At 38.6% G+C, this 60,948-nt stretch overlaps 1 protein-coding gene, 1 non-coding gene and 2 pseudogenes across 2 annotated transcripts; all 4 read right to left on the bottom strand.

Annotated features, from left to right (window-relative positions):
* Positions 1-7,221: 7,221 nt before the first annotated feature.
* On the bottom strand, positions 7,222-8,456 carry LOC148570489 (uncharacterized; annotated as a pseudogene).
* Positions 8,457-20,221: 11,765 nt separating this feature from the next.
* On the bottom strand, positions 20,222-21,943 carry LOC107633050 (protein FAR1-RELATED SEQUENCE 5-like; annotated as a pseudogene).
* A 9,675-nt stretch (positions 21,944-31,618) lies between these two features.
* Positions 31,619-34,713, bottom strand: LOC107630416 (serine/arginine repetitive matrix protein, putative (DUF936)). Its single transcript, XM_016333530.3, has 4 exons — positions 33,539-34,713; positions 32,972-33,190; positions 32,705-32,796; positions 31,619-32,453 (listed from the first exon to the last, which is right to left on the bottom strand). The coding sequence occupies exons 1-4, from the start codon at positions 34,643-34,645 to the stop codon at positions 31,751-31,753; spliced, it is 2,121 nt and encodes a 706-aa protein (XP_016189016.1). The 5' UTR covers positions 34,646-34,713; the 3' UTR covers positions 31,619-31,750.
* A 21,290-nt stretch (positions 34,714-56,003) lies between these two features.
* On the bottom strand, positions 56,004-56,111 carry LOC148570490 (small nucleolar RNA R71). The gene has a single exon (XR_015908719.1). It is a non-coding gene; the product is annotated as a small nucleolar RNA R71 (small nucleolar RNA).
* Between the last annotated feature and the right edge of the window lie 4,837 nt (positions 56,112-60,948).

Consider the following 60,948-nt stretch of genomic DNA (forward strand, 5'->3'; position numbering starts at 1 on the left):
TTCTTCAACTCTATGTTCTCGCTTCTTATGCCCTCATTGGTTTCCAGCAACTTGCGAATGACATCGAAATAACATGCCGGGGGCTCTGGATCGTACCACTGAAAGAATGAGCATCTCGTGCTGGTTCCGTACCCAGAACGTCCATAAAACCTTCTCCCTGGATAATCACATTTTCAAGAAGTTCTGATGGGCAACCTCACGCCACAGTGACAGCGAGGTGTCGGTGCATCGACGAAGGACGAGCTTATGGAAGAGGATCCTTGCATTGTGTGCTCAATAGTTCATAGGGAGAGTGAAAGACTGGCTTTTGAAATAGCAACGCACAACGAACGTTCATATTCACGTCTCTGATAAATGATAATGGCATCATGTCTTCATAGCCCAACGGTCCTCTTATTGACTGACACCTGTGACACTAATCTGGCACGGACCGTAAGATTAAAGCCTGGAGGGCAGAGGCATCTTCCCCATTGAGTTGTTAGCTGACGCTTCAAACCATTAACATTAAATATGTGCCCCGTTAAATCCATAAAATGTTAAATGTTAACATAAAAATAATAAAAACTTTATGTAATTTTATACATGTATTATACGTTACTGATATTTATCATTTTAGCTTATTGATTTTTACGCGCCATTATTTAGATCATATAATAATGTTTTTTATTCTGCTGGTTTTATTTGTATTTTGTCCTTTTGTATATTATGTTTTTGTTTTTTCCCTACGACTGTTCTCGTGTAATGGCAGGCCACCTTTTACTATGTTAAGAACCCTTTGCAAGGGTTTGAACATTGGACAGCACCCAAGGTTGCCAAACCGGTGTAATTCTTAACGCATGTGATGCATCCTGCCTCGATGGATACGACCGTCTTCATACTCCAAGAAAGGTGTTCGCAATTCCAACCTTTTGACTGGGTAACAGCTAGCCGATGCGACCATCTTCACACTACAAGCCCTCACTGAAACACAATCAACCACAGACACAACCAACGCAGATCGACCCCATCGGACGGTGATGAGCGATACTGCAACCAACAATGGCCGATCATGGAACGCCCGTTGCATCCAACAACGTCAACAACGAGATGGCTCAGGTACGGTTGTGATGCTTTGGCTGGGTTTCCATAGTTTTTTTTAATTATACTTATACTGCTCCCAGTTCTACTGATGGAGATCACCCTCGAGTGGTGTGGTGCATACATCTAAATTTTGCGGTATGGCAAAATTCTAATTCCGTAGCTTACTTGAATGCATAACTATGATTTAACGTTCTCTGTTTTAACACGAACCATGAACTGTTGACATGCACGGTGACTTGTTTGATCCGCTGACTACTCTCTGAGTAACCAGGTCGATGTCATGGACGGTGTCCACCCTGAGATTTTGGCACAGCGATACAGAAATGACCACATGCACTCGATAGAAGACCTGCGCCTTGTAAGTTACCGACTGATAAAATTGTCATACGCATGTTCTGAACCTGGGTGGACTGAATTATGACAATCTTATCGTATTCGGTTTTTCTATCAATCACATGTTTATGTGCCAGTATTAGAAGAAGATTATGACAAGCACTGGTTTTTGGCTGTGGTGGACCTGTCGGAGAAGCAGGTCTTCCAGTTTGACACGAATGCAACTAGAATCAAAGGCAAGAAGGAGACGTGTCATACAATGCATGGTAAGCAACGTACATAGGTTAATTCAACGTCTTATCCGAATACGCTAATCTTTTTATCTTGGCGAGTCTGTGGCAGCTAACTGCACTGGATGGAATTATTGCAACTGATGCGTATAAATAGTTGCGCTCTAAGAGCGCTGCCGAGTTTGCCAGTTTGGACATCATGACCGCACCGGGGGTGCCAAAAAACAGCAGCAGTACAGACTCCAGTATTTGGGTCATGCAATGGATGGCAATGGAACGGTGGTTCACGTATGCGGTATTGCCAATTGTAAGTTAACACATGCATACAAGTAAAATGATATTACATTGTGTGTTTCTAATCTACGCCGCAATGACCCTTTGCAGCTTGACGAAGAGAAGATTCGAATCAAAATGGCTATTGCACTGTTAATGGGAAGATGCAACGAGGAAAGGGGTGCATTGCTTGCAAAGGCAGCGGATTCGGTTAAGACGTGGGAACCATCTCTAAGCTACGTGTGAAGTGGCCAAATACAACGTTTTTTTGTCATGCACTGCATTCTTTTTGTTTGGTTGTTGGATGCAATGGTACAAGTTATGTCATGTGAAATTGTTGGGCCAGATCAATGGACGGACAGTCTTAGTGGGCTAATTATATCATGGGCCATATATCATATTAATGTTATTATATCCTTATGTTACTTAATGTTATTTTTCAAAAACAAAAAAAAAACATAAAAAACATAAATATACAAAAAAAAGTGTAATTATGAACAATTTACCTGCTATAATCGACTACATCAATCCGTCTATCCATTACCGAGGCTGACAATACGAAGTGAAATTTCAAAGTCAGACGATGGAAAAAATTATAAGATTATTTATAAAATTTAAATTTTGAATTAGTGGGTTTTATCTTTTTTTAGAAAATTGGTAATTGCCCTTGGTAATTGCACCAATATTAATGCCCAGTCTAATCATGTTTTAAGAGTTGTTAAAAAAATCAAAACGCCGGAGGTTTAAACAACTTAACGCGCATACGTTTCGAAGAAGGGAACCTATTGTAGAAGACTCCAAGGCATCCGGCAGTAAGAACCATCAACCATCCAACAAATCACAGGCGAAGTATCACAATGCCGTCGCTGGTGAATTTTCTCTTCTTCAAATTCATAATTCCCAATATGGATAATCAAATTGTAAGTTTTCATTTTTGTCTAATTCCATAACCCCAAGACCCGCATGCAAGGCCACATCATTATCGCTTTCTTAATAATGCAGAGAATGCTGCCGGCCTTCTCCAACCTTGTCTGGGAGACCATGAGCAACCTGATTGAGACAAGCACCACAAATGGTCGGTCGTGGAATATCTCGTGGGGCGTCGAGAAGGAGCATCCGCATCGAATTGTCTTAATCGAAGGTTGGCGGGACTTTTACGAACACTACCATCTTCAAATTGGATCCATGCTGTTATTATCGTATCACCAACCGAAGTTTTTCTATGTGGCCATCCATAGCAGCAGTTTCTGCGAGGTCAACTATGAAAGGTAACAAGAATATTTTACGGGTTTTCTGCTGTTTTCCATTATAACAGATATTTGCAAGCCGAAAGTCATCCCGCAATACCCGCACATGGCAACCACACGATCCAATTCTTCGCGATAATCCCGGTGAACGACCCTGCTACACTGGTATAGATGCCAATTTCAATTCGTATATTACTAGCATTCGTCATTCCACGTATGACAGCACGTTTTTTTACACCCTCACCGTTTGCTACAGATGCTCCCGCGACGGTTCTCGCAGGATTATGGTCGGTCCCTACCGCGACCCCTGACGCTAACCACGCCAACAGGACATCATCATCGCGTGGGCTGGAATATTGAACCTAATGAAAGGATCGTGCTTTAAGGAGGATGTGACACTGTTAGGGAACACTAGTCTAAGGGATGAGTGGCTGGTGTTGTTCCGTTATCACAACATTGAAAACATCATGTATGTCATGTTCTTCAACGGGCATACAATGGAAATCAACTACATGGCCCATGACGGACTAAGGACGGACTGCACTTGTATAATCTATCCGACAACCCCCAGGACAATGCAACAGCGCCAAAAAAATTGATAGGGGATAATTTGTTAGTAAAGAATTTCACAAAAAAATAAGCGCGTTGTAAGTATAGTTCTAAAACGACAACTAAACCTCAATCAAATTTAATTTGTTTGTCACTTAAGCAAACCCAATAAAATTAACCGAAGTATTAAACCTCGGGTTGTCTCTCAAGGAATTGCAGGGAAGTATGTTACTATTGGTTATGGAAAAGTATCTTTTTGGGGGGTTTTTTAAATGTTGAAGAAGGAATGTAAATGACAAGGAAGTAAAATAACAACTAAGAAAAGTCCTAACAAGAATTGAGAATTGAAATTCCTATCCCCATTATCATAGTCACTTGTGATGGTAATTGCCTTTTGCTCTCACTTAGTCAACCTCTAACAATTGAAGGTAAGTCAAGTGAACAAATCAACTTGAGTTCACAAGTCCTAATCAAAGACTAGAGTTAGTGAAGCTCAAGCCAACTAGCAAGTCTCAATCACCAACCAACAAGAGACTTTGACAATTCAAGAGTCTCCAAATTACTCAATCCAAGCTAAGAACATAAAGAGCTAACTTAAAATCCAACCAAACATTTCATCAATCACTTGGAAGGCATAAAATAGAAACATAGAAAATTAATAAGAGATAATAAAATCTAACCTAATAATTTCAAGGAATCAACAACAACAAATAAAGGAAGAAGCAATAAACATGAAATACCTCAAATTGCATTAAAATGGAAATCGAATCTAACATGAAGAGTTCATAAATTAAATTGGCAACATAAAGTAATCAACAAGCGAAGTAAATAAACTAGAACGCTAAAACAAATAAAAGTAAAAGAGAAACTAAATTGAAATAAGATAGAATTCAGAATTTGAGAAGGAATAAAACTAAGAATGCTAAAACCTAGAGAGAGGAGAGAGCCTCTCTCTCTAGAAAAACTACATCTCAAAACCTAATGTGTGACTAATGAGGTGTGAATGAATGATTCCCCCACTCTACAGCCTCTAATCTGTGTTTTTGGGCTTGGAACTGGGCCAAAAACAGCCCAGAAATTGCCCCCAGCATTTTCTGATACCTGCAGCATGTGATGCTTTATCACGCGTACTCGTCATCCACGCGTACGCGTCGTTTGACAAAATCCTGGTCATGCGTACGCGTCATGTCACGCGTACGCGTCGCTCGTCTGCTGCACTGGTCATGCGTACGCGTCGCCCACACGTACGCGTCGTTGCCAACTTCTCAAAACATCATTTTCTTGCGTTCCTTCCACTTTTGCATGCTTCCTTTCCGTCCTCTAAGCCATTCCTGCCCTATAAACCCTGAAAATACTCAGCAAACATGTCACGGCATCAAATGATAATAAGAGGAGATTAAAATTAGCAAATTTAAGGCCAAAGAAACATGTTTTCAATCATAGTGCAAAATTAGGAAGGAAAATGTAAAACATGCAAATTATATGAATAAATGTGAGAATAATGGATAAAATCTACTAAATTAAGCACAAGATAAACCCTGAAAATGGGGTTTATCAATCTCCCCACACTTAAACATTAGCATGTCCTCATGCTAAGCTCAAGAGAACCAAAAGTATGAAGGCAAAATGGTAGAACTTATGCAATGCAACCTATCCAAATACAAGCTATCTTCATGCATCATGCATCATGCTATATATATATATATATATATATATATATATATATATATATATATATATATATATATATATATATATATATATATATATATATGTAGTCAAAGTGAGTCAAATTTCTAAGAAATCATATATGCACAATCAAGGACTAAATCAATCATATCAAAGCACATTCACAATTGAGTTGAGTTAATCAAAAGAGTTCACAAACTTGCAAGACAAGCAATGATCAAATATGGACATACGGAAATGAGCAATTGAACCCTCACTGGATTTGTATATGTACTCTAATCACTCAAGCGTTTGGGGTTAAACCACTCAAATCTCCTCTAATCATGCTTTCTAAAACTTTTTTCTTCATCTAACCAATCAACAATTATCAAGTGTACAAATGCAAATATCATGAGGGCGTTTCAAGGTTGTAAGAGGGCTAAGGTAAGGGTGAGCATATATGTATGGCCAAGTGAGCTATCATTTGAATCTTTGACTAACCTGAGTTCTCACCTAACACGTGCACACTCTCTATACAATTCTAAAATCATGCTTAGCTACCCAAATTCTCACTTTTGCATATTTTCACACACTCATGTATCAGTTTTAATTCCATCTCATATGCATTGATCTTTTTAGTGAACTTAACATTGGGGTAATTTTGTCCCTTATTCATTTATTTCTTGTCTTTTTTTTATAATTGAAAGCATAATATATCAATGCATATGGTTTCTCTAATTTCACATGAGTGAGCACCCAAATTCTCAATATTTGTCAATCAGAACAAAACACATTTTCATCAACCATAGTTCCTACATTTTCCCACACTTAGTTGACACACACTATCTTAAGCTAACCAAAGATTCAAATAGGGTAATTAATTGCTTTTCCGCTTAAGGCTAGTGATGTGGTAATATAAAGAACAAATGGGGGTTAAAAAGGCTCAACGTGGCAAACAAAGGTAAATGAAATGGTAGGCTATTTGGGATAAGTGAGCTATAATCAAATGATGGCCTCAATCACATATATGCATGAATATACACTAAATAATGGACATATAGAATGGAACAAACCAAAGATTACAATCATAGAGAAGAAAACACACAAGAATAAAAATCATGGTTAAATAATGTAACCATATAATTAAGCTAAAAAACTCACGGGTTGTGTGTTCTTAGCTCAAAAACCATATTCCAAACTATATATATATTATGCAAGTTTCAAAAAGTTTTAACTCAAATCAATGTGAATCTTAATGCCCTTTTTAAGGAAAAAGAAACATTCCTTAAAAATTTCATCAAATTGACCAACATTTATTATATATATATATATATACTAAATGAAATATTGTGATTATGAAAAATTATTAAAAATTTTTAGTTCACTCCCTATTTTCAATCAAACCAAAGCCTCATATGCAAAAGGGTAAACTAAGCTCAATAATCCATATTTTTCAAAATCACAACTAATAAACTAAAAGTGCAATTCAAACTAGAAGTCTAGGATATATACAAGCCAAAGTACAAAATGCACCAAAGTAAAAATAAACAAAAGTACAATAAAGTAAAAATGTGCAAGTACTAAAAAAATAAAACAAAATAAAGCAAAATAGAACAAAAGTCTGAAATGGTTCACCAAAATATAGACTCTGCTGATGATGGCGACCTCCCGACACTTAAATAACAGCATCGTCCTCGATGCTCCTCAAATCAAGTCGGGTGAGCGAGGTCAACGTCTGCATCTCTATCGTCGCCTGTCGAAGGATGTGCCTCTGGCTCTGTTAGCTGTGGCTGTGCAGGTGCCTGTGGCTCTGTAGGGTGCTCAGGCTGAGTCGCCTCCTGCTAGGCCTCCTCCTGCTCATCCTTCTCCTCCTCGGACTGCTCCGAGGGTGTGTCAGGCTCAGAGGGGATGTCAGTACGCCCTGAAGTCACAATCAACTTCAAATGTGCATAGCGTCGCTTGTTGCGATGCTCAAACTGCTCATAACGTCGCAACAGGTGCCGCTCCATCCAATCCATGCGCTCAAAGAGGCGCTGCACAAGACGATAGACCGGCTGTGATGCAAATGAAGGTGCTGATCGAGATTGTGCAGATGGTCCTACTGCAGCTGAAGAAGTAGTCAGCTTAGTAGCTGCTGCTATGGCTGCTCGGTCTCTGTGCTGGGCTACTGGGCGGTCACCAAACCAGTCACCCCAAGGGATAACCTTCTCCTTACCATGAGCGGCTGGTGCCTTATCGCCCTGCTCCCAAGGTACCTCAACCCGGTGAGCTAGCTGTGTGACCAAACAAGGGAATGGCAGGTTGCCTCTGATATTGGCCCGGTACATGTATCTCCTGATGAGTCGTAGAAGGTACAACTCCTTTCCCTCTAAGACACACCAAATCAGAACTACCATATCGGCTGGGACCTCAATAGAATGAGTACTGGGCATGACATAGGTACATAGGATCTGCTGCCATAGCTTGGCCTCCTGTGTCAGATAATTGAACTTAATGCCTCTTGGAGTCTCTTTCGATGATCCATGCTCCCAAGGGGCATTAGGAAGGGCAATCATATGATGCACTGCATCCCAATCAAAACTCATGCATTTAATATCCTCCTCAGCTTGATGGAAGGCATCCTTATCACTGATCTTAGGCTGAAAGTAGAGGATGTCCTCAATAGCCTCCTCTGTAATTAGAATCTGTCTGTTTCTGAGATGAACTGCATCAAGGGTCGCTCAGTAGAAATTCCAATAGAATTCCCGGACCCAAGACTCGTTCACTCGCACTAACTCCCTGTCCAGAATACCCAACCCCTCTCCGCAATCCGACGCTCAGTATACTGCTTCCGATCGGAGGGTACAGCTAGTTTCTTTTCCACAATGAGGTTCCACTTATCAAAGTGCTCAAATCTGAGCTCACAGTATAGGTTGGAAAACTTATATAAGTTGTTAGAAGGCATAGCTTGGTCAGCCTTCTCCTTCTCATTAAGCTTCCGCTCTGATAAGCCTAAGGTCGCCGGCTCAGTGGATGGCTACGACATTTTCCTCTTACTGAAGATGACCTTGGCTTTGCCTTTCCCTCTGTCGGACATCCTAAAAATAGAATTTACAGGATACAGATTATTAAACAAAGCAGAAAAATAGAAAGGCAAACAATATGTAAGCAAAACAAACAGAAGATAGGCAACAGAGGAGTTAAAGCTAAAGCATGAAGTGAGTCACAAAGGGATAAATCCTTGGAATGAAAGAAAGGTAGGATTCAAAGAAATCAATCAGAAATCACAATCCAATAATCTATTTAATAAAATTCAGAATGCTTGTTTGTTAAGAACCAACCAGTATCATGCCTCGAAAGAAATTAAAAGAGTTAGTTTGAAAAGAGTGAAAACTAAAAAGAAAAGTGAGAAAGTCAATGTAGTTAAAAGTTAGAGAAGTGGGTTAAAATTAGTGGCATGGTAATTGGTGCACGAAATTGTGATGTCAATGTTCACATTACTCTCTTACAATTTCACACAACTAACCAGCAAGTGCACTGGGTCATCCAAGTAATACCTTACGTGAGTAAGGGTCGATCCCACGGAGATTGTTGGCTTGAAGCAAGCTATGGTTATCTTGTAACTCTTAGTCAGGATATAATATCAATAATAATTTTTAGTTTGAATTGTAAAAAGTAAAAGGCAGAACACAAATTATACTTGTATGCAGTAATGGGGAATATGTTGGAGTTTTGGAGATGCTTAGTCTTCTGAATTTCTGCTTTCCTCTATCTTCTTGTTCACGCACGCACGTCCTCCTATGGCAAGCTGTGTGTTGGTGGATCACCGTTGTCAATGGCTACCATCCATCCTTCCAGTGAAAAGGGTCCAGGTGCACTGTCACCGCACGGCTAATCATCTGCAGGTTCTCAATCGTACCAGAATAGGATTTACTATCCTTTTGCGTCTGTCACTACGCCCAGCACTCGCGAGTTTGAAGCTCGTCACAGTCATTCAATTCCTGAATCCTACTCAGAATACTACAGACAATCTAGCTTATACCACGAAGATTCTGATTAAGAGATCCAAGAGATATTCATTCATTCTACGGTGGAACAGAGGTGGTTGTCAGGCACGCGTTCGTGGGGGAATGATGATGATTGTCACGTTCATCACATTCATGTTGAAGTGCGAATGAATATCTTAGATAGGAACACGCATGTTTGAATGGAAAACAGAAATACTTGCATTAATTCATCGAGACACAGCAGAGCTCCTCACTCCCAACAATGGAGTTTAGAAACTCATGCTGTCAAAGAGTACAAAGTTTAGATCTAAAATGTCATGAGATACAAAATAAGTCTCTAAAAGTTGTTTAAATACTAAACTAGTAACCTAGGTTTACAGAAAATGAGTAAACTATGATAGATAGTGCAGAAATCTACTTCTGGGGCCCACTTGGTGTGTGCTGGGGCTGAGACTAAAGCTTCTCACGTGCCTGGGCTGTTTTGGGCGTTCAACGCCAGGCTGTAACCTGTTTCTGGCGTTGAACTCCAACTTGTAACGTGTTTCTGGCGCTGGACGCCAGACTGCAACATGGAACTGGCGTTGAACGCCAGTTTACGTCATCTATCCTTGAGCAAAGTATGGACTATTATATATTGATGGAAAGCCCTAGATGTCTACTTTCCAACGCAATTGGAAGCGTGTCAATTGGACTCCTGTAGCTCCAGAAATTCTATTCTGAGTGCAGAGAGGTCAGGATCCAACAGCATCAGCAGTCCTTTTTCAACCTGAATCAGATTTTTGCTCAGCTCCCTCAATTTCAGCCAGAAAATACCTGAAATTACAGAAAAACATACAAACTCATAGTAAAGTCCAGAAATATGAATTTTGCCTAGAAACTAATGAAAATGAATTAAAAACTAACTAAAACATACTAAAAACTATATGAAATTAACCCCAAAAAGCGTATAAAATATCCGCTCATCAGTAATGTAGTTCCTAACTAAAAGAAGTTCAAAAGGTTTAAGAACAAGCAAGCTCATATCCATGCATACAATGCAAGTCATTGATGATGAAATATATAATGAAAGAAGCACAAAAAGAGTTGAAATCAGCAACACTGCATTTCAAATAGAAAGGGAACCAAAAGGAACGGAAATGCTAACCCATCACCCCATGAATTGGCTTTGGTTTAAACCAAATAAATCACAATTCAAAAGTACTAAAGTCAATTCATGAGTGAAAGTTGAGTAAAATAGTTTTCAGAAAAATTTGGGCAGCATTCCGGCAGTAAAATGAGTGTTTCTGGATTAAAACAGCAGTAAATAACAAGTCATATGAATTTAGAGAAATTCAAACAGATGCAGTGAATAGTAAATCCATATGATTCATTTAACATCAAGCTAGAGCAGCATAGCAGCAATATGCAGCTCATATGAGTTCAAAACAATTCAGACAAATCAGCAACTATAATTTCATATGAGCTGATATGCATATTCAAACAGAGCAGCCAATTTTAATCCATCAAACCAAGTTTCATATGAATATATCAACTACTAAACACACACAAATCACATGTGCATTCGTATGAACTAAACAAATAAGCCATCATGCAGCAGCAAGGATAAGTCAATTTCAGAAAATGAGCGAAATCACCTTCACTACACAAGTAATATTCTGAACTTATCCGTATATCAGAAGAAGGAATAAAATCTAGAATATACTCATTCCAAACAATAGCAATAAATAGGAACACAGCAGCAATAACAACTTAGAATCGAACATTAAGCAAAATTGGTATCACTGCAGAAAATCCATAAATTGCTCATATCAAATAGCAATCATCAACAACAGGGAAACAACAAGAACAACTATGCAGCAGCATCCACAAACCAAATTAACACAGGGGCAAGTCATTCGACAACAGAAAAAACCAATTTCAGATAGAATAAACAACAGAATTCAAACCTAAATCCCCTACAAAATCATTTAACTACCTAACCGCATGCAATTCTAACTAACTAACTAAAACTCAATTAAACTAAGCTAAGTGTACTAACTAAACAGAATAGAAAGAACGTAGAAGGAAGAACAGGGGAAACCTGTAAGGGTTTCAGAAGCAGAAACAGAGATAGAGCTGGAAGGAGAGAGAAGGTGGAGCAATGCTGGCCCAGAAGTGGCAGCTACAATAGCGGCGCAGTGGCTAGCCACGGTGGTTACTGTGGTGGCAGGGAGAGGAAGATGGAACGAGAGAGGAGAAGAGGAGGAGAAGGGAAAGAAGAGAAGAGAAAAGGGAAGAGAGAGGTGGTGGCCGGCGGCAGTTCGGGTTCGCCGGATGGATGTGGGTGGTGGTGGTTGATGGAGGTTGATAATGGTGGCAATGGGAGTTTGGAGGGAGAAGAAAAAGAGACGTTGAGGAACAAAGGGGTGAACGACGTGAGTGGGTAGGGTTCACGCGTAAGGGGGTGTTAGTGAATTCAAACCCACGCGTACGCGTGGCTCACGCGTGTGCGTGGGTGGAGGGAAATGAATGTGATGCGTACGCGTGAGACACGTATACGCGTCGGGTTAAATTGTGCTAAACGCACAATTCATACACCGTTTTTTGTGCAACTTTCTGTAACTTTGCATTGGGGTAGCATTTTGATACGATGCGTACGCGTCAGTCACGCCCACACGTGGAAGGCCAGAAATGAATATGACGCGTACGCATCGGCGACGTGCACGCGTGGGTGGGGTTGTGCGCCTGGCACCTCTCTCGCGCGGTTTCAGCTCAACTCTCTGTAACTTTTTACCTGAGAGTGAAATTCGCATCAACGCGTATGCGTGGGTCACGCGTACGCGTCACACCCTCTTTTTTTTTAACTAACAAGCTACCAAAATAAATCCAAACATTATTAAACCAGTAAATCACCAACATAAACTAAATAATTCTAACTAAAAATAAAAATGCAACTTATTACCAACATAAATAAAAGATAAAATAGGAAGAGTTTACCATGGTGGGGTGTCTCCTACCTAGCACTTTTAGTTTAAGTCCTTAAGTTGGACATTTGGAGAGCTCCTTGTCATGGTGGCTTGTGCTTGAACTCGTCTTGAAACTCCCACCAATGTTTGGACTTCCAATAAGCTCCAGCGTTCCTGAATAAATTCACCAAGCCTTGATGAAGTTCTTCACAAGTTTTGAGCTCCCAAAGTTGATCCTCTCGTATGCCGGGATCCCAAATCTTGTTTCTACACCTGTCTTTGAGCGGATCATCATTGTTCTAATCAGGTGGCAAGCAATCCGAATTCTCAATGCAATACCAAACTCTTCTCTTAGATCCACCCAAATGTTCACTAGTCCCACCCTCGCATCTAGCTTTTGAAATGTCAATCTCGATGAGTCTTGATTTGTAACTCCAACCACTAAACATCCTTCTCTTATGCTTAATTCCACAAAGCCTCCTAATTTGGCCATCCGTTTCAAGTATACTATACTCAAGTGGGACAGTAAAGCGAATGGAGATAAGTCTTACCCACTCAAATGAAGAATTAGATGACAACCAAGGTAGAGAAGTCTCCAACGATCTTGACAAAGCACATTCAACTCCCATCCAACCTTTCTGAAAGACTTCCGCTTCCACATCATTCTCAAACTCACTCAGAGAAGGTTCTTCATACCCAAGGAGTTCATTTGTGGATGTAGATTCCTCACTAGGAAGACTTGATTCATGATCATCATCACCAAGGGAACTTCCTTCTTGATCTATTCCATCCAATTCTCCATAGGGAATATGCCATGGAGGTTGTGCACTAGCCTCCTTGACATCAATTTCAATCTTCTTGGAGGAATACTCTACAACTCTTGATTCCCATGGAGGTTCGGCATCTCCTAAGTCTTCAACCACTTCTTCCTCTTCAACTATTACGGCTTCCTCCACTTGTTCCAATACAAAGTCACGTTCCTCATTGCCCACCGGAGTTTTTAGTGTCTCCTTCATGCTACGCTCTCCTATTGATTCTCCACATGTAGCTATGGGAGTTCCTTGAGTGTCCAAATGTTGGGAAGCTAATCGATTTACTACCTCGGTCAAGGCAGCCGTGAATTCTAGTACCTCCCTTTGCATCTCTCTTTGCTCTTGAAAAAAAAAAACCAAGGATGTCATCCATTGGAGACTGGAGTGGATATGAGGGTGGGTTCATCGCTTGAGAGGAAAGGTTCATGATAAGAGGGTGGTTCATCATGATACGGATATGGTGGTTCAACGCTCTCCATCTTTTCTACTTGTTGCACAACACACTTCAATCCCTTGTTCTCAAGTTGGGATTTTTTAGCCATGAGAGCTTCGTGTGCTTTCCGGCTTTCCACTTGCTCCATTTGATGAATGGTTGCTTGAAGTTGATCTAGTGTTTCCTTGAGACGATCCCTTTACTCTTGTTTCGCTTGGATAGCATAATTAGGATCATATTGCTCTTGGATTGATGGATATGGATATGGACATGGTGTATATGGAGCTGGTGATTCTTGGGAGTAATTGTGTTAGAATATGGGTGGCTCTATGTATGGTTCATATGGCTCATAAGGTGGTTGGTATGATGGGTATGGGTTAGGATCATAGGGGGTGTTTGGTAGAAAGTGGGCTTGTGAGAATGGTGGTTAAGAGCTATGTTGAGGAGGGGGTTCATAGGCATATGGTGGAGGTTGTTGATTGTCACGAATAGGTCCACCATAACCATTGTCTTAGTATGCATCATAGAATGGTTGTTGTTCATAGTTCATTGGAGGAGGTTGTTTCCAAGAGGGTTGATCAAATCCTTGTGGCTCCTCCCATCTTTGATTGTTCCATCCTTGATGCAAGCCTTCATTGTAATCTCCACTTTCTACAACTTAATTGTAACCACACTCATAGCCAAAGGGATGAGAATTCATAGTAGCAAATAAAAATAAAAACTAATAAAAATAACCAAAAAAGTCCTAAACTAACAAAAACTACAAACAAGCAAAAGGTAAATATATACAATAACCAATAATAAGGCACACGTTTGCAATTCCCTGGCAACAGCACCAAAAATTGATGGGGGATAATTTGTCGGTAAAGAATTTCACAAAAAAATAAGCGCATTGTAAGTATAGTTCTAAACCGACACTTAAACCTCAATCAAATTTAATTTGTTTGTCACTTAAGAAAACCCAATAAAATTAACCGAAGTATTAAACCTCAGGTCGTCTCTCAAGGAATTGCAGGGAAGTATGTTACTATTGGTTATGGAAAAGTATCTTTTTGGGGGTTTTTTAAATGTTGAACAAGGAATGTAAATGACAAGGAAGTAAAATAATAACTAAGAAAAGTCCTAACAAGAATTGAGAATTGGAATTCCTATCCCCATTATCATAGTCACTTATGATAGTAATTGCCTTTTGCTCTTACTTAGTCAACCTCTAACAATTGAAGGTAAGTCAAGTGAACAAATCAACTTGAGTTCACAAGTCCTAATCAAAGACTAGAGTTAGTGAAGTTCAAGCCAACTAGCAAGTCTCAATCACCAACCAACAAGAGAATTTGACAATTCAAGAGTCTCCAAATTACTCAATCCAAGCTAAGAACATAAAGAGCTAACTTAAAATCCAACCAAGCATTTCATCAAACACTTGGAAGGCATAAAATAAAAACATAGAAAATTAATAAGAGATAATAAAATCTAAACCAACAATTGCAAGGAATCAACAATAACAAATAAAGGAAGAAGCAATAAACATGAAATACCTCAAATTGCATTAAAAGGGAAATCGAATCTAACATGAAGAGTTCATAAATTAAATTGGCAATATAAAGTAATCAACAAGGGACGTAAATAAACTAGAATATTAGAACAAATAAAAGTAGAAGAGAAACTAAATTGAAATAAGATAAAATTCAGAATTTGAGAAGGAATAAAACTAAGAATCCTAAAACCTAGAGAGAGGAAAGAGCCTCTCTCTCTAGAAAAACTACATCTCAAAACCTAATATGTGAATAATGAGGTGTGAATGAATGATTCCCCCACTCTGCAGCCTCTAATCTGTGTTTTTTGGCTGGAAAAACTAGGCCAAAAATAGTCCAAAAATCGCCCCCAGCATTTTCTGATACCTGCAGCACGTGATGCTTTATCACGCGTACTCGTCGCCCACGCGTACGTGTCGCTTGACAAAATCCTGGTCATGCGTACGCGTCATGTCACACGTACGCATCGCTTGTCTGCTGCACTGGTCACGCGTACGCGTCGCTGCCAGCTTCTCAAAATATCATTTTCTTGTGTTCCTTCCACTTTTGCATGCTTCCTTTCCGTCCTCTAAGCCATTCTTGCCCTATAAACCCTGAAAACACTCAGCAAACATATCACGGCATCGAATGGTAATAAGAGGGGATTAAAATTAGCAAATTTAAGGCCAAAGAAATATGTTTTCAATTATAGTATAAAATTAGGAAGGAAAATGTAAAACATGCGAATTATATGAATAAATGTGAGAATAATGGATAAAATCTACTAAATTAAGCACAAGATAAGCCCTAAAAATAGGGTTTATCACCCCTAGGATAATGCACATAGCCGATGGGTTCAATCCATTCTTTGTCATGCCAATCGTCGACAACATATTAGCATCCCGTATGCTCGTAAGTGCTATCTCTGTCCACATATATGTCCTTACCGAATTACATTACATTGGACTATATTTGGTAATTCTATACTATAAATGTTTAATTTTAACGGCAATTATTTCTGGTGCTATTGTTCTAGTCAATTATTTGATTGAACTCAATTAAAAATATGCTTTCGTTTCCAGCCGAATGTCCCACCTCTGCCGGGAGTCTACGAGGATAGCCTAATTTCGATTACCAACGAAAGGGGCGCATGGACCGTTCAGTATAGGCACTATCCCGGGAGGACGAACGGATATTTTAGAACAGGTTGGTCTGTCCTAGCAACTGCATGCCAATTAAGACACGACCATGTGTGTGTCTTCGAGCGGCTTGCGCTGCAAGACTACCGCATGCATATATATTGAGAACTCCTGTATCTCCCACCCCCCGCCCCCATCAAAATACACCCGATCCATGTTGTTTTATAGCAATCCGTTTGTAAAGTACAATGTTGAATTTTAATGACCTACTTTTTATGGCAACTTTTGAATATTTAATAATTATTTACTTTTATACTTTTAAAATTAAATATTGATCTTTAACCCTTTTTGGTAAGTTAGGCAAACACTTTTAGGTACCATAACAATCACCTAAAAAAAATACTGGCATAGTAACTCTACTGCCTAATGGCACGGGTTTATATACTTATTAGTTACTGTTCCCGATGAGTATTGTTAGCAGGACAGAAAGCTTTAATTCATCACATCGGGTGTCTCAAATTACATCAAGAAGCCAAGATCCCTTACAAAGCATTTCAAAACCGCGATTAAACCAGATTCAATTTCAAATACGTACACAAGCTACTACACAACGTAACCAGTTACAATTGTCTATTGCAAAGAGGTAGATGAAGGGAGTTTTTTTAGGAGACGTGCATCTGACCTCCAAATCAACGACCTCCCGCAACGTCGTCATCCGCGGGTGGTGTCCCCGGCTGGTTATGGGCTTGTACCGACCGTGGAGGTGTAGCACCAGCACGGCGGCACAGCACTGCATGCTTCCTTTCTAACTCCGCCACCCGTAGTTCCAACTCCGTCGCACTCTACTTTACACAGGGAGTCGCTTGCGCCACGTTTGCCACAGCCAGTTGTTCACGGTACAGGCGAATTTTGTCCTTGAGTTTGACTCTCATCTCTTCGAGCGCTGCGAGGATCATGTTACAGTCTGAAAAATTTTCGTCCGTGCAGATGAAGTCGATCAGATCCGAGATCGACAGTTCCGCGAGCTCGTCGGCACTCCTGTGCTGAGTCGGGGTCGGTTTGTTGAATGAGTCCTGCAATATTATCGGGATTGCGTGTATGGACTGGGTCCGGCTGAGAAGTAACCAGTCGTGTGTCATGGTAAGTTGATGCACCACTAATACGTGGTACATCTTGTGCTTAATTGAGTGGATTTTATCCACTATTCTTACATTTATTCATATAATTCGCATGTTTTACATTTTCCTTCCTAATTTTGTGCTATGATTGAAAACATGCTTCTTTGGCCTTAAATTTTCTATGTTTAATCCCCTCTTATTATCATTTGATACCGTGATATGTGTGTTAAGTGATTTCAGGGTTTATAGGGCAGGAATAGCTTAGAGAATGAAAAGGAAGCATGCAAAAGTGGAAGGAATACAAGAAATTGAAGGAATTGATAAGTTGTCCAGCCTGACCTCTTCGTACTAAATCGATCATAACTTGAGCTACAGAGGTCCAATTGAGGCGGTTCCAGATGCGTTGAAAAGCTAACATCTGGGGCTTCAAAATGATATATAATTTGCTATAATTTCCTTGAAGATAATCGGCATGCACGCGTGCATCACGCGCACACGTGCATCACGCGCAGGCGTGCATCTGCAAAAATTCAGCGTATCAGAATTCGCCCCAGCGATTTCTGAGCTGTTTTTGACCCAGTTCTCGGTCCAGAAAACACAGATTAGAGGCTGCAGAGTGGAGTAATGAAGAGACACTTCTCATTATTAGCAATTTAGGTTTTAGATGTAGATTCTGGAGAGAGGCTCTCTCCTCTCTCTAGGTTTTAGGATTTAGGATTTCTTCTTTCAATTTCTTCTCAAATCCAAGTTCAATGTTCCTTTAATTTAGTTTTCTTATACTTTGATTTATTCTATTACTTTAGTTTATCTTCTTCTCTTGTTAATTTATTAATACAAAGAGTATTTTTCTATTTAATTTCTTTATTTGCTTAATTATCTCAATTCAATTCCAATTATTATGTCTTTTTCTACCCCTTGTATGTGTATGTGGATTTGGTATTCATGTCAATGGAGTAGGCTTCTAACTTGACTTGGGGGTTGATTAAAAGGAGACCCTAGAGTTGAAATGCTCAAGTGATTAGTTAAATTAGAAGTTGTTGGCTGGCTCTCTGGCCACTAACGTAATCCTTCCCAAGGGAGAGGATTAGGACTTGTGAATAGAAGTTGGCTCCCTACTTGACTTTCCTTTATTCGGTAAGGGTTAACTAAGTAGAAACAACAACCTATTACTATTAATCTTGAGAAATTCAACAAGGATAGAACTTCCAATTAATCTTCTCCTAGCCAAGGCTTTTTATTTTAATTACATAAAACCTCTTGTTAATTTTCATTACTTTAATTTATAATCATTTATTTTTCCATTCCTCATTCAAAAATTTTTCAGAAAACTCATAACCAGTTATAAGTAACACACCTCCCTGCAATTCCTTGAGAGACGACCCGAGGTTTAAATACTTCGGTTATTATTTTTATTGGATTTGCTTAAGTGACAACCAAACAAGATTTTGTATGAAAGGATTCTTTGTTGGTTTAGAAACTATACTTACAACGTGATTACTTTTGTGAAATTCTTTACCATAAAAAAAATCCGTTCGTCATAACTGTAGTTTGGTGGCCAGCGAAGCTAAGATTGCTGTAAACTGACGGGTATCGATAACTGGTGAGACTACTGGCACAAGTTACGGATCGTTAGCTTTAATATACAAAACCTGTTAGGCACGTTAATACTCACCATATTTTGAAGGTGAATTTATGTATATTTACATTGATTAACCTTTGGCTTTAATTATAGATTTAAATTCAATTAAATATTAATTTTTGGTTTTAAAATAGTTTTCAATTTGATTTTAAATTTATTTTGGAACTAAATCAAGATTCAAATTAGACTCGCTTTAAACACCTCGATATTTTCAATACCCAACATTAATAATTACATTTGCAGTCTCTTCGATACACTGGCCATTTTCCACCTCTACCTATCTCGTACAGCGTTTAGAGAACTTGCAGTTTATATATGTTCCCTCCCTAACAGAGCTTCATCGCGCCTGGTATTCCATACTCACAAAGGTCCTCCTGTAACCTTTTCCCCCTCCACTATGACGAACGTCCTGAGCGGGGGATCCTTTACAGTTGCATGGACGCAGGAAATCCGGCCGCTATATTCCGTACAAGGATGACGGAGTTCTTCTGGATTGGGCTAAATGTTACATACTAAATATCCACATAAACGTTACATACAAAATATCCACTTAACATACATACAAAATATCCACTTAACATAGAATCGTTATAAAGATGCCCCTAACTACCATGTCCGGTTCAACAAAAGGGTTGACAAAAAACGATATATAATACATTAGGTTTGACAGTGGATTTGCAGCTCTTCGCACGACACCACTTTACACCTCCACTTCTGGAATCAGTCGTCGGTTCCTCTCTATAGTTTTACTGAAAATACACGATTAAAATCAGTTAATTCTAGAGCACAGCCACATACCAACGAAAGCCAACATAGCATAAACTTTTTTTAACGTCGACAACATATAGAGATCCTCAGGTATATGTAGTTTAACAAAATCAACTTTGTAATTCAGACAGTGGTTCTATCCCAATATGAAATGCAGACAATATTCGGTGTGCGGCTACCGCCTACCAAAGAATATGAAAAGGTTCGACCAACCTACCGTTGCAACACACGGTGGTGACGACTATAGGCCCCCTCTGCTCAATCGGCGAGAGACATGACTGGCCTAGATGTGTTAGTCCCAGCAAAGTCGCTGTTAACAAACCCAACCTGCATGTCACTATCGGAGCATATGAACGAAGGAATCTCCGCGGTCGCATACAGATCCCCGGATAGGTTATCATAGAGCTGACACCAATGTAAAAACCAAATGATTAGAACCATTTAACAAGGCATAAATGTTAACTAGTTCATCTATAAAATGACTAACCCATCATGTCAGTGTCCATCGAATCCATGTCATCCGCAACTGCGCTGGATGACTCCATTGTGCGGCGGTCTGGACACGTCGTCCTATTGTGTCCCACCTCCCAGCACAAACGACATTGATGGGTTTTCTTTCCACCGTTAGCACTGTTACCCTTTGTATTAGGCCTGGGTGGATTCCGTGCCAGGGCTCTGCCACCCTCAGTGGGTGGCCCCTCGGGTAGAAAACTGGTGTCCGCTACATCTTCGTTCCCAAAGTGCTTCAGCATCAGCATGGCAATATCTCTTGCAAACTGGAACTTTTCAGTGTTGTGACATGCAATTTTGCACACTTTCCGGTACCAATCCATCAAGCACCAATGTTGCGTTAGTTGTACAGAATCCCAAATCATGCCCATCGACTGCACCGCCACAACTTTTGCATCCTTGGTCCATCTCGGCAATATCAGAGACCTTGGGATCTCATGAAAATTGTTAAGAACAAGCACCGCAAGTATATGTTCGCAGGGGACCCCAAAACATTCCATTCTCATGCACATGCATCGGACCTCGCTCATTTCAGACATTGCAACAACACGCCAATCCTTCCCCAGAGTGCCGTATCGAGAGACGGTGTGAATAAAATACAAACCGTTGTCTTTAGAATCAACCACCCTCATTGCACAGGCCCTGTCAAGAATGGGAACAAACAAATAGAATATTGCCCGAGTGTAGTTCCCGGCTGCACTCTGCTCCAACTGTTTCAGGTTGGTGGTCATAACAGGGTCACTCTTTGCACACTCGAAATCGGCCTCCACTTTCTTTGCACGCACAAACATCAAGCATAGATGGAAATGACATAAAAAATCAGTGTAACTGTATCGAGACTTAACATACCGTGATATCATAGCGTGCAAGCCCTCGCACCTTGATGTTGTGCGAAATTCGGCAAAGAACTTTCCTCGTATGTGTGTTGTGGCCCAACTGTGCCTTCTCTCGTACATGTCTTGTACTCATCTTTTATCGGCGACGCCAAATTTCTCCACCATATCAAACCACTTTCTCTGGAATGTTCCGACCTCATAGTCGCCAAGCATGCAATCCCTAAACATCCTAGTGAATTTAGGCTTTCCGATGTTTCTCGTGGCGTTTCGGAGTAGGTGCCAAGCACAGAGTCGATGGTGAGCCTCTGGAAAAACTTGCTCGATCACAGACTTCATTTGCCTGTCACTGTCGGTTATTATGGACCGGGAGCCTTCCCTTTTATTGCAGTTTGCAACTGTTGAAGTAGCCAAACATAGGTCTCTTATTTCTCGTCTGCCACCAGTACAGCGGCAAAGACAACCGTTTGGTTGTGGTGATTCACACCGGAGAATACTACAAGAGGTGAAAGGTAAATGTTTTTCTTGTACGTTGCATCAAATACAACCACGTCTCCAAATACCTGGTAATCAATTTGGCTGGTGCCGTCACACCAAAACAAATGTTGTAACACGCCCTCCCCGTCAACAACTTCTTTGTAGTACAGTGCTGGATCTTTTGCCTTGCACTCTCGGAGATACCTTAAGCACGATTCTGCATCTAGGCCACCCTCCCTTCGTTGCTTCGCATTTACATTGTGCATGTCCCTTGTTGTGTACGGGACATTATGATACCCGCCGGCTAGGCTCGCCATAAAACTGTAGATTCGCGAAACGCCAATGCCCCCTTTGCTCATGTCATTCATCTGCTCGATGTCCGCTTCGCTCATCCTCTAATGGCCTGGGAGCATGGAAGAAAATCGCAACTCAAGAACGTGGTGGTTATGCGCGTCTGAAAAGTACGCAACGTGCCAACGTCCTGATTCATCGTCCATGCGAAGTAGCATCCTTGCAGGGCATCCACACCGTGTCTCGGCCCTCGGCCTCTTTTGCCGGTTAGGCATTGATTAGAACTTCGAGGATCGGTACCCTTGTCAGTGGCACACGAACTCCTGCCATATCCTTACTTCGCCACATTTTTCGCTTCTGGAACGTCTCGCGCCGAAGCCATGGTGGTGCTTTGCATATTGCTGGTAGAACTCAAATGCAATGTCAACATCTGCGAATTTAAAGCGATGAACCTCATCCTCGCTCAAGTTCAAAAAATCAATCGAACCTATCAATTCGTAGGAATCAACAGCGTACAAGTCATCATCCGCATAATTGTCAGACATTCCTCTGACGCCGTCCAAATTGTCTTCCAATTCAACCGCATCCCCATTGCCTACATTGGTCTCTGTATGATGGTCGTGTTCTGTTTCATCTTCCTGTAAATCGTACTCGTCCGACTCCATCCCTGCAAAGCCTTCGCCCTTAACCGATCCAACTCCATGGTCTGCTCCGTCGCACATTTCTGCTTCCTCGGCGACACGCACGCCTCAATGGTATCTTCATCTCCGGCAACCCTGTGCCAAACAATAACAATGCGGTAATTTAGCGAAACACGCAAAATTGGGGGATGTCCTTCAAAGAAAATTGCAAACCTATGATAAACAACTATTTTATGGTTTATCTTGTGCTCAATTGAGTGGTTTTTATCTACTCTTTACCCACTTATTCATACTATTTGCATGGTTTTACATTTGCCTTCCTAATTATGTGCTTTAATTGAAAACATGTTTCTTTGGACTTATCTTTGCTAATATTAATCCTCTCTTATTACCATTAGATGCCTTGATATATATGTTAAGTGCTTTCAGAGATTACAGGACAGGAATGGCTCAGAGGATGGAAAGGAAGCATGCAAAAGTGGAAGGAATACAAGAAGTTGAAGGAACTGCAAAGCTGTCAGCCTGACCCTCTCGCACTCAAACGGCTGTAACTTTAGCTACAGAGGTCCAAATGACGCGGTTCCAGTTGCGTTGGAAAGCTACAGTGCTCCACGCGGACGCGTCGCAGTGGCGAAAAACCAGCATGGCAGATTTCTCCTCCAGCGACTTTTGGGCTGTTTCTGACCCAGAAAACACAGATTAGAGGCTATAAAGTAGGGGAATGCATCCATTCATAATCAAGCTTTCATATTCACAATTTTAGGGATAGATGTAGTTTTTAGAGAGAGAGGTTCTCTCCTCTCTCTTAGGATTAGGATTTAGGACTTCTCTTAGTTTTAGGAGTGACTCTCAATCCCAGGTTCAATGTTCTTTTACTTTATATTTATCTCTTACTTTCAGATATTTTAATGCTTATATTAGTTATGTTGCCTATTTGGCTTATGCTACATTCATGTTATGATTTTCTTAATTAATATTATTTGAGGTATTTCAGATTTATGATTGCTTTCTTTTATTTATATAAATAATTTAGATTTTTCCCTTTTGGCTTTGGTTGATTAATTGGTGACTCTTGAGTTATCAAACTCATTGTTGATTGAAAATTAGAATTTTTCAAGAATTAATTCGAGTTCCAATAACTCTAGCCTTTCCCAAGGAAAGACTAGGACTCGAGGAATCGAAATTAATTCATCCACTTAACTTACCTTCATAGTTAGAGGTTAACAAAGTGGGAGAAAAATCCAATTCTCATCACAATTGATAAGGATAACTAGGATAGGACTTCCAGTTCTTCATACCTTGCCAAGAGTTTATTTTTATTATTATTTTATCTTTCTTGTCATTCAACTAACTTTTTACCTTAATCCAAAACCCCAAAACACACTTTTTCATAACCAATAATAAGAACATCTCCCTGCAATTCCTTGAGAAGACGACACGAGGTTTAAATACTCGGTTATCAATTTCAAAGGGGTTTGTTACTTGTGACAACCAAAACGTTTGTACGAAGGGATTTTTGAAGGTTTAGAAACTATACTTGCAACGAGGATTTATCCACAATTTTCTAGACTACGCAAAAGTTCCTCTCGTCAAAATGTCGCCGTTGTCGGGGAATTGCAAACGTGTGCCTTATTATTGGTTATTGTAAATATTTTATTTTTGCTTGTTTATTTATTTTTATTTTTGTTTTTATTTTTGCTTTTTCTTAAGTTAAGAGGTTATTGGTTTTTATTTTAAAATTTTTATTTTATCTTATCTTATTTCAAAAATCAAATTTCAAATTTCAAAAATTCAAAATTTAAATAACCTTTTAATTTAAATTTGTTTTTACTTTTATTTTTAATTTTTATTTACTATCATGAGTTCTCACCCCCATCGCTATGAGTTTGGTTACAATTATGTTGCAGGAAGAAAAAAATTACAATGAGAACAGGCATCAAAGTTGGAACAATCAAAGATGGAAGGAGCCACAAGGATTTGATCAACCCTCATGGCAACAACCACCTCCAATGGACTATCAACAACCACCACCATATGCCTATAAACCCTCTCCTCAACATGACTTTGGACCACCATACTCACAAGCCCCTCACCACCAAACACCACCATATGACTGATGAGATATTTTGGAGGAAAAATAAATCTCTCCCAAAATACACAAACCTAACCGGCAAGTGTACCGGGTCGTATCAAGTAATAAAAACTCACGGGAGTGAGGTCGATCCCACAGGGATTGAAGGATTGAGCAATTTTAGTTTAGTGGTTGATTTAGTCAAGCGAATCGAGTGTTGGTTGATGGTTTTGTGACTTGCAGAATTAAATTGCATGAAAGTAAAGAGTGCAGGAAATTAAATTGCTGAAACGTAAAGAACAAGAAATTAAATGGCGGAAGCTTAGAGTGTAAGAAATGTAAATTGCGGAATCTTAAAGCGCAAGGAATGTAAATTGCTTGAAATGTAAAGGGGATTGGGATGTGGATTTGCAGAAATGAAACAAGGAAAATTTAAATTGCATCAAACAGAAGAGGGAAAGGGAATTGGGATTGAACCGGATATGAAGCAGAAAAGTAAATGAACATAGAAAGCAGTAAACAGAGAAGTGAAATGGGAAATTCAGATCTCAGGACCCAGAGACTAGAAAACCAAGTCTAGATCTCAATGCCTTCCTAGATCCAACAAGAACAATTGCAAGGAAATTGTAAATGGCAAGGAAAATAGATAAAGAGCAATTAACCGGAAATGAAATTCAATTAGCAGTAAAGAAACAGAGATCCAAGATTGAGATTGAAACAGAATTTCTTCAATTCTCCAATCCAAGATCCAAGACAAGTGTAAATGAAATTGAAAGCAATGAAAACAAAGAAATTAAAGTTCAAAAGCTCTCCGAAAACTATTATGAAAATTCCAAAAGGAAAGCTCTCCGAAGAACTTGAATTCTATCCTATTTATACACTTTCTTCCAATGATCTTCAAGCCTTGAGTTGGGCCTTTGCTCTTGGTGGAATTGGGTTGAAAGAGGCCTTGGTTGATTGCTCTTGAAGTTTGGAGAAGAACCAAATAAAGTGAACCAATTGAACCGGGTTTGAGTTTTGCAAAAGTTGGACCAAAAGTTGGAGCTAAAGTTAGGGGTCTAACTTTGGCTCCAACTTTTCATAGCAGCCCACAAAACTTGCTGGTATGAACGTTGGTGCCAACGTTAGGGGTCTAACTTTGACCCTAACGTTGGCCTTGCCTTGTGTGCTAGTGGCGCCAACATTAGCCACCAAGTTAGGGGGCTAACGTTGGCGCAAACTTTTGCTCCTCTTCCTTGAATTTTCATGTGCCAACGTTAGCCTCCAAGTTAGGGGTCTAACGTTGGCGCAAACGTTGGTGCCCAGGGGAGAAATTCATGTGCCAACGTTAGCCTCAAAGTTAGGGGGCTAACGTTGGCGCAAACTTTTGGTGCCCAGGGGAGAATTTTCAAGTTCCAACGTTAGCCTCCAAGTTAGGGGGCTAACGTTGGGGCTAACTTTTCAACCAAAAGTTTGTGCAAAAGTTTGGTGCTAACTTTAGGTCCAGCTTCTTGCTTCCTGGTTCAATTTCACTTATTCCATTGTCTTCTCTTTACTCCTAGCTATTCCTTCTTGCTTCAACCTTTCTCCAAGCTTTCTTCTCCTATAATTAATCAACCAAACACATCAAAGCTATGCTCAAAATCATGAGATATTCATTCTTTCATAATATGCAACAAATATAGCATAAAACCTCATGAAATGGCATGAATTCATACATGGTTGATTCAATCAAGGGAAACATGAAAATTTACTCAATTGGCTTGCTTGTAGCTCAAGAAAGTGCATAATTCTAATGAAAACGAAAGAAAAAGACTAGTTAAAATAGGCTAAGATGACTTGTCATCAATGACCCTAACCCACATCCATCATACCAACCACCCTATGAACCAAATGAACCATACATAGATCCACCCCAACCTCCATTGGATAATAATACACTCATCTCTAACATCATTGGTCTCACCTCTACACTCCAAAATCTTATATCCCGCATGAACCAACCCTTTACCTCTAATATTCAACCCTCAAGCTCTAGTGCACTTCCTTTTCAACCATATAATGATTTTTTTCATCCCATCACCACCCTCCATGGAAGAGCACCCACATCCATCAATCCAAGAGCAAGATGATCCCAATTATGCTATTGATATGGAACAAGAAAGAAGGAATCATCTTCACAAATTCATACTTCATAAAGAGCTAGAGGAGGCCCTACGGGTAAAGGTAGGAGAGACCCTTGAAGATGAAAGAGTAGTTGAAAGGAGTTGTCATGGAGAGAAAATCATCAAGGATGAGTAGGATTTTATATTAAAATTACTGGACAAAGCAGTAATTATTGAAGAGGAAAAAGTGGTTGAAGATTTAGGAGATGCAGAACCTCCATGGGAAAGTCAAGTTATCAAGCCTCCTTCAAAGACGTTTGAAATTGATGTTGAGGAGGGTGTACAACCTCCAAGGCATATCATGGCTAAAGACTTTGAAGAGGTTGATCAAGAGATGGAGATTAAAGAAGAAGAAGAAGCTTGCAAAGAGGTGGAAGTTGTCAAAGAGCACAAGGGAGTGGAGCTTGGAATCACCTTGCCAAAGTTATTGGAGACCCCTCCCCCTAAGTTGTCATCATCCTTCACGACATTCAAGTGGGTAAAATTCATATCCCTTAGCTTTCTGATTCCACTTGAATATGGGCTACTGGAGACAGATGGTCAACTTAGAGCTCTTTGTGGCATTAAGAGTAAGAGGAAGATGGTCAGTGGTAAGAATTGTCCTGCAAGGTTCATTATGATTGGAAGCTTTAAGTTTAAACGCAAGGGTTGGTGTAAAGCTCAATTGAATGGGTCTAGGAAGTTGTTTGGACGCTTCAGTGAGAATTCTAAAGCTGAACCACCCGGATGGAATCATGATAATCAACTTGAAGACGGGTGTAAAAGCAAGATTTGGGATCCTGGAATCTGTTCTGACATCCAACACCCCGAGAGCCTAAGAATCTGTTTGAAGCAGCTCAAAGGCTTTACGTGCCTAGTTTGGGACCCCGGAGGCTATTGGAATTACAAACATTGGTGGAGATTCCTGGATGAGTTCAAACACAAGCCACCATAACAGGAAGCTCATCAAATATCCAACTTAAGGACTTTAACTAAAAGTGCTAGGTGGGAGACAACCCACCATGGTATGATCGTTCTTTTTTTATTTTTATTTAGTTTTATTTGTTTTCGAGTTTTATTTTATTTTATTATATTGAACCTGGAGTTTTGTATCACATTCATATTAACACTGCATTCTGCATTTTTTTTATTTTCAGATTTAAAAAAAAAAAGCACGCACGCGACGCGGCAGCGTCGCTGACGCGTCCGCGTCACCAGTGCAATGGGAAGAAAAGAAAACGAACAGAAAGTCACGCGAGAGCGTGGCTGGAGGCGTGCCAATGGCACAAATCGTCCCACGCGACCGCGTGCCCGACGCAGCCGCGTGCCCTGGATTTTGACGTAAAAGGGTGCAAAACCAATTATTGTGCTAGAGTGGTGCTGGATTGGTACTGAACACACAATTCTACCCACGTGGCCGCGTGACCCACGCGACCACGTCACATTCTTCTAAAGCCCACTCACGTGATCGTATGCCCCATGCGATCGCGTCACTTAAAATTTGGCACTAATAATAATTTGAACAGAGAGTTGTGTGAGTGCGAGGCTGCCCTCGCGCTAGTAGCAAGAATTGTGTCACGCGACCGTGTGACCGACGCGACCGCGTCAATCAGTTTAAGCGCAAGCCGCGCGACCATGTGCCTTACGCGACCACATCGCTTGCGCCGCACAGCTTATCCTAATTTGCCAAATATCTTATCTTTTCTTCCCCAATCCTAATTTTTTCTCCCTCCTTTTCTTACTTATTTCTTCTCCCTTTCTTTCCCTTCTCATTCTTCTTATCTTTTATTTTATTTTACTTAATTTATTTGCATACATTCATTCATTGCATTATTTTCATTGGTGTTAGAAATTTATTTGGGTCATTATTTTCTATATTCTTATAGATTTTTATATTGTTTGACAATTAATATTACTTCCTTAAAGGGTGGCTTGCATGTTCTATCTTATATTTTCCATAACATATTTACCATACATGCTATGTGTTTGTGAAAAAGCCCGTATGGCATTGAACACTATTTTAAATTATTCTACTACCAATGCCTGTTGTTTTTCACAAAATTCCTTTCATGCTTTATGATTAAATATAATTGTCAATACAAACAGATTATTAGTTTGAAAGACTTGGTAATCTAACTTGTACATTGAATGTTTGATCTATGCTACTCATGCCTTTGCCTGCATGCCAATAAACATCTTGCATTTAATTGTCATTACATGCACTTGCTATATTTCCATTGATAAACTTTTCACATGTAGTCATGACCATGTGTTAATGTCATTCTTCTTTATTGTGCATTGATTACCACCTTTCCTATTCTCTTTCTTGCTCTGACCCTCAATTTTACAAAGTCACTTTCTTTTTCCCTTTTCAGGATGGCCACCAAGAAGAGTGAAGAGAAAGCTACTCCCAAACTACCGGTAAGGAAAGGAACAAAAAGAACCCCAGCTGAGGAACCACAACCCGTCCACTTGTACATCTCAGTATGCACCGAGGACGGTGCAATCTTTAAGTGTGGAGAGGTCGATACCGATCTCCATGGGTTAGTATTTCCTTCTCAAACACCAATGTTTTATTTTCCTTGTTAGTTGTCGCATTTGCATGTTTGATTGCATACTTATTTGATTTTGTGCATTTAGTTACTACTTGGTTGAAGTAATATTTTCTTTTTTAAGAAATCTTTATAGTACTTCACTAATTTAAATTGAAAAAAAAATTATGTTAAAATTTGTTTGAAGTTGTATTTGGAACATGGTTTTTGAGCTAAAGAACACACAACCTGTGAGATTTTGAGCTTATTTACATGGTTACATTATTTAACCATAAATATTTTATTCCTGTGTGTTCCCTTTTCTATGATTGTAATCTATATTTTGTTCTAATCTATATGTCCATTATTTAGTGTATTTACATGCTTGCATATGATTGAGGCCATTGTTTAATTTTAGCTCACTTATCCCAAATAAGCCTACCCTTTAAATCACCCTTGTCAGCCACTTTGAACCTTTTAATCCCCATTTGTTATGTATTTTACCACATCACTAGCCTTAAAGCAGAAAAATAATTAAATATCCCAATTGAATCTTTGGTTAGCTTAAGATAGGGATTGTGTAACAACTAAGTGTGGGGAAATTGTGGGAACTTGGGTTAATAAGGGAATGTATCATGTTTTTAATTTATTTGAATATGGGAAATTTGGGAACCTACTCATGAAAAAAACCAAAATAGAAAAATAATGAAAAATCCATGTACATTGATAAGTTATGTTTGCTTTTATGATTCAAAAAAAAGAAAAAAAAAAGAAAATGAGAAAAAGAAAAAAATATATATATAATATAAATAAATAAATAAGGGGACAAAATTACCCCAATGTTGAGTTAACGAAAAAATCAATGCACATGTGATAAATTAAAAAGAAAAAGTTGATACATGAGTATGTGATGTAAAAGTGGGAATCTTGGGTAGCTAGGCATGAATTAGAATTATATAGAGTATATGTATGTTAGGTGAAAGTTTAGGTTAATTAAAGATTCATATTATAGCTCACTTGGTCATATATATATCCTTACATTTACCTTAGCCCCATTACAACCTTGAAAAGACCTCATGATGTTTGCATTGGTATATTAAATATTGTTGATTGGTTAGGTGAAGAACAAAGTTTAGAAAGCATGATTAGAGAAGAGTAGAGTGATTTACCCTATACACTTGAGAGATTAGAGTGATATATACTTCCAGTGAGGATTCAATGCTTGATTCTATGCTCCCTGCTTTCATGAGCTATCTTCTTACAAGTTTACTTGTCTTTCATTGTATAATTTGAATTAGTGAAATCTGATTTATATTTGTCTTGGAAGATTTATTTACTTTTAACCAAGTAGGAAAAAGTATTATGCATGTAGTTGCATTCATAGGTTGCATTTCATACATTCTACCATTCCTCTTCATCTTTATAGCTTCTCTTGAGTTTAGCATGAGGACATGCTAATGTTTAAGTGTGGGGAGGTTGATAAACCAACCTATGACAAAACAAATGGGGATATTTGTAAATCAAGTGAAGGGTGATAATACAACGGGTACCTTCTTTCCATTTATGGAAACGGCGAAGTCATCAACTGCCGAAGACAACCGACAATGCAGATCAGGTACCGTCGTCGTCAGAGGTGAGGCTGTCTGTGTGCTTGAATCCGCCTAAACAGAATCGTTTATATTGAGTGGGGGGAGGGAGGGGGAAGAAGTTAGGCTGTTTGTGCAAAAGCATGCATTTTTATTCTAGCCTTTTCTGGCTGACCGGTGCGCCAAACAGGTTTTTGGCGTTTCGGTGTGCTATGATAGGCGGCGTACCGAATTCGTGCCCTTGTTTCACTTCCACTTATTCTTTGAATTGAACATATGATATGAGTGCTTTGTTTGAATCAATATTGGGCTTGCTATATGGCTTGTAAGAATCTTGGGCCAATTTTAATTCAATTTAATTTTTGCACACTAAACAAAACAAATTACACAACCAATTGGATATTAATATTTTAATGTTTAGTCATTATCTTAATCATAATTTAATTCTCTAAACTCAACAAATAATAATAAAATTGGTTATTAATATTTTACAAAATTATATAATTATTTATTTTAAATAATAATTTAATAAATAAATAATCATTTATGAATATAAAAAAATTCGGACGCTCACAAAATTGATCATAAAAAAACTTAATAAACTTTATACCTATAAAAAAACTTAATGAAGATGAATAGAAGCTACTTCTATTTCAGCAAATTCTCTTCCTTTAAGCTTTTAGAAGCATCCCATTTTAAATTGAGCATTCAAAACAACAAGAAGCCCTTTCTCATAGAAGTTTCTAGAACTATCATGGAGTTGTGGGAACCCTCTTTACAAATAAAATTTTTTTACTAGAAAATAAAGAAATTGTACACTAAAGTACCCGAAGAAATAACTTTCTTTTTTGACGGAAGAAGCATCCTCCTCTTTTCATCACTTTCAACATACAAATACTGTCCAAAAAAGGAAGAAAGGACCAAACACAAAAGTTCTATTAATAGAAAAAAAAGAATCAAGATGAAGAAGGAGAAGACGAGTTATCGAAAGTTGTTCCTACATGCTGAATAACAAACCCATAAATCTTTCTCTTCAGACTTTCAATCTTATCACTCAATGAATCATTCTCTTTGGAAACCACACGGTCCAGCCATGCATTCACACGCTTCAAATGTGACAACACAACAGCAATGGAGCCACCATCAAGAGGCAACAACGCCCTCTTCCCATCAGCACCACAATCCCCAAACACTTTGAACCCTGCTTCAAGGGACTCCTCAACAAAGCGTAGAAACCACATTTGCATTTCAGACAACAAATTTCTTCCAAGCTCTACCGTATCCTTCATTCCACTGCCTCTTGTCCATACACCATTGAGATTGGATTGTGGTGAAGAGCCCTTTAGATGGTTTTTGGATGCACTGAGAGAGTGCCGTTTCGACAAGCTTTTTGGCAGTGTCGACGGGGAATCCACGCCTGTGCCAGTAAGAAGGGACACTATCTGAAGATCAGTGGCCAAAGCAGCTTCAACCCACAAAGCGAGTGACTTTGATTTCTCTGTTGGAATGCTATCTTCAAATGTGTCAGGATTATGACTTTTGACAACAGATTCAGCTATTGCAGTTGTTCTTAGGACATCATTGTAGATAGTGAAGAATCTGTCTATGGTTGGCAAAGGATTCCTAGCCTGGCAAACTGTGCAGAGGTCCGAAAACATGCTGCCGTAGGAAGGAAGAAAATAACATATATTGTCTTCAGCGATTAATGAAGCACCAAAAGATAACACAGAATGTTATGAAATTTTGACACCCTTTTTTTGGGAAAATGGATTATCTATTGAAGGTTAAATATTAAAAAAGTCTTACAGAATTGGTAAGTATAAGAGACACATTTGGTGGTTATAACTGCTGTGCATTTTAGCATATGAACTTCTAAGATATGAAATAAAGGAGGCAGGGATTATTAATACCTTAGATTTCTTACAACACATTCAGTAGCATTGGCTTCCTCCAATGCTTCAGCAGCAACTGCAGAAGCGAGAGCTTTTCTTTGCATAGCTTCCTGAATTTCGTTCATATATGATTCAACTTAGTCCACAAATTAAATAACCAAACCAAATGCTCTGCAATTACATTTCAATTTTTCATGGTACTACCGTACTAGGAATTGCTAAATAACCCATCCTTTCTTAGATAAATAGTTTAGAAGATGCTAACAGTGTACATATAATTCATACCTTTCCGAGCTTAGCAAGGTTTGAAGACACTGAATCCAATGAAACACTACCATCTGTCCACTTCTTTTCATGAATGGTGATGCCCAAAGAAGCAAAATTGCACTTCTCTCTGCTCACACCACGCTCAGGAGAACCGCGTTTACTCTTCTCGTTGGTTGAAGAATCACTGCTGTTAGTTTTATTACCATTCACATCGCTTAATCGCCTTGACATTGCAGCCTGAGAAAATCAAACCACCATTGATTTAAAGCAAACAAAACAGAACATATATAGAAAGAAAAGAGGCAGATTGCCCAAATTATTTTATGAAACCATGATAACTGTTAAGATGAAATGAAGTGATATGAAAATAATTAAAGCATGACACGAAAAGGACAACTTTTTCCGAATATTTGATTACTTTAGTGGAAGATCAATTATAGCATCAGTTTCTAACAAAAATCAATTATATATAGGATTAGAATGACAGTCAATAACACACTAAGTGCATTTTCAAAAACTACATATCCCAATTCATCTATGACATATCTACTGAAAAGGTTTGGTTCCTAAACATTTAATCTTTACCTGAGTACGTAAAATTGCTTGTGGGTCAACCTTATTTTTTGACGAACCCTTCTCTCTGTGTTCAACCTCAGAAGTAGGTGGTGTTACAGTCCCAGCACCAAGTTGTTCATCCCAAATCTTCCTCCCGCCACTTCCCTTCGCAGATCCAACAAGTACTTCTGACACCTTCGTAATTCCAGCAGCCACGGTAGCCATCTTCTTCTTCCCGGAGGAATCCCCCACTGCCGGGGAGAATTTCAATACGCCGGACAACCTCCTCCCTGGAGACAGGGACGCCCTCCTCGGATTTGGCGACGGCTGCTTCCTCCCCGTCGGCGATGGATTCCGGTACCTTGATGGCACCACTATCGCCGGCTCCCTTGCCACCCTCCGATTTTCCTCCCTCGCCGATACCAAACTCGGGACCACACATTTCGAAGGCACCGGAGAGGCGGACCTCTTCACCTTCCCAGCCGGCGAAGGATCCCTCTCCGCAGCCGGTGTAACCACCGAATTACTCTTCTTTCCAGCACTCTGCGACCTCTTACCCGTCGCTGGCGACGAGAACCTACTCGCCGGCAAATTCTCCCTCGGTGCAAGTGGCTGCCTCGTCAAAACCCTAGCCTCCTTCTGCATCGGGGGTTCAGTGTTCTCTGCCCTAACCACTTCCTTCTTTCCCGATAGGTACAACGCAAGCGGATCAGAATTAAGATCCGAATCAGAAATCGGTTGGATGAGGAAATCACGAGAAGAAGAGGAAATTCGAGCAACGAGAGGCTCAGGGGTTCCAACGAAGGGGTGGCGACCGGGGAGGGGACGGATTCCGGAGACGGAGGGGAGAGGGGAATCAAAGACAAGGCGGTCGATGTAGACGAACTGACCGAGCTGGAGGCGGTTAGAGAGGATAAGATCAGAGTCAGGGTCAGGGAGAATGACGTAGGTGGAGTTGAGTGAGTCGGAGAGCTGAATGTAGAAGCCGCGTGAGGACCAGAGGTCTTGGCCGGCGGCGAGGGCGGGTACGATTCCGATGACTTGTAAGAGGGCGGAGCGGTGGTCGCCGGTGACGCGTGTGTTTGAGTTCATTGCTTGAAGGAGCTTCAGGAGTATCCCTGGTGTTAGGGACGCCATTGTTGTTGAGGTATCTGTGTTTGTGAAAATGTCTGTGTGAGAGTGAGAAGTGAGAAGTGAGAAGTGAGAAGACGGATATAGAAGAGGGAGACTGGGGGGGAGTTTTTGTCCGTTACATAACCATGATTTGAATTCAAATATTATTGCGACGTTACCGTTTTCATTTTTATTTTATTTGAATTGAGATGCCCCACCCCTTACGATACCGTTGTCTTCGCCTCTTTTGCTGCTGTGACACTGTGAGTATGGCTATGATGTTACATTATGTTGAGGTTTTTATTTAATCAAATAAATAAAATCTAGTATTGGTTTACTCAAGCGTGGAATAATATAATTTTTAATTGGAAATACGTGTAGAGTGAAATTTAATTTCATGCTTCAAAGATTAAGAGTTCTGTGTTTAGCATTTACATGCTAATTCTATATATGTGGTTAGCAATTTTAATCATTAATTTTATTCACAAAGATAGAGTGAATCGTGATTTATTACTTAAATATATTAAATTGTAATAAGGACTAAAATTAATATCTTTCATTATAGAAGAGAAATACCTTTAAGTCTTTATTTATCATTTTATAATATAATGACGTAATTACACTTTAACAGTGATAACGGGAGTCCAAAGAGGAAGCAATTGAATCCCCCCAATTGGAGGGTGTCTAAGGAGCAATTGAAATGCTACAAGAAATGGTGTCGAAACGATTGCGCATGCTTAAAAAATAATGTATCAATGTATAATTCATTGTGTCACGCCACTTAGGTTGGTAATAGACTAACAGTAATGAAAGTCAAATGAACGCGCAGGAGTCCGGAGTTCCCGTTTATGCATTGTGTCACGGCTGAGTGTTGACACATTATTTATGCTGATGTCTTTAATGTTGAGTTTGTTTGTTTACACAATAGCGAGACTAAACGGAGATATAAAATTATATTTGACGAAAAAATATAAATAAAAATATTATATATAAAAATATTAACAAAAAATATTTTATTTTTTATTTTTTATTATTGTTATTAAATGTATATGTTTTATTATTATATTTTTTAAAATTTTTATATAAAAAAATAAAAATAAATTAAATTTTTATAATTTATTTTAAGTTATCATTAAATAAAATATAAAAATATTAATTTTATATTTTTTTCTTTTATATTTTATTATCAATGTTATATCTTGTCCTATTCTAAGAATTAATAATAATCTAAGTGTTTAACCCTCCAACAAAAGAGTTTGATATTTTAATATATTGAATATATTAAAAATTTTGTTGTTTCTACTAATTTCTATTACTACAGGTTAAATTAAATTTGGATTAGCAATTTTAGAACGAGTTTGAACTTTGAAGTAGTGATATCTCAAGATAAACATTGAATGGATGAAAATTACTAATTTAGAATTAAATGCCACTAAATTTTTAAAGTGGTTTATCAAATTCGGTCCGTGCACAAATGTTTTTCTTCAGTTTTCAATTGCACTAAATATACCCTAGCTTTGGGCTACATATAGATCCCTTTGCCCTATTTCGGCGTGAGTCAGCAAGCGGAACGCTGACCTGGCACTGTCACTGCCACGTAGGACATCTGTAACGGCTAGCTGATGTGGATGATGTAGAATACCTTTCAAAATTTTTCAATTCAGTCCTTGACCCAATCATAAACCCTAAACGTAGTTCTTCCTCCTTCCCTTATCATTACTATTGGCCCCATGAGTGGCAGTCACGTTTCAGAAAGGTCGAATCGCTCCTCTGCGATAGAAAATTGGACAAGGAACAATGTGCGAAGCAAGCGTGGACCAGTTTCGGAGTGGTGCGGGAGTGGGTGTCGGCTGGTCCTTAGGTGGTTAGAAACAAAGATGCATCCTAATAAGCCGTTCGTCAGGTATCTAAATTATAATTTGAGCGTATTAACTTTCTGAAATTTTAAGTATTGTGGATTTGAGGTAGATGCTTGTTAAGCTTGATGCATATTTGCAGACTAATGGAAAGAATTGGTGCGATTTATTTGTCTGGACAGATTCTGTACAAGATGAGGTTCAAGTGAAAGCTGATGAAAAAAATGAGAAGGGTGAGATGAAAATGAACATTGCATGGAGGATGGGTAAACTGGAAGTAGAAGTAAAAAAATGTAAAAGTGATGATCCAAGTGCTTGGTTTAGGATTTTTCATAATATTTGTGTTTGTGTTAATGTTGATGTTAAAGGTTTGAACAGAATCAGTCCTATATTGCAGAACCATGATATTAATATAATGGGAAAGTATGAGGAGCCAATGGAATACTTGTACAATGTGTACAATGGAGGTTTATGGAGTATTAGAGATATAACCATTAATATTACCTTTTCCCATCAGTTGAAGCTTTTGGGATGAGTGGTATCATGATATGCTATTAGAACGTTAGATCCGAAAGGTTAAGAGTTCGATCCTTGGTGAACCCCAAAATTAATTTAATCTGTTGGAAAGATGTTTATTATCCCTAGTACTCGGATGGTTATTCTAGATAGTATGGGGGATGTTCATTTTGTAACTCAATAACCCATTGTACACATTGTACAAATAGTCCATTGTCTCCCTAGCGGGATCCTAATATAATCTATTTTATAAACATTATACTTGATATAAGATGAGTTTTGATGCATGAAATGATTGTCCTCTTTGGTAGCTTGTTTCTCTGGTTTTGTTTTTGTAAACACACAATTATTAAATGGATAAGCAACAATAACAATAGCTAACAAAAAATATAATTCATAATTAATCTAAAATAACATTAGTTCATCTAAAGTTCTGCAATAATGCAGTGATGACAATAACATTCAAAAAGAAACTTAGCATCATTTTAGCTATTTTTCGGTAACCTAAATACCATAACATAATTACAAAGAAGTCTATAAATCCCCATCAACAAACAAAAAACAAGAAGAAAATTGTCATAATTGTTTTACAAAATATCACAAACTTTGAAACTGACATTCTAAGCTATGGACATTAATCACTTCTTTCTTGGGGCTTTGAGTTCGGAGGTGGGCACAAACTTGAGGAAGCCTGCCAACCGTACTGTTGTGGCTTCACTAGCTCCCTGCACTGGATTCAAGATTGTAAACCCTGTTGGAGGAGGTGACCTTCTTCTAGGTTTCAGCTTTGCAGGTCCACTTGGTTCCTTCTTCTTAAGTGGACAAACTTGCAGTGTATACAAATGACAAAATAAACAAATATAGAAATTAGATATTCCAAATTTTAAAAATAGATAATATAAACACTTATGAGATAATACCTTTTGGGAGTCTTCTGCTTCAGAATATAACGGCTGAGATAGATCAATCTCAACCTGCTGGACATTCACTTCCACAAAGGGGTAGGATCAGTGGTTGCAGTGGTAGCAGATGCTGTTGCAGTACCAGTTACTGTAACAGAAGCAGTTGCAATGGCAGTTACAGTAGCACTAGTTGTTGTAGCATTTGCAGAAGCAGTTGTAGTGGAATTTTGAGTAGCATTCTTAAGGTCCTTTGCAGCAACCTCAGCAGCTTTGGTGGCAGCAGCAGCTTCTGTAGCATTGGCAGCTCTCTTTTTCTCTCATCCTCTTTTGGTATGATCCTTCTGCAGATAATACTTGCAAGTAAATGGTTATAATTGCCTCTTCAAAGTGGTAGTTGGCTTTGATTTCTTGTTAGAGTGTCCTCTTTCATCTGCATCCTTCTCTCTTCTTGGTTTGGAGCTTTCCCAGTTTTCTCTTAACCAATGGTGCCAAATGTCTATTGTATTCATATCACTCCCATAATTGTTGGCCAGGTAGAGGTTTGATGTGGTGGCTGTAAGTGGCTTTGTAGTTAATAGCTTATGACAAAAATCTTCTGAATACTTGTTCACTCTATCAATAGCAGCATAAGCATGTACACACAGAATTCCTGCAAACATAGAAATAATAACCAAGTAACTAATTAAGTAACTAACTAATTAACTAATTAATTAAGTAACTAATTAACTAACCAAGCATATAAACAATAATAAGTGGCAGCAATTATAAAGTGGCATGATATTGCATATAGATAATTTATATATATAATAGATTAAATTTATTATCAACTAATGCTATTTTACCATAGAAATACATATTAAAGAATGTTCTTCACAGCTGCCAACAAATTGTAAAGTGGCATGCATTTGCTAAGTAATTTAAGTAACTAAACCCTAAGTAGTTTAGGTAACTAAGTATATTAATTAACTAATTAATCCAGTAACTACTTAACTAAGTAACTAAGTGACTGATTAACTAAATAAATGAGTAACTAATTCATGATACCAAACATACAAACAATAATTCAATAACTAATTAGTTAAGTAACTAAGTCACAGTAAACAATCAAAAAGCAACTAACTATTGAAATAAATATATTTAAGTAACTAAGAATTGAATAAACATATAATAAACTTGTGATAGAAAGTTAAAAGTATCACTAGTTAGCATCCAAAATTGGCAAGTACATAGCCTTTTTTTCAAGTCAACCACATAGTTTGTAGGATGTCCATGCACCTCAAACTTCATATAGCCGGTGTTTCCAGTCTAAATTGAGTGCCAGTGTTTAGATTCTTTCCTCACCTTCTCAAGTTTACTCTTGATTACTGGGGGAAGTATCCCCATATGATTATCCAGCTTCACCTTATTCTTGGTCATTGTCCTCATTACAAACATCCTCACTTCTTCAAGCAAGGTGATTATCGGCGTTTTCCTAGCTTTCTTTATCTTCGAATTGAATACGTCACACGCGTTGTTACAAATAGAATCTAACTTCGCCTTGTGACTAAACTATGACCTTGTCCAAGAATGTCTCGGCTATTTTTCTAGGTACGCCCATGCATCCTCATTAAGCCACTTCATCTTTTCAATATGCTCCTTAAATTCTTCATAAGTAGTGGCACATGCATAATCCCATAATAATCCCCTAAACTCTAGATCTTTCCACTATTTATTAAAATGTCTTCATAGATGTCATACACAGAATCAGTGATGCACATTAGGCATCACCTTCTGCACAGCATGAAGCAGGCCCTGCAACCCAGAGGTAACGCATACAATTAGTCATTTATACCCATGATCATTCCAAATAAGAGTCCCTAACAATTCAGTGTCGTGACCCATAATTGTCCCTCACATTTATATTATAGGACCATAAAAGTCACTCACTTTTGTTATCGTGCACCTAAACAAGTCCCTTAAATACAGTAATAGAAACTAATATGACACAGTGCAAACATCATGGAAATAATAAGTTAAATATTTACCAACTCAGAATACCTTTTGCATGTCAGAAATAAAGCTCCATCCATGTATCTTGTAATCTCCCAAGTCTTGGTGCAACAATTTTAGGAACCACTTCCATTTCGCTGTGTTCTCAACTTCAACAATTGCCCATGCAATGACGTATATGTGATGGTTAGCATCCTGCATAACTGCTAAAAGAATCTAGCCTCCAAACACAACCTTTAGGAAAGCTTCATCAAGTCCAATGAGTGGACGACATATAGACCAGAAGCCATTCTTGCATCCACTTAAACAGACATACATCTTCTCAAAAATTACCTCATTGTTTGGTCATCTATGAACATCTTCACTTGCCAGCAAGTATCCTCATGGTCCTTCGAAGCAAAAATAAATAAGTTGCATTCCTTCACCTTGCATACTGCCCTTAACCTCTTTCTATCATTCTTCTTGAATCGAATACGCCTTTCCTCTTAGATAGTATACTCTCTAACAATCTCTTTGAAATCCCACTTGATATTAAACTTCATTCCAACCTCTAAATGTAACTCACCAAATCTAGCACCCTCCCTAAAAACTGAAAATACTTCATCAGATTCATCCTTTTCTTCTAGCTCGTCTTCAGAATTCTGTGGAGTCTTTATCTCCAACGAATGCCAAGAGTTGCCACCATCAGAATCAGTCCCAGGATCATAGGCATCGTAATTTTCAGGCCTGCCACCTGATGGCAAGATTATGGTCGGTCTAGAATTTTCATCAATAGAAATTCAAATCATCGTCATAGTATAGTCCTAGACCAACATATAATCCTATCGATCAAATTTTGATATGGTTGTCACAAAGTCAACCCCAATAAAAAGTAACCGAGAGTATTAGTCTCAGGTTGTCCTCAAGAGAATGGGCAAACATGTGCATTGGTGCACGAAATCACAATCACACTTTTGCAATTTCGCACAACTAAGCAGCAAGTGCACTGGGTCGTCCAAGTAATACCTTACGTGAGTAAGGGTCGATCCCACGGAGATTGTCGGCTTGAAGCAAGCTATGGTTATCTTGTAACTCTTAATTAGGATATCAATAATAATTCTCAGTTTTAATTGGAATGAGTAAAAGAACATGGATTAAATAATACTTGTTATGCAGTAATGGAGAACAGGTTGAGGTTTTGGAGATGCTCTGTCTTTTGAATTTCTGCTTTTCTACTGTCTTCTTCTTCACGCACGCAGGTCTCATTACATGGCAAGCTGTATGTTGGTGGATCACCGTTGTCAATGGATACCAGCCGTCACAGTCATCCCTTCTCGGATCCTACTCGAAATACCACAGACAAGGTTTAGACTTTTCGGATCTCAGGAATGCTGCCAATTAATTCTAGCTTATACCACAAAGACTCAGATCTCACGGATTTGAATGCTCTGTTGTCAGGAGAGGCAGTCAAACTCGTGAACCAGGAATCCAAGAGATATATATTCAATCTAAGGTAGAACAAAAGTGGTTGTCAGGCACGCGTTCGTAGGTTGAGAATGGTGATGAGTGTCACGGATCATCACATTTGTCATGTTGAAGTACGAATGAATATCTTAGAATAGAAACAAGGGTGATTGAATGAGAAATAGTAGTAATTGCATTAATCCATCGAGACACAGTAGAGCTCCTCACCCCTAACCATGGAGTTTAGAGACTCATGCCGTAGAAGATACAAAATTTGGATGTGAAATTTCATAAGGCACAAAGTAAGTCTCTAAAAGTAGTTTTTATACTAAACTAGTGACCTAGGTTTACAGAAAATGAGTAAACTAAGATAGATAGTGCAGAAATCCACTTCCGGGGCCCACTTGGTGTGTGTTTGGACTGAGCATTGAAGCTTTCACGTGCATAGGCTGCTCCTGGCATTTAACTTAAGCTTTTGTGCCAGTTTGGGCGTTTAACTCTAACTTTTATGCCAGTTCTGGCGTTTAACGCCAGAATAGGGCAGAGACTTGGCGTTAAATGCCAGTTTGCGTGATTTCACTCGAGCAAAGTATAGACTATTATATATTGCTGAAAAGGCCAGGATGTCTACTTTCCAACGCAATTGAGAGCGCGCCAATTGGGCTTCTGTAACTCCAGAAAATCCATTTCGAGTGCAGGGAGGTCAGAATCCAACAGCATCTGCAGTCCTTTTTCAGCCTCTGAATCAGATTTTTGCTCAGGTCCCTCAATTTCAGCCAGAAAATACCTGAAATCACAGAAAAAACACACAAACTCATAGTAAAGTCCAGCAATATGAATTTTGAATAAAAACTAATAAAAATATAATAAAAAATGAATAAAATATACTAAAAACTACCTAAAAATAATGCCAAAAAGCGTATAAATTATCCGCTCATCACAACACCAAACTTAAATTGTTGCTTGTCTCCAAGCAACTGAAAATAAAATAGGATAAAAAGAAGAGAATATACTATAAATCTCACAATATCAATGAAGCTTAGTTCTAATTAGATGAGCGGGGCTTGTAGCTTTTTGCTTCTGAACAGTTTTGGCATCTCACTTTTTCCTTTGAAGTTCAGAATGATTGGCATCTATAGGAACTAAGAATTAAAATAGTGTTATTGATTCTCTTAGTTTAGTATGTTGATTCTTGAACACAGCTACTTTATGAGTCTTGGCCGTGGCCCTAAGCACTTTGTTTTCCAGTATTACCACCGGATACATAAATCCCACAGACACATAACTGGGTGAACCTTTTCAGATTGTGACTTAGCTTTACTGAAGTTCTCAGTTAGAGGTGTCCATAGTTCTTAAGCACACTCTTTTTGCTTTGGATCACGACTTTAACCACTCAGTCTCAAGCTTTTCACTTGTACCTTCATGCCACAAGCACATGGTTAGGGACAGCTTGATTTAGCCGCTTAGGCATGGATTTTATTTCCTTGGGACCTCCTATCCATTAATGCTCAAAGCCTTGGATCCTTTTTACCCTTGTCTTTTGGTTTTAAGGGCTATTGGCTTTTTCTGCTTGCTTTTTCTTTTTCTTTTTTTTTTGCCACTCTTTTTTTTTCGCAAGCTTTGTTATTCACTGCTTTTTCTTGCTTCAAGAATCAATTTTATAATTTTTCAGATTATCAATAACATTTCTCTTTTTCATCATTCTTTCAAGAGCCAACAAATTTAACATTCATAAACTCCACTATCAAAAATATGCACTGTTCAAGCATTCATTCAGAAAACAAAAAGTATTGCCACCACATCAATATAATTAAACTAATTTCAAGATAAAAATTGAAATTCATGTACTTCTTGTTCTTTTGTAATTAGGAACATTTTTCATTTAAGAAAGGTGAAGGATTTATGGGACATTCATAACTTTAAGGCATAGACACTAGACACTAATGATCATGTAGTAAAGACACAAAACATAGTCAAACATAAAGCTCAAAACCAAAAACAGCAAAACAAATAGACAAGGAGATTAAGGAACGGGACCACCTTAGTGAGGGTGGCGTCTTCTTCCTCTTGAAGAACCAATGGTGCTCTTCAGCTCCTCTATGTCTCTTCCTTGCCTTTGTTGCTCCTCCCTCATGCTTCTTTGATCTGCAGTCAAATGCTCTACCACTGAACTATGGACCCTTGAGATGAACCTCTCCATCTCTCATAACTCGGGGGTGGAAGCAACTGCCTTCCTTTTCCTCTTTCTAAAGGTTTCTCCGGCCTTAGGTGCCATAAATGGTTATGGAAAAACAAAAAGCAACGCTTTTTTCCACACCAAACTTAAAAGGTTTGCTCGTCCTCGAGCAAAAGAAGAAAGAAGGGAGTAGAAAGAGAAGTGGAGGAGATGGAGGTGTGTGAATGGGTGGGTTTGGGAGGGGAATGGTTTGAATTTGAATGGTGAGGTAGGTGGGGATCCTGTGGGGTCCACAGATCCTGAGGGGTCAAGGACTTCTCATCCCTGCTCCATTTAGGCGTGCAAAACGCCCTTAGAGTGCAATTCTGGCATTAAACGCCAGGTTGCAGCCTGTTTCTGGCGTTTAACGCTAACTTTTCTTCCCTTTCTGGCGTTTAACGCCAACTTGGTGCTCTGTTCTGGCGTTGAATGCCAGCTTGTTGCTTCTTTCTGGCGTTAAATGCCCAGAATGGTGCCAGACTGGGCGTTTAACGCCCATTCTGCTACTCTTACTGGCGTTTAAACGCCAGTAAGTCTGTCCTCTAGGGTGTGCTATTTTTTATGCTATTTTTTATTCTGCTTTAATTTTGCAGTTATTTTTATGACTCCACATGATCATCAACCTAAAGAAAACATAAAATAACAATGAAAAATGAAATGAAAAAGTAATTAACATAGATAAATAAGATTGGGTTGCCTCCCAATAAGCGCTTCTTTACTGTCAATAGCTTGACATTACTGAGCCTTATAGTTTGCAATGTCTGCAAACCGCGGAGCTTCCTGAATAGCAAACAATTGCTCATCCAGAAAGGTTTCAGAGATCTCAGTAGGCGAGAGGGACGCTCCTGCTACTGGTTCTATCCGGAACAGGTGATCAGCTACTTGATTCTCTGTCCCTTTTCTGTCTCTTATTTCTATATCAAACTCTTGCAGAAGCAACACCCATCTTATGAGTCTGGGTTTCGAATCCTGCTTTGTGAGGAGATATTTTAGAGCAGCATGGTCAGTGTACACAATCACTTTTGATCCTACTAAGTAAGATCTAAACTTGTCAATGGCATAAACCACTACAAGCAATTCCTTTTCTGTGGTTGTGTAATTTTTCTGTGCATCATTTAAAATATGGCTAGCATAGTAAATGACGTGTAGAAACTTGTCATGCCTCTGTCTGAATACTGCACCAATAGCATGGTCACTGGCATCACACATTAATTCGAATGGTAATATCCAGTCTGGTGCAGAAATGACAGGTGCTGTGACCAACTTAGCCTTCAGAGTCTCAAAGGCCTGCAAACACCCTGTGTCAAAGACAAATAGTGTGTCAGCAGCTAGCAGATTATTCAGAGGTATTGTAATTTTTGAAAAATTCTTTATAAACCTCCTGTAGAATCCTGCATGCCCCAGAAAGCTTCTGATTGCTTTAACATTGGTGGATGGTGGTAATTTTTCAATCACCTCTACCTTTAGCTTGATCCACCTTTATTCCCTTGTTCGAAATTTAGTGCCCAAGGATAATTCCTTCAGTTACCATAAAGTGACATTTTTCCCAATTTAAAACCAGGTTAGTCTCTTGGCATCTCTTCAGAACAAGTGCTAGATGGTTAAGACAGGAGCTAAATGAGTCTCTAAATACTGAGAAGTCATCCATGAAGACTTCCAGAAATTTCTCTACCATATCAGAGAAGATAGAGAACATGCACCTCTGAAAGGTTGCAGGTGCATTGCACAGACCAAAAGGCATTCTTCTGTATGTAAATACTCCAGATGGACATGTGAATGCTGTTTTCTCTTGGTCCTGAGGATCTACTGCAATTTGATTGTAACCTGAATAGCCATCCAAAAAACAGTAGTATTCATGACCTGCTAGTCTCTCTAGCATCTGGTCTATGAATGGTAAAGGAAAATGATCCTTTCTGGTGGCTGTATTGAGCCTTCTGTAGTCAATACACATACGCCACCCTGTAACTATTCTTGTGGGAACCAGTTCGTTCTTCTTATTATGAATCACTGTCATGCCTCCTTTCTTTGGGACGACTTGGACAGGGCTCACCCAAGGGCTATCAGAAATAGGATAAATAATCCCAGCCTCTAGTAACTTAGTGACCTCCTTCTGAACTACCTCCTTCATGGCTGGATTCAGCCGCCTCTGTGGTTGAACCACTGACTTAGCATCATCCTCCAATAGGATCTTGTGTATGCATCTAGCTAGGCTTATGCCCTTAAGGTCACTTATGGACCACCCAAGAGCTGTCTTGTGTGTCTTCAGCACCTGAATTAGTGCTTCCTCTTCCTATGGCTCTAATGCAGAGCTTATGATTACTAGAAAAGTGTCATCTCCTCCCAGAAATACATATTTCAGGGATGGTGGTAGAGGTTTGAGCTCGGGTTTAGGAGGCTTCTCCTCTTCCTAAGGAGTTTTCAGAGGTTTTTTTGTTTTCTCTGGTTCCTCCAGATCAGGCTGAACATCTTTAAAAATGTCCTCTAGCTCTGATTTGAAACTCTCTGTCATATTAACCTCTTTCACCAGAGAGTCAATAATATCAACGCTCATGCAGTCGTTTGGGGTGTCTGGATGCTGCATATCTTTAACAACATTCAACTTAAACTCATCCTCATTGACTCTCAGGGTTAATTCCCCTTTTTGGACGTCAATAAGGGTTTGTTCAGTTGCTAGAAAAGGTCTTCCTAGAATGAGAGTTGCACTCTTGTGCTCCTCCATTTCCAGCACTACAAAGTCAGTGGGAAAGGCAAATGGCCCAACCTTGACAATCATGTCCTCAATTACGCCTGATGGATATTTAATGGAGCCATCAGCAAGTTGGAGGCATATTCAGGTTGGTTTGACTTCTTTAGTCAAGCCAAGCTTTCTGATAGTGGATGCAGGTATTAGGTTGATACTTGCCCCAAGATCACATAGAGCTTTCTTGGTACAAGTACCCTCTAATGTGCATGGTATCATAAAACTTCCAGGATCTTTAAGCTTCTCTGGTAAGCTCTTTAAAATGACTGCACTGCATTCTTCAGTGAGAAAAACTTTTTCAGTTTCTCTCCAATCCTTCTTATGACTTAAGATCTCTTTCATGAACTTAGCATAAGAGGGTATTTGCTCAAGTGCCTCTGCAAACGGAATCTTTATTTTAAGAGTCCTGAGATAGTCTGCAAAGCGGGTAAATTGTTTATCCTGCTCCTCTTGGCGGAGTTTTTGAGGATAAGGCATCTTGGCTTGATACTCTTCAACCTTAGTTGCTGCAGGTTTACTTCCTACAGAGGTGGTTGGAGCAGCCTACTTAAGGGGGTTATTATCAGCACTTGCAAGTGTCTGACCCCTCTTTGGCGTTTGAACGCCAGGAATAGGAGCTGAATGGGCGTTTAACGCCAGATTTCCACCCTTTTCTGGCATTTGAACACTAGATTTGGGCATCCACTGGGCGTTTAACGCCAATTTCTTACTCTTCTCTGGCGTTTGAATGCCAGAATCCTTCCTCTCTGGGCTCTTACTATCCTTAGAGGGATTTTAGGCAGTGGTTTGGTCATCCTCTGTCAGCTGTTCCTTTCTTGGCTTTCTGCTGCCTTGAGTTGAAACATTCAATGTCTTTCCACTCCTTAAATGAACATCTTGGCAATCTTCTATTATTTGTTTAGATAACTGTTGTCTTGTCTGATTCAATTGTGCTTCTATATTCTTGTTAGCCTTTTCAGTGTCTTGTAGCATCTCTTTAAATTCTGCTAACTATTTTGTTATAAAAAGCAATTGCTGATTGAGTTCAGCAACTTGTTCTTGAGGACTAAGTTCAGTGGATACTGCTTTAGCCTCTTCTTTCAGAGAGGACTCACTACTCAAGTACAGGTGCTGATTTCTAGCAATTGTATCAATGAGCTCTTGAGCCTCTTCAATTGTCTTTCTAATATGTATAGATCTACCAGCTGAGTGATCTAGAGAAATTTGAGCTTTTTCTGTAAGTCCATAGTAAAAGATGTCTAACTGCACTCACTCTGAAAACATTTCAGAGGGGCATTTCCTTAGCATCCATCTGTACCTCTCCCAGGCATTATAAAGAGATTCATTATCCTCTTGTTTAAAGCCTTGGATGTCCAGCCTTAGCTGTGTCATCCTTTTTGGAGGGAAATATTGATTCAGGAATTTGTCTGATAATTGTTTCCATGTTCTTATGCTTGCTGTGGGTTGGTTATTTAACCACCTCTTAGCTTGATCTTTTACAGCAAATGGAAACAGTAATAATCTGTAGACATCCTGATCCACTTCCTTATCACGTACTGTGTCAGTAATTTGTAAGAACTGTGCCAGAAACTCAGTAGGTTCTTCCTGAGGAAGACTGGAATACTGGCAATTTTGCTATACCATGATAATGAGCTGAGGGTTTAGCTCAAAATGGCTGGCTCTGATGGGGGGTATACAGATACTACTCCCATAAGAAGCATTAGTGGGGTTAGCATAGGACCCCAGAGTCCTTCTGGACTGTTCATTTCCACTTAGGTCCATGATGGAGAAAGGGAGAGGTTTGTAACGACAGCAAAAGCTTAAGCTCTTTTATGGGGCATTGGGATTGCCCTTTCGCAAAAAGACCACTTCGAAAGAGCGGATGTTGCGCTCTGATATTACGTCCCATGCGAATCTATTAGATGAGAGCGAAAACCAAAAAGAACAGCATTCAATATCAATAAATTTCAAGTTGGAAATATATCTCAATATAACTACAATATGGAGGTCCTTTTTTTGGCAGCCACTATTCCGTACCGACTAACAATGTAAAAAAATACTAATACACAGCAGCCAGCTCATCAACGTAATTGAAATCAAGGATTTCGGTTGAAAGTCTTATTTGTTCTGCTAAACAAACGAGCCTAAACGGGTTTCCGTCGGCGGAGGTGTAAAAAAGAAATCAAAATATTTTTTATTTTATTTATTTAATACTAACCGAATTTAAAAGAGAAGAAAATAAAATAAGATAATTGGAAACTAGAAAAATAAGCTTCGAAAATTAAATAAAATTAAATAAAATAGATTAAAATAAATAAAAAATTCGAATACTAAAATGGCTAATTAAGAAATTTAAAAAATTTTGGATATGATTTTAGAATTTGAAGATTGAAAATTTCTCAACAAGGAAACACCAAACTTAAAATTTTTCAATCAAAATAATAAAATAGTACAAGTAATTCGAAAATTATGTCTAGAAGGAAAAATATTTTGAAAAAAAAATTTATAAAGGACTTTCAAATTTTGAAGATTGAAATAAAATTAGATAATATTTTGAAAAAAAGATATGATTTTTGAAAAAGATTTTGAATTTTGAAATTTTTAAAACTTAAGATAAGATAAAATAAAAAAAATTAAAATAGAAATCTGAATTTTTAAATGAAATTTTCAAAAATTCAATTAAATAAATAGAAAAGATATTTTTGAATTTAATGAGGAAAGAGAAAAACAATAAAATGACACCAAACTTAGAATTTTTAGATCAAAACTAAGAAAGCAAACAGGAAAACTTTGAATGTCAAGATGAACACCAAGAACACTTTGAAGATCAAGATGAACACCAAGAACAAATTTTAAAAATTTTTAAGAAAATAAAAACACAAAGGACACTAAACTTAAAAATTTTTATATTTTGGACAATAATAATTCGAAAATGTATAAGATAAATAGCAACAAACACCAGACAAGAAATTTTAAAGATCAAATAAGAAAAATTATCAAGAACAATTTGAAGATTAAGAAAGAACTAAGAACATATAATTCGAAAATCGAAAGAAAAATAAAAGCATGCAATTGATACCAAACTTAAAATATGAAACTAAACTCAAACAAAAGACTAAATTATGAAGTTATTGGTTTTGAAAATTTTCGAAAATAATTTAGAAAAACAAAATAAGGATTTTAAAATTTTAACCAAAAACAATAATAGAAGACTCTACACCAAAAAGAAAATTTTTTCCTAATCTAAGCAACAAAATAAACTGTCAGTTGTCCAAACTCGAACAATCCCCGACAACGGCGCCAAAAACTTGGTGCACGAAATCACAATTACACTTTTTCAAATCCGCACAACTAACCAGCAAGTGCACTGGGTCGTCCAAGTAATACCTTACGTGAGTAAGGGTCGATCCCACGGAGATTGTCGGCTTGAAGCAAGCTATGGTTATCTTGTAACTCTTAGTCAGGATATCAATAATAATTCTCAGTTTTAATTGGAATGAGTAAAAGAACATGGATTAAATAATACTTGTTATGCAGTAACGGAGAACAGGTTGAGGTTTTGGAGATGCTCTGTCTTTTGAATTTCTGCTTTCCTAATGTCTTCTTCTTCACGCACGCAGGTCTCCTTCCATGGCAACCTGTATGTTGGTGGATCACCGTTGTCAATGGCTACCAGCCTTCCTCTCAGTGAAAAGGGTCCATGTACATGGCTAATCATCTGTCGGTTCTCACTAATGTTAGAATAGGATCCATTGATCCTTTTGCACACTGTCACTGCGCCCAACATTCATGAGTTTGAAGTTCGTCACAGTCATCCCTTCCCGGATCCTACTCGAAATACCACAGACAAGGTTTAGACTTTTCAGATCTCAGGAATGCTGCCAATTGATTCTAGCTTATACCACGAAGACTCTGATCTCACAGATTTGAATGCTCTGTTGTCAGGAGAGGCAGTCAAACTCGTGAACCAGGAACCCAAGAGATATACATTCAATCTAAGGTAGAATGGAAGTGGTTGTCAGGCACGCGTTCGTAGGTTGAGAATGGTGATGAGTGTCACGGATTATCACATTTGTCATGTTGAAGTACGAATGAATATCTTAGAATAGAAACAAGGGTGATTGAATGAGAAATAGTAGTAATTGCATTAATCCATCGAGACACAGCAGAGCTCCTCACCCCCAACCATGGAGTTTAGAGACTCATGCCGTAGAAGATACAAAATTCAGATGTGAAATGTCATAAGGTACATAGTAAGTCTCTAAAAGTAGTTTTTATACTAAACTAGTGACCTAGGTTTACAGAAAATGAGTAAACTAAGATAGATAGTGCAGAAATCCACTTCCAGGGCCTACTTGGTGTGTGTTTAGACTGAGCATTGAAGCTTTCATATGAATAGGCTGCTCCTGGTGTTTAACTTCAGCTTTTGTGCCAGTTTGGGCGTTTAACTCCAACTTTTATGCCAGTTCTGGCGTTTAACGCCAGAATAGGGCAAAGAATTGGCGTTAAACCCCAGTTTGCGTGATCTTAACTCGGGAAAAGTATGGACTATTATATATTGCTGAAAAGTCCAGGATGTCTACTTTTCAACGCAATTGAGAGCGCGCCAATTGGGCTTTTGTAGCTCCAGAAAATCCATTTCGAGTGCAGGAAGGTCAGAATCCAACAGCATCTGCAATCCTTTTTCAGCCTCTAAATTAGATTTTTGCTCAGGTCCCTCAATTTTAGCCAGAAAATACCCAAAATCACAGATAAAACACACAAACTCATAGTAAAGTCCAGAAATATGAATTTTGAATAAAAACTAATAAAAATATAATAAAAAGTGAATAAAATATACTAAAAACTACCTAAAAATAATGCCAAAAAGCGTATAAATTATCCGCTCATCATGCATCAATATTGCTTAGAATTCCGAGGTTGGGAGTCATAAACAAGAATTTAAACTACTAAAGCTTAACATGCAAGAATCTTAAAGTGCAAGAAATTAAATCAAAGCAATTAAAGTAAAGTGTAAGTAAATGCACTCTAACAAGATAACATATAAAGCTACTTCTATTCTAAGACTAAATGAACAACTAAACTAACTATAATAAGAATCAAGCAATTGTGATTTTTGGGTTTCAAATATGAATTATAAAAAGGAACTCTTGACTAGCATAGAAATTGGGGTCACCATCCTTGTCTAATAACCATATATTGACAATTATGAGGAACCAAGCTCATTAAGTCTACTTCTACAAGTGAAGTACGTCAAATGGCTTGATCAATTTCAACTCATAAGTCCCAATCCAACTACTAATTGGCTTAGTAGTAGATTGATGTCAATGGGTATCAATTTAACCACTAAGGATTCTCAAACCATCAAATCAATTAGACCCAATGACTCAAGTTCACCCAATTCCCTTAGCCTAGGCCAAGGGTATAGAAAACTACTCCATAATCAAAGAAAACATTTCATCAAATACATGGTATGCACTAACTAGAGACATATTGAAATTGTAAATTAATTGAAAATTACAAGTACCCACTAACAATCATAGAAAACAACTTAAATAGCACTATCAATCATAGAAAACATCAATGCACTAATAGAAATTGAAAATCCACAAAGTTCACTGATGAGCGGATAATTTATACGCTTTTTAGCATTGTTTTTAGTATGTTTTTAGTAGGATCTAGTTACTTTTAGGGATGTTTTCATTAGTTTTTATGTTAAATTCACATTTCTGGACTTTACTATAAGTTTTTGTGTTTTTCTGTGATTTCAGGTATTTTCTGGCTGAAATTGAGGGACTTGAGCAAAAATCAGATTCAGAGGTAGAAGAAGGACTGCTGATGCTGTTGGATTCTGACCTCCCTGCACTTAAAGTGGATTTTCTGGAGCTACAGAACTCAAAATGGTGCGCTTTCAATTGCGTTGGAAAGTAGACATCCAGGACTTTCCAGCAATATATAATAGTCCATACTTTGGCCGAGTTTAGACGACACAAAAGGGCATTGAACGCCAGTTCTACGCTGCAGTCTGGAGTTAAACGCCAGAAACACGTCACGAACCAGAGTTGAACGCCAGAAACACGTTACAAACTGGCGTTCAACTCTAGAAAGAGCCTCTGCACGTGTAACATTCAAGCTCAGCCCAAGTACACACCAAGTGGGCCCCGAAAGTGGATTTATGCATCAATTACTTACTCCTGTAAACCCTAGTAACTAGTTTAGTATAAATAGGACTTTTTACTATTGTATTTGACATCTTCGGAAGATCCGGGATTGTATTTTTGATCCTGTGATCACGTTTTGGGGGCTGGCCTCTCGTCCATGCCTGAACCTTTCACTTATATATTTTCAACGGTAGAATTTCTACACTCCATAGATTAAGGTGTGGAGCTCTGCTATTCCTCATGAATTAATGCAAAGTACTATTGTTTTTTATTCAATTCAACTTATTCCGCTTCTAAGATGTCCATTCGCACCCAAGAACATGATGAATGTGATGATTATGTGACGCTCATCATCATTCTCACTTATGAACGCGTGCTTGACAAACACTTTCGTTCTACATGCAACCAAGCTAGAATGAGTATCTCTTAGATATCTAATACAGGGGAGCGAGTCCGAGTTATTAGTGTCTTCGTGGTATAAGTTAGAACCCATGGATGGCCATTCCTGAGATCTGGAAAGTCTAAACCTTGTCTGTGGTATTCCGAGTAGGATCTGGGAAGGGATGGCTGTAACGAACTTCAAACTCGCGAGTACTGGGCGTAGTGACAGACGCAAAAGGAGGGTGAATCCTATTCCAGTATGATCGAGAACCTCAGATGATTAGCCGTGCTGTGACAGAGCATTTGGACCTTTTTCACAAGAGGATGGGATGTAGCCATTGACAACGGTGATGCCCTTACATAAAGCCAGCCATGGAAAGGAGTAGGACTGGTTGGATGAAGACAGCAGGAAAGCAGAGGTTCAGAGGAACGAAAGCATCTCTATACGCTTATCTGAAATTCTCACCAATGAATTACATAAGTGTTTCTATCTTTATTTTCTGTTTATTTATTATTATTATTCGAAAACTCCATAACCATTTGATATCCGCCTGACTGAGATTTACAAGGTGATCATAGCTTGCTTCATACCAACAATCTCCGTGGGATCGACCCTTACTCACGTAAGGTTTTATTACTTGGACGACCCAGTGCACTTGCTGGTTAGTTGTGCGAAGTTGTGAAGTTATGCTTGAACCATGGTATTGTGCACCAGTTATTGGCGCCATTGCCAGGGAGAGAACGAACAACAAATTTTACAACCTCAGAGTAACAATTTCGCATACCAAGTTTTTGGCGCCGTTGCCGGGGATTGTTCGAGTTTGGACAACTGACGGTTCATCTTGTTGCTCAGATTAGGTAATTTTCTTATTGTTTTATTTTCAAAAATTTTTCAAAAATTTTTCAAAAATCTTCAAAAAAATTTCTCCTTTATTTTCGAAAAAAAAATAAAAATTCTTTTCAAAAATTTTTATTATGTTCTTCAGAATTTTTAAGAATGAATTCTAGTGTTTCATGAAGCATGTTGAAGCCTGACTGGCTGTAAAGCCATGTCTAAATTCATTTGGACTGGGGCTTCCAACCCAACACTATCAAGAGCAAGCTAGTTGTTGCTAATCCACCTGCTGCTGTTCCTGATCCACCTGATTTACATGCTAAAGCTTGGCGGGCTATTAAGCCATGCCTAACCCTCAGATTTGAGCTTTAGACTAAGTGTGCAAGATTCCTGGAATTCATATTAAAAATTTTGGAATCCTTATTTTTCTTTTTCACATTAATTTTTGAGAAATAAAAAAAAATCATAAAATCATAAAAATAAAAAATATTTTGTGTTTCTTGTTTGAGTCTTGAGTCAATTTCAAGTTTGGTGTCAATTGCATTTTTTCTAAAAATTCTCTGCATTTTTCGAAAACTCATGCATTCATGCATTCATAGTGTTCTTCATGATCTTCAAGTTGTTCCTGGCCAGTCTTCTTGTTTTATCTTGATGTTTTCTTGTTTTGTGTCTTTTCTTGTTTTTCATGTGCATTTTTGCATTCACAGTGTCTGAACATGAAAGATTTCTAAGTTTGGTATCTTGCATGTTTTCTTTGCATTGAAAACTTTTCAAAAATATGTTCTTGATGTTCATCATGATCTTCAAAGTGTTCTTGCTGTTCATCTTGACATTCATAGCATTCTTGCATGCATTCATTGTTTTGATCCAAAATTTTCATGCATTGAGTCAATTTTGTGTTTTTCTCTTTCATCATTAAAAATTCAAAAATAAAAAAAATATCTTTCCTTTTTTCTCTCATAAATTTCAAAAATTTGGATTGACTTTTTCAAAAATTTTAAAATTCAATTGTTTCTTATGAGTCAAATCAAATTTTCAATTTAAAAATCTTATCTTTTTCAAAATCTTTTTCAAAAATCAAATCTTTTTCATTTTTTTTTCGAAAATTTTAAAAATATTTTTCAAAAATCTTTTTCCTAATTTCATCTCATAATTTTCGAAAATATCATCAACAATTAATGTTTTGATTCAAAAATTTCAAGTTTGTTACTTACTTGTTAAGAAAGATTCAAACTTTAAGTTCTAGAATCATATCTTATGATTTCTTGTGAATCAAGTCATTAATTGTGATTTTAAAAATCAAATCTTTTTCAAAAGTAATTTCAATCATATCTTTTCAAAAATATCTTTCTATCTTATCTTTTTCAAAATCATATCTTTTTAATCATATCTTTTTAAAACATATCTTTTTCAAAAATTTGATTTTAAAATATCTTCTCTAAGTTCTTATCTTCTTATCTTTTCAAAATTGATTTTCAAATTTGTTTCAACTAACTAACTAACTTTTTGTTTGTTTCTTATCTTTTTCAAAACTACCTAACTAACTCTCTCTCTCTAATTTTCGAAAATCTCTTCCCTCTTTTTCAAAAATTCTTTTTAATTAACTAATTGTTTCAATTTTTAATTTTAATTTGATTTCATTCCTAATTTTCGAAAATCACTAACTCTTTTTCAAAAATTATTTTCGAAAACAACCCCCTCTCTCTCTCTGAGTTCAGATTTTCTCTTCTTCTTTTCTTCTACTCTTCTTCTCTTCCACTCACCTAAGGGAACCTCTATACCTGGGCAAAAAGGATCCTTATTATTATTTTTCTGTTCCCTCCTTTTTCATATGAGCAGGAGCAAGGACAAGAACATTCTTGTTGAAGCAGATCCAGAACCTGAAAGGACTTTGAAGAGGAAACTAAAAGAAGCTAAATTACAACAATCCAGGAAGCACCTTTCAGAAATTTTCGAACAGGAAGAGGAGATGGCAGCCGAAAATAATAATAATGCAAGGAGAATGCTTGGTGACTTCACTGCACCTAATTCCAATTTACATAGAAGAAACATCTCAATTCCTGCCATTGGAGCAAACAACTTTGAGCTTAAACCTCAATTAGTTTCTGTGATGCAGCAAAACTGCAAGTTTCATGGACTTCCATCTGAAGATCCTTTTCAGTTCTTAACTGAATTCTTGCAAATATGTGATACTGTTAAGACTAATGGAGTAGATCCTGAAGTCTACAGGCTCATGCTTTTCCCTTTTGCTGTGAGAGACAGAGCTAGAATATGGTTGGATTCTCAACCTAAAGATAGCCTGAACTCTTGGGATAAGCTGGTCAAGGCTTTCTTAGCCAAGTTATTTCCTCCTCAAAAGCTGAGTAAGCTTAGAGTGGATGTTCAAACCTTCAGACAAAAAGAAGGTGAATCCCTCTATGAAGCTTGGGAAAGATACAAGGAACTGACCAAAAAGCGTCCTTCTGACATGCTTTTAGAATGGACCATCCTGGATATATTCTATGATGGTCTGTCTGAATTAGCTAAGAGGTCATTGGATACTTCTGTAGGTGGATCCATTCACCTAAAGAAAACACCTGCAGAAGCTCAAGAACTCATTGACATGGTTGCTAATAACCAGTTCATGTACACTTCTGAGAGAAATCCTGTGAGTAATGGGACGCCTCAGAAGAAGGGAGTTCTTGAAATTAATACTCTGAATGCCATATTGGCTCAGAATAAAATATTGACTCAGCAAGTCAATATGATTTCTCAGAGTCTGAATAGAATGCAAGCTGCATCCAACAGTACTCAAGAGGCATCTTCTGAAGAAGAAGCTTATGATCCTGAGAACCCTGCAATAGCAGAGGTGAATTACATGGGTGAACCATATGGAAACACCTATAATCCCTCATGGAGAAATCACCCAAATCTCTCATGGAAGGATTAACAAAAGCCTCAACAAGGCTTTAATAATGGTGGAAGAAATAGGTTTAACAATAGTAAACCTTTTCCATCATCCACTCAGCAACAGACAGAGAACTCTGAACAAAATACCTCTAATTTAGCAAACTTAGTCTCTGATCTATCTAAGGCCACTGTGAGTTTCATGAATGAAACAAGGTCCTCCATTAGAAATTTGGAAGCACAAGTGGGCCAGCTGAGTAAAAGGATCACTGAAATCCCTCCTAGTACTCTCCCAAACAATACAGAAGAAAATCCAAAAGGAGAGTGCAAGGCCATTGATATAACCATCATGGCCAATCCAAAGAGGAAGGGGAGGACGTGAATCCCAAGGAGGAAGACCTCCTGGGACGTCCAGTGATCAATAAGGAGTTTCCCTTTGAGGAACCAAAGGAATCTGAGGCTCATCTAGAGACCATAGAGATCCAATTGAACCTCCTTATGCCATTCATGACCTCTGATGAGTATTCCTCTTCTGAAGAGGATGAGGATGTTACTGAAGAGCAAGTTGCCAAGTTCCTTGGTGCAATCATGAAGCTGAATGCCAATTTATTTGGTAATGAGACTTGGGGAGATGAACCTCCCCTGTTCACCAATGAACTAAATGCAGTGGATCAACTAAGATTGCCTCAGAAGAAACAGGATCCTGGAAAGTTCCTAATACCTTGTACCATAGGCACCATGACCTTTGAGAAGGCTCTAAGTGACCTGGGGTCAGGAATAAACCTCATGCCACTCTCTGTAATGGAGAAATTGGGAATTTTTGAGGTACAAGCTGCTAAAATCTCATTAGAGATGGCAGACAATTCCAAAAAACAGGCTTATGGACAAGTAGAAGACATGTTAGTAAAGGTTGCAGGCCTTTACATCCCTGCTGATTTCATAATCCTAGATACTGGGAAGGATGAGGATGAATCCATCATCCTTGGAAGACCCTTCCTAGCCACAGCAAGAGCTGTGATTGATGTTAACAGAGGTGAACTAGTCCTTCAATTGAATGAGGACTCCCTTGAGTTTAAAACTCAAGGACATCCTTCTGTAAACATGGAAAAGAGGCACAGTAAGCTTCTCTCAAAACAGAGTCAACCAAAGCCCCCACAGTCAAACTCTAAGTTTGGTGTTGGGAGGCCACAACCAAACTCTAAGTTTGGTGTTGAACTCCCATATCCAAACTCTAAGTTTGGTGTTGGGGAGTCTCAACAATGCTCTGAACATCTATGAGGCTCCATGAGAGCCCACTGTCAAGCTATTGACATTAAAGAAGCGCTTGTTGGGAGGCAACCCAATTTTTACTTATCTAATTTTAATTTATTGTTATTTCATGTTTTATTAGGTTCATGATCATGTGGAGTCACAAAATAAATATAAAAATTAAAAACGGAATCAAAAACAGCAGAAGAAAAATCACACCCTGGAGGAGGATCTTACTGGCATTTAAACGCCAGTAAGGAGCATCTGTCTGGCGTTCAACACCAGAACAGAGCATGTCTCTGGCGTTGAACGCCAGAAACAAGCAGCATCCTGGCGTTTAGACGCCAGAAATGCACAGTGAAAAAGAGCTGGCACTGAACGCCAGAAACAAGCATCTGACTGGCGTTCAACGCCAGAAATATGCTGCATCTGGGCGCTGAACGCCCAGAACAAGCATCAATTCGGCGTTTAAATACCAGAATTGCATGCAAAGCCATTTTACATGCCTAATGGGTGCAGGGATGCAAATCCTTGACACCTCAGGATCTGTGGACCCCACAGAATCAACTCAGCATCTGTGGACCCCATAGGATCCCCACCTACCACCACTCGCTCTCTTCCCTCTTCTCAATGTTCATCCTCTCTTCCCAATAAACACTCTTCCCCAAAACTCTTCACTAATCACCTCAATCTCTCTTCCCTATCACCACCTATCACCACTCATATCCATCCACTCTTCCCTATAAACCTACCTCATAAATCCCACCTACCTTCAAAATTCAAAATCAATTTCCCATCCAAAACCCACCCTTAGGGCCGAATACACCTCTCCCTCCTCTCCTCCATATTTTCTTCTTCTTCTTCATCTATTCTTTCTTCTCTTGCTCGAGGGCGAGCAATATTCTAAGTTTGGTGTGGTAAAAGCATAAGCTTTTTGTTTTTCCATTACCATTGATGGCACCTAAGACCGGAGAATCCTCTAGAAAAGGGAAAGGGAAGACAAAAGCTTCCACCTCCGAGTCATGGGAGATGGAAAGATTCATCTCCAAAGCTCATCAAGACCACTTCTATGATGTTGTGGCCAAGAAGAAGGTGATCCCCGAGGTCCCTTTCAAGCTCAAGAGAAATGAGTATCTGGAGATCCGACATGAAATCCAAAGAAGAGGTTGGGAAGTTCTAACAAACCCCATCCAACAAGTCGGCATCCTAATGGTTCAAGAGTTCTATGCCAATGCATGGATCACTAGGAACCATGATCAAAGTAAGAACCCGGACCCAAAGAATTATCTCACCATGGTTCGGGAGAAATACTTAGATTTTAGTCCGGAAAATGTGAGGTTGGCATTTGACTTGCCTATGATGCAAGGAGATGCATGCCCCTATACTAGAAGGGTCAACTTTAATCAAAGGTTGGACCAAGTTCTCATGGACATATGTGTGGAAGGAGCTCAATGGAAGATTGACTCCAAAGGCAAATCGATTCAACTTAGAAGACTGGACCTTAAGCCTGTGGCTAGAGGATGGTTGGAGTTCATTCAACGCTCCATCATCCCCACTAGCAACCGATCTGAAGTTACTGTGGATCGGGCCATCATGATCCATAGCATCATGATTGGAGAGGAAGTAGAAGTTCATGAAGTCATCTCCCTTGAACTCTACAAAATAGCCGAAAAATCCTCTCCTTTGGCAAGGCTAGCTTTTCCTCATCTTATTTGCCATCTATGTTACTCAGTTGGAGCTTTCATAGAAGGAGACATTCCCATTGAGGAAGAGAAGCCCATCACTAAGAAAAGGATGGAGCAAACAAGAGAGCCCACTCATGGAGCTCAAGAAACACATGAGGAAGCTCATCATCAAGAAATCCCTGAGATACCTCAAGGGATGCGCTTTCCTCTACAAAATTTTTGGGAGCAAATCAACTCCTCCCTAGGAGAATTAAGTTCCAACATGGGACAATTAAGGGTGGAACATCAAGAGCACTCCATCATCCTTCATGAAAATAGAGAAGATCAAAAAGCAATGAGGGAGGAGCAACAAAGACAAGGAAGAGACATAGAAGAGCTCAAGGACATCATTGGTTCCTCAAGAAGGAAACGCCACCATCACTAAGGTGGACTCATTCCTTGTTCTTAAATTCTCTGTTTTTCGTTTTCTTTATATTAAGTGCTTATCCATGTTTGTGTCTTATTACATGATCATTAGTATTTAGTAACTTTGTCTTAAAGTTATGAATGTCCTATGAATCTATCACCTCTCTTAAATGAAAAAAGTTTTAATTCAAAAGAACAAGAAGTACATGAGTTCGAATTTATCCTTGAACTTAGTTTAATTATATTGATGTGGTGACAATGCTTCTTGTTTTCTGAATGAATGCTTGAACAGTGCATATGTCTTTTGAAGTTGTTGTTTAAGAATGTTAAATATGTTGGCTCTTGAAAGAATGATGACAAGGAGACATGTTATTTGATAATCTGAAAAATTATAAAAATGATTCTTGAAGCAAGAAAAAGCAGTGAATACAAAAGCTTGCAGAAAAAAAAAAGAAAAAACAAAAGAACAAAAAATGGCGAAAAAATAAAAAAAAAAGAGAAAAAGCAAGCAGAAAAAGCCAAAAGCTCTTAAAACCAAAAGGCAAGAGCAAAAAGCCAATAACCCTTAAAACCAAAAGGCAAGGGTAAATAAAAAGGATGACAAGGCTTTGAGCATCAGTGGATAGGAGGGCCTAAAGGAATAAAATCCCGGCCTAAGCGGCTAAACCAAGCTGTCCCTAACCATGTGCTTGTGGCGTGAAGGTGTCAAGTGAAAACTTGAGACTGAGCGGTTAAAGTCAAGGTCCAAAGCAAAAGAAGAGTGTGCTTAAGAACCCTGGACACCTCTAATTGGGGACTTTAGCAAAGCTGAGTCACAATCTGAAAAGGTTCACCCAATTATGTGTCTGTGGCATTTATGTAACCGGTGGTAATACTGGAAAACAAAGTGCTTAGGGCCACGGCCAAGACTCATAAAGTAGCTGTGTTCAAGAATCAACATACTGAACTAGGAGAATCAATAACACTATCTGAACTCTGAGTTCCTATAGATGCCAATCATTCTGAACCTCAATGGATAAAGTGAGATGCCAAAACTATTCAAGAGGCAAAAAGCTACAAGTCCCGCTCATCTGATTGGAGCTATGT

This window comes from Arachis ipaensis, chromosome B3, assembly GCF_059453495.1.
Source record: "Arachis ipaensis isolate K30076 ecotype BB chromosome B3, ASM5945349v1, whole genome shotgun sequence".
NCBI classification, from domain to species: Eukaryota; Viridiplantae; Streptophyta; class Magnoliopsida; order Fabales; family Fabaceae; genus Arachis; species Arachis ipaensis.

Bases quoted from the DNA above. Each gene is read 5' to 3' on its own strand.
- LOC107630416 (XM_016333530.3), bottom strand. From the start codon at position 34,645: ATGGCGTCCCTAACACCAGGGATACTCCTGAAGCTCCTTCAAGCAATG. The intron at 33,191-33,538 runs GTAAAGATTAAA...TGATTTTCTCAG, and splicing joins AAGCAATTTTACGTACTCAG to GCTGCAATGTCAAGGCGATT. The intron at 32,797-32,971 runs GTATGAATTATA...AACGAAATTCAG, and splicing joins ACCTTGCTAAGCTCGGAAAG to GAAGCTATGCAAAGAAAAGC.